At 36.8% G+C, this 50,617-nt stretch overlaps 2 protein-coding genes across 3 annotated transcripts in view; one reads left to right on the top strand and one right to left on the bottom strand.

Moving 5' to 3' along the window:
• Nucleotides 1-2,287: 2,287 nt before the first annotated feature.
• lurap1 (leucine rich adaptor protein 1) lies at nt 2,288-22,568 on the top strand. Its single transcript, XM_073852644.1, has 3 exons — nt 2,288-2,579; nt 2,857-3,066; nt 18,956-22,568. The coding sequence occupies exons 2-3, from the start codon at nt 2,872-2,874 to the stop codon at nt 19,619-19,621; spliced, it is 861 nt and encodes a 286-aa protein (XP_073708745.1). The 5' UTR covers nt 2,288-2,579; nt 2,857-2,871; the 3' UTR covers nt 19,622-22,568.
• A 17,859-nt stretch (nt 22,569-40,427) lies between these two features.
• The window catches only part of wwc3 (WWC family member 3), a 56,937-nt gene continuing 46,747 nt past the window's right edge, over nt 40,428-50,617 (bottom strand). Inside the window, exons 11-23 of one of the 2 annotated variants that reach the window (XM_073851376.1) lie at nt 49,803-50,353; nt 48,812-48,932; nt 47,672-47,752; nt 47,467-47,553; nt 47,161-47,356; nt 46,831-46,998; nt 46,559-46,659; nt 46,318-46,465; nt 44,988-45,152; nt 44,752-44,844; nt 44,425-44,661; nt 41,554-41,681; nt 40,428-41,461 (exon numbers count right to left, since the gene is read on the bottom strand). In XM_073851376.1, coding sequence (XP_073707477.1) covers nt 41,395-41,461; nt 41,554-41,681; nt 44,425-44,661; nt 44,752-44,844; nt 44,988-45,152; nt 46,318-46,465; nt 46,559-46,659; nt 46,831-46,998; nt 47,161-47,356; nt 47,467-47,553; nt 47,672-47,752; nt 48,812-48,932; nt 49,803-50,353 — 2,143 coding nt within the window. In that variant the 3' untranslated portion in view covers nt 40,428-41,394. The remainder of the gene's footprint in view (nt 41,462-41,553; nt 41,682-44,424; nt 44,662-44,751; nt 44,845-44,987; nt 45,153-46,317; nt 46,466-46,558; nt 46,660-46,830; nt 46,999-47,160; nt 47,357-47,466; nt 47,554-47,671; nt 47,753-48,811; nt 48,933-49,802; nt 50,354-50,617) is intronic. The other variant, XM_073851377.1, reaches the window with a different exon arrangement.

Below are 50,617 nucleotides of genomic sequence, written 5' to 3'. Positions count from 1 at the left end.
AGCCTGCATTTATTTGATCCAAAGTACAGCAAAAACAGTACAATTTTGAAATATTTTTACTATTTAAAAATAACAGTTTTCTATTTGAATATATTTTAAAATGTAATTTATTCCTGATTTCAAAGCTGAACTTTTAGCATCATTACTCCAGTCACATGATCCTCTAGAAATCATTCTAACATTCTGATTTGCTGCTCAAAAAATGTATTTTTATTATTATTATTATTATGTTGAAAACAGTAGATTTTTTTCTAGTTACTTTGATGAATATAAAGTTCAGAAGAACAGCATTTATCTGAAATAGACATATTTTGTAGAATTAAAAATGTCTTTAGCATCACTTTTGATCAATTTAAAGCATCCTTGCTAAATAAAAGTATTAATTTCTATAATAATCCAAAAAAAATGACTCCAAGCTTTTGAATGGCAGTGTATAATGTTACAAACGCTTGTGTAAATGCTTTTTTATTTCAGATAAATGCTGATCTTTGGATCTTTTTATTCAAATAATCCTGAAAAAAAAAGTACTCAACAGTTTTAAATACTGATAATAATAATAAAAATTTCTTGAACAGCAAATCAGCATATTACAACAATTTATGAAGGATCATGTGACACTGAAGACTGGAGTAATGATGCTGGAAATTTAGCTTTGATCAAAGAAATAAATTACTATTTTAAAATATATTCAAATAGAAAGCAGTTTCTTTGAATAGAAAAATACTTCATATTCCTGATTTTGCTGTATTTTTGGATCAAATCTTTTCAGCCAAGTCAGTTTATAATTTCCATTTTATGTGCAATTTCCATTATGACCACTAGAATGAAACCTTTCTCTAAATATGAAGAACAGTGACATGCACATAAGAACAGGTCAGATTGGTACACATTGGTCTCAATTTCTGAATTTCTCAGTGTTTCTAATCATCTCAAAAATATCTCACACAGCACCTTTAAGCAGAGGAGTATGTATATAGATCTTATTTACATTTTTAAATATTTTCATATTACCATCTGGCTACTAATAGCTCCACATTATGACAGGAGAGCCTCCAATGCTAGATCTATATTATTAAGCTTCCATTTTTAAGTAAATGAATGAACAGTGACACTTTAATGGTTACCTCATACTGGAAATATGGGTCAGTTGAGTGAGGTTGTTCTCCTCACACTCCTGTTCTGTTTTGGTCTCTGATGACAATAACAGAGGGGGGATCCTTATTCTGCAGCCAGCAGATGTTTAATGATGTCATCCTGACATGGTCCTGGCTTGCATGTGGTAATATGCTGTACTAGCCACAACTTTTTTCATTAGTATGGAAACATAGTGTCAACTCACTATTTTACTGTTCTGATTTACGGTTGGCAAGCAGATTACGGATATAGGAAACATATTAAATGTCAGTCTAGGATGTGTTTAGCAGACAGTGTGGTACTTGATATTCAACAGTTCCAGTCTGAGGTGAAACATGTTAAAATAATAATTTTGCTCATACGTTTGGCTATTTAATGCGGACATTGTGTTTAGTAGGCCTACAGTTAGTTTTCTGTCGTTTTGTTTAAGAATATCACAATTTAGTTTTTTTGTTTTCATGTGTTTAGAGTGCACATATCACATTCAGATTCATACAGCCGTTGCGGCTGAGGTACATTTTATGGGTCTGGCTTCCGGTCTCATATCCAGCTATTTTTAGCCGTTCAAAGATCGTTTTGCTGCTTGATATTGCAAATTGGTGTGTCTTACCATATTATTTTACTGTGTTATCTTAATTATGAGCACACTGGTTTGTAATGCAAACAGTTTTACCCTTTACTGAACGTTGTTATTCTCCTTATGTGAATAATGAACCGGAAGTCTCACCTATAGACTTACTTTCGCGTGTATAGTTAAAATACATATTCACTTAACGTTAGCTTGAAAATGTTATTGCTTAAAACTTTATTTTACAGTGTCCTTGTTACATGTTACATGTATTTACTATTATAACAACAGTAAATTGTCCATAATTACACGCAACTAACCCTAAGCAACTAGGCTACATGTTGATTAATATTGCACTTAAATATATAATTGCACTGTAACAAGGACACTTTAAATTAAGTATAACCGCGACTCATTCTATCACATTGCATGTGATATAGGTATAACAAAGACTATTTTGTAAAGTAGGCCTGTTACCAGTTGAACTTGTCGGAGTGAATTGTTCATTTCGACGGTCGCGTTTACTCCTTCATTTACGGTAGTGAACTTCTGCGCTCCGCTCGCTGTCATGCAGGTGGAATTCAGTCCAGCCCGTGTGATTCAAGCACATCAGGACAGACATTCAGTTTGAAGAGAGCTCCTCTCCAAACCTTACTTCATATCCGAGCATCACATCCACAATTTACCTCAGCACAGTCATGGCATCATCAGCACAGCCGAGGAGTTTGAACAGCACGCAGAACGGATACATTTGAACGACGAATCTTCAGAGAGACTCGCATCATGCTCAGGTGGTCTGTCTTTCCCACCGAAGGAGATCATACAGGCTGCATTTTGAAAAGAAAACAGTCGTGTGAATGTTTAGAATATTAATCAGGTATGTCTCTCTCGTGTGTGATGATGCGTTCAGCTCAGTTGACGCAAGACGTGTTTTTTTCCCCCAGTATTTTTGGGGGGATTTCAGCATACTGTCAATATTGAATGACTGTCATATGTTTACAAATAATTACAAGTTGTTGCGTAAGATGATTTTTTTAGGCATAATACTGCATTTCAATGGGATGCTAATCAAAACTTAGTCAAGGTACGTTTTTTAACCTAGAGCAGTGGTCAAGCATTTCCTTATTGCTTTCTTTCCCCGTCTTTTCTTTTAGATCCTTTTTATAATCATGGAAGAGAGCAATACCTGTGAATCAGTCCCTGATTTAAAGGATCTGGAGTTGAAAGTGGGAAGAAAGACCCCAGAGGGGCTCCTGAAGTGGATGAGAGAGGAGCACAAAATGATCTCCCACCATCAGACAGACAATAATGAGACAGAGAAGAAGGGTCTCGACGAGAAGATCCGAAAACTTAAAATGGAGATGGTAAGATGGCAATTCTACATCTCTATAACCACTAAAACAATTCACTCATTTAATTTACTTCTATCAAATGTATTATAATTTGTAAATTGTATAACAGCAACCACATTTATACTAGCATATGTGACCCTGGACCACAAAACCAGTCATAAGGTTAAATTTTACAAAACTGAGATGTATACATCAGATGAAAGCTCAATAAATAAGCTTTCTATTGATATATGGTTTGTTAGGATAGGACAATATTTGGCCGAGATACATCTATTTGAAAAAATCAAAATACTGAGAAAATCACCTTTAAAGTTGCCCAAATTAAGTTCTTAACAATGCATATTACTAATCAAAAATTACATTTTGATATATTTATAGTAGGAATTTTACAAAAAATCTTCATGAACATGATCTTTACTTAATTTCCTAATGATTTTTGGCATAAAAGAAAAATCAATAAATTTGACCCATGCAATGTATTTTTGGCTATTGCTACAAATAGCTACTTAAAGCCCCACTAAGTAACTTTTTTTAACCTTAAAATAATGTTTCCGAACTCATGTCAGTGGTTCATCAACTCATAACAGGGTGAAACGGCACTTTCGTATTCGCTCTGCGACCCTCTATCAGCCATAACAGCACTATGTAAGTTAGGGTCGTCGGGTCGCGGTTTTGTAGTTCAAATGATACTACAAATGCGACTTGCTTCACGGCAGGCTTCACAAAAGGTTTTCATACTTTTATAAAGTCATACAACATACTCTACCTTGTCACTGGACATCGTTATTTCCAAAGCCGGTGTTGTGCCGAATTCGGACCCCCGCCAGATTACTACCCCCCTAGTATTGGTAGGTTTAGGGTTAGGTGTGGGGGAGGGGTTAGGATTAGGCAATCAGGTAGCGATTTCAACGAGAGGGGGTAATAATTCGGCAGGGGTCGAAAATGGGCACAACACCGGTCCTGGATAGCCTAACAAATAACGTGCATGTGACACGACGGTAGGCTAAATTATTTACGACAGCGGTAATGGACAATTCTGCTTCTAACCTGTAGAGGGAGCATTGAGGGAAAAGTTACTTAATGTTGCTTTAAAGGTTGTATCAGCAATTTCTAGCCTGAAACATTTTGGTGTTGTGGACTTTCCTACTGGTGCAGGGATGTGAGGGAGGCGGAGCGAAAGTCCACAACACCAAACCCCTGACGCTGATTGGTTGGAACACTGTTTGTTTATCTGTGGAAAGGTTGATAGTGCCGATTGTTTTTTTGGCATATCTCGGACCCTAGGCTGACCAGAGAGACACATTTTTTTCACAGACAATTTATGGGGCAAGCAGCGAGCGGATCGTGAAGAAAGGTCAGCTGAAATTGACACTTTATGTTTTAGGCTAGAAATCGCTGATACAACCTTTAAGACTGGTTTTGTGGTCCAGGGTCATATGTGACCCTGGACCACAAAACCAGTCATAAGGGTCATTTTTTTAAATTAAGATTTATACATCATCTGAAAGCTGGATGAATAAGCTTTTCATTGAGCCGAGATACAACTATTTGAAAATCTGGAATCTGAGGGTGCAAAATATTTAAATATTGAGAAAATCGCCTTTAAAGTTCCAGCACACCAAATAAAGTTCTTAGCAATGCATGTTACGAATCAAAAATTAAGTTTAGATACATTTACACATGGAAATTTACAAAATATCTTCATGGAACATGATTTTAACTTAATGTCCTAATGATTTTTGGCATAAAAGAGAAATCAATCATTTTGAACCATTTTTGGCTATTGCTACAAATATACCCGTGATACTTAAGACTGGTTTTGTGGTTCAGGGTCACATATTTTATGTGCTAGTTTTATAAATGGGTGTGGATGACTTTTATTGGATTAATTTTATGTGGTGAGTATTTTCTCCTTTTTTATGAAACACAAAGCCTCTGGCTTTTTTATCCCTTGTTTTTTCTGTCACGTATTCATAGAAAACTACAGTGTAAAGCTCTTCTATAATAACTATGTTTGTATCTTTTCATAACGTAACTCCTAAGAAGAAGCCTGCAGCATTGTTGTTGTTTTCTCATTTTGAAGGGTCCCAACCCACATTCCACAAACCAAATCATCCAGAAGCAAAAGAATTTCTCACAGCATTGCCAAACAGTAAATAGTACGTTGAAACATGACCCCAAAACTGTCATACAGGCAGAAATGTTTTTAATGAACGAATGAATTGCTTGCGACCACATATCTGTGATGATATTGATGTGAAGGAGTGGCTTGAGTTGCGGTAAAAGATTTGCTGCTGTTTTCAATGTTCATTGCTTCATACTGTAAGTTCAAACTCTTGGGGCCGATACGCCCTCGGTTGTATAAAGAATTGTTGTAGTTAGGGAAATGAGCTTGTTTCCCTGTGGAATGCAGAGCCATTAAGCAAATGGACCCTGATGTTGTTGCTATGGTGCTCTTTACTGAGTGGGAGACTTTGTAAAAGGCCCCAAAGCTGTCATGGATATTGCTACTGCCAGTTGCATTTCTGAATTTGGGAAGGCAGTGTTATTAATTTGCTGCGGATACCTCTGTGATCTTAACATGTCAGTGGTTTACTGCGTCAGCCAGTATCTGTGTAGACAAGCCTACTTGTGGTTTCAGATGAAAAGGTGAAGGGTGCTAAAAGCACTGTCTTGACATTTATGTGATCATTATCTGTATGCTTTGGCAAACTGTAGTTCAACAAAAGTAATTGTACACTTTGTGTAAAACATCTAAAACAAAAATTTACATATGGTTTGAAGGCACACAACAGAAATGTAAATGAGAAGGTTTTCAAACTGGAGATTCCAAAATGATCCACAGAAATGTCATGACGAAAACGTACCTATGGGAACTTTTCACAAGATCCGAAATACATACCAATAAGTTCATATCACTGCAGTTTTCAACAAAAATTAACATTAGAGGTGGTAAAACAGCAAGCACTTGTAATCGTTTTTGTACACAGTTATGATTACAGCTTCATATGTTTCGCTTTCCGGATGTAACAAGCTTTGTTTGGTAGCTCAGCCGACACGGAATTGACCTAGGATGCGGAATCCTTGGGTAGGAATCCCATGAAAATCACAATTAAAGAGCTGAAAGATCGAAAAACAAGCTAAAATTGCATGCTTGCGATTGAGTTTTTATATCACATTCACTTTTGTTCATGCTATCGGGTAGGTTCAGGTGTAGTGCAGATAGTGCATTATTTTAAAATGTCACGGAGCATTAGAGTTATACTGTAGCACCACTCAGCAAACATTTCAAGTCAGAACTGCAGTGACACGTACAAAACCAACGTCACATAAAATGTACCATATGTAAATTATCCCTTAATTTTTTTTCACATTTTGTTATGTTGCTACCTTATATTAAACTACTTTAAATTACTTTTTTTCCTACATCAATCTACACTCCCTACTCCATAATGTCAAAGCAAAAAATAGGTTTTTAACATTTGTGCAAATTTATTAAAAATAAAAAACTGAAAAGATCCCGTTGCATAAGTATTCATACCCTTTTCTGGGACACTCGAAAATTTAGCTCAGGAGCATTCATATTGCTTCTAGATGATACTACACTTCGAGTGGAGTTAAACTGTGGCAAATTCATTTGAATGAGTATGATTTAGAAAGGCACACACCTCTCAGAAAAGGTCTAACAGCTGAAAATGCATATCAGTGCAAAAACCAAGTCCTGAGGTCAAGATAACTGTCTGTAGAGCTCAGTGACAGACTTGCGTTAAGGCAATGATCTAGGGAAGAGTTCAGAAAAAAATTTGCTGCATTGAAGGTTCACAGAAGCATTATCCATAATGGAAAATGATTGGAACAACTAGGACTCTAGAGAAATTGCCAGCCCCCATCCAAGCTGACAGAGCTTGAGAGGTGAAAAGGTGAGGCAAAGAATGGCAGATAATTGTCAAATGCAGATGTGCAAAGCTTGTCACATCATACCCAAAAAGACTTGAGGTTATAAAGGTGCTTCAACTATGTACTGAGTTAAGGGTATGAATACTTATGCAATGTACTTATTTCAGTGTTTTATTTTTAATACATTTGTACAATTGGCAAATCTGGTTTTTGCTTTGTCATTATTATGGTGTATGGAGTGTACAGTCGTGGCCAAAAGTTTAGAGAATGACACAAATATTAGTTTTCACAAAGTTTGCTGCTTAACTTTTTTTAGATCTTTGTTTCAGTTGTTTCTGTGATGTACTGAAATATAATTACAAGCACTTCATACGTTTCAAAGGCTTTTATTGACAATTACATGACATTTATGCAAAGAGTCAGTATTTGCAGTGTTGGCCCTTCTTTTTCAGGACCTCTGCAGTTCGACTGGGCATGCTCTCAATCAACTTCTGGGCCAAATCCTGACTGATAGCAACCCATTCTTTCATAATCACTTCTTGGAGTTTGTCAGAATTAGTGGGTTATTGTTTGTGCACCCGCCTCTTGAGGATTGACCACAAGTTTTAAGATTTGGGGAGTTTCCAGGCCATGGACCCAAAATATCAACGTTTTGGTCCCCGAGCCACTTAGTTATCACTTTTGCCTTATGGCACGGTGCTCCATCGTGCTGGAAAATGCATTGTTCTTCACCAAACTGTTGTTGGATTGTTGGAAGAAGTTGCTGTTGGAAGGTGTTTTGGTACCATTCTTTATTCATGGCTGTGTTTTTGGGCAAAATTGTGAGTGAGCCCACTCCCTTGGATGAGAAGCAACCCCACACATGAATGGTCTCAGAATGCTTTACTGTTGGCATGACACAGGACTGATGGTAGCGCTCACCTTTTCTTCTCCAGACAAGCCTTTTTCCAGATGCCCCAAACAATCGGAAAGAGGCTTCATCGGAGAATATGACTTTGCCCCAGTCCTCAGCAGTCCATTCGCCATACTTTTTGCAGAAGATCAGTCTGTCCCTGATGTTTTTTTTTTGGAGAGAAGTGGCTTCTTTGCTTCTTTGTGCAGATGCGCTCACACCTGCCTGCTGCCATTCCTGAGCAAGCTCTGCACTGGTGGCACTCCGATCCCGCAGCTGAATCCTCTTTAGGAGACGATCCTGGCGCTTGCTGGACTTTCTTGGACGCCCTGAAGCCTTCTTAACAATGCAGTGGAAAGTTTTTTTCAGGATTAAGCTAATTTTCATGGCAAAGAAGGACCATGCAATTTATCTGATCACTCTTCATAACATTCTGGAGTATATGCAAATTGCTATTATAAAAACTTAATCAAACTTTTCCAATTTCCAATATTTATGTAATTCTCAAAACTTTTGGCCACGACTGTAAATTTTACAAAATTTATTAAAAATAAAACACTGAAATTAGTACATTGCATAAGTATTATTATTCAATATTATTATGTAAGTATTATAATTTTGAGTGTCCCAGAAATGAATACTTATGCAACGGGATCTTTTCAGTTTTTTTATTAAGTTTGCACAAATGTTAAAAACCTATTTTTTGCTTTGCCATTATGGAGTAGGGAGTGTAGATTGATGTGAGAAAAAGTAATTTAAAGTAGTTTAACATAAGGCAGCAACATAAAATGTGAAAAAAATTAAGGGGTATGAATAATTTTGCAAGGCACTGTATGTTCTTCTTTTCCAGAGAAAAAAAGCCAAACACTCTTTTAGTGCCACTCAGTGGACATTTCACATCGAATATGTCACACGTCTTGCGAAAAAGTTCCTATAGGTGTGTTTTCCTCATGAGGTCAGATTGAAATTGTTTTCAGATATAAATTAAATATGATTAACACAATTTAGCACATGGACTGAATTTCACATTATGTTTTCAATCTAATTTATTTATTTTTTCTAAAGAAGTTTTTTTTTTTTAATTTTCAATATTATATACATTACGGTTCAAATGATTGGAGTCATTTTTTAAAAGAAATTAATACTTTTATTCAAAGATGCATTAAATTAATCAAATGTGACAGTAAAGACATTGTTCCAAAGAAATCAAATCATGGTTTCTACAAAAATGTTAAGCAGCACAACTGTTTTCAACATTAACAATTCTGTAGGATCATTTGACACTGAAGACTGGAGTAATGGCTGCTGAAAAATCAGATTTGCTATCACAGGAATAAATTATATTTTGAAATACATTAGCATAGAAAACAGTTATTTTAAATTGTAATGATATGAGTTTTATGGTATTTGTGAACAAAAAAAAAAAAAAAAACCTTGCTGATCATAAAAGACATTTTATAAAACATTTTTCCGACCCTAAATTTTGAACACTGGTGTTTTTTTCTATTGACAGGCCTGTTTTGTAACAGTTAGTAATGCAAACTAATTATACCTAATATTTTTTGTGTAATATTTTAAACATGTCCATGGCATCATGGCATCAAAAAAATGTAAAATCCATGGCAATAACTGAGTATAGTTCAAATTCATGGCAGTAATACACTGGCTAGTGGCTTTCAGGTAATTTCACATAGCACTCGCTTCTAGAATAAATGGGGTGTTAGATAATTGATTTAGTGTTTTACTGTTCTCCTGATGCTATTTCACTCTGTTCCCAAATAGTCATGAGCTACAGCTACAGTCTAGTGACACACACACACACACACACACACACACACACACACACACACACACACACACACACACACACACACACACACACACACACACGTTGGGTTTACATGTTTTATGGGGACATTCCATAGGCGTAATGGTTTTTATACTGTACAAACCGTACTTTCTATCGCCCTACACCTACCCTACACCTAAACCTAGCCCTCACAGGAGATTGTGCACACTTTCACTTCCTCAAAAAAACTCATTGTGCATGATTTATAAGCCTGTTTCCTCATGGGGACCTAAGAAATGTCCCCACAAGGTCAAAATCTACTGGTATTCCTATCCTTGTGGGGACATTTGGTCCCCACAACGTGATGAATACCAGGTGCACACACACACACACACACACACACACACACACACACACACACACACACACACACACACACACACACCAGTGTAGAGTGAGACAGTGTATGTACAGAAAAGAAATGACTTGCATATCATTACAAAAATGATTATCCCCATTGACTTTAAAACACTGGAAGTAATTGTGAAATCAAACAGCTTGTTATTTATGTCACCTGTGATCTGCGTGAAGATAGAGAGAGAGAGATGTGTCCTTAATGACTTTGGGCATCTTGGCTCCCGTTGAATGCAACTCTCTCTCGCTGCCTGACACACAGATGGGAAACACAGGGGATGGTGTGCTGACAGATGGAGGAAAGGGAGATGACTCTTCCAGTCTGATAGAACGAGAGGAGAGTGGAAATGAGGGAGGGAGAAAGAGTGAAGCAGTAGGGGTGAAAGGGAGAGTGGGAGGATGTAGAGGTTAGGAAGGAATGCAGAGCGATAGAGCGCACGTGTCGTGCTAAATGAGAGAGAGAGCAGTGATGTATCTGAATATAAGAGATGTTGTCAATCCTGTCAGTGTCACTGTGTGTCAGGAGGAGGAAAACAAAACAGATGCTGTTAAATGAGTACAGAATGAGTGTAACTGTGATGTTCTTGAAATGTGTTACAGTTCATTATGCACATATTCATAACAGTTAAAAAGTTGAGTCAAGTTTTTTTTTTTTTTAAGTAATTACTATTTTTTCTTAAGATATGATTCATTGTGTTCAATGTTATAAAGGACATGTATTTCAAATAAACAACCCCCCCCCCCCAAAAAATTAAAGGGATAGTTCACCCAAAATCATGTTGTTTGAAACCCTTAAGACCACAAATTAAGATTAAGATATTTTTTATGAAATCCAAGCACTTTCTGACCCTGCATAGACAGCAATGCAACTGACACTTTCAAGGCCCAGAAAAATAGTAAGGATATCATTAAAATAGTCCATTTGACATCAGTGGTTCAACCGTAATGTTATGAAGCTACAACAATACTTTTTGCATGCAAAGAAAACAAAAATAACTTCAGCATTCAACATTTTCTTCTCTTCCGTGTCAGTCTTCGCTACACGTTCACAAGAGTAGGAGCTGGCGTTCTGACAGACACTGAAGAGAAGAAATAATTGTTGAATAAAGTCATTACTTTTGTTTTGTTTGTGCACTAAAAGTATTCTCATAGCTAACAATACGGTTGAAGCACTGATGTCACATGGACTATTTTAAAGATGTTTCTGGGCCTTGAACGTGGTAGTTGCACTGGTGTCTATTAGGGGTGGAACGGTACATGTATTCGTTTCGAACCGAATCGGTACGGGGGTCACGGTTCGGTGCATGAATTTAAACGGAGAATACACGGTATGAAAATAAAAAAAAAACTTGCCTGCAAAATAATTAATGTAATGCGGAACTACTGTTAGATACGCGGGTTCTTTAGGGACAGCTAATATTTAGCCCCGCTTTAGCTCTGAAGCTCTGATTGGCGTCGATGCAGCCGAGCTCCGCCTATGTATGCGGTCTATCAGAGCCCGTCTACATTCTCTGGCACTCTGCAATTATTTGTCAGCTCGACGGTCCATCATTGTGGTCCAGGGATTTCCTGAACTTTATGATTTGTCAAGCCCCCATTATTTTGACGCTAATAGAAGAAACAATGCATGGAGACGCATAGGCTTGGAGCTAGAGCGCAGCTGATGGTTGCTTAGAAACGGCAGACGCTTCCGGAGCGCAAGCGCCCGAGCGCTTTGTTGATCAGGAAGAAAGCGGCGCGCCTAGCGTTTTTCACGCGTTTTTAGGCGCGACATGTGAACGGCCCCTTAGATCGCAAGTTTGGGAAAACTTCGCTTTTCCAGTCAGTTACAGTAGTACAGGCGAGAGAGTGGTGGAAAAGACGAGGACTGTGTGTTGCCGTTGTTCAGCGGTTGTTGGGTATGTGAGTGGAAATACATCTAATTGCCTTCTGCATTTTTGTTTTGCTTTTCCCTCCACTGTACCGAAATCATACCGAACCGTGACGTCTGAACCGAGGTACGAACCGAACCGTGACTTCTGTGAACCGTTCCACCCCTAGTGTCTATGCAGAAAGCTCTCAGATTTAATTAAAAATTTCTTAATTTGTGTTCCGAAGATGAACAAAGGTCTTATGGATTTGGAATGGCATGTGATTATACTATAAATATAATATGACTATAACCATCCATATGATAGATGTGTGATGCTGCAAGTCTGAACACACACATCGTGTACTTGAACATATTATTAAACATTATTTTAAGTAAACTGGTTTGTTAGAGTAGATTTTGTCTAATTTTTATTCATCAGCTTTACTTGCTGCAGTATTTCACAATGGAATGGCCAAAAATGGCAATGTCAACATTCTTCACATATCTGAGTGTTTGCTTAAAAGCCTCCTCATCTTTGAAGGGCTTTTTTTCAAAATCAAGAAAATGTGCATTATTGCAAAAGTAAACTGAATGCTGCTGTATATTGTTCTAATATATCTGTGCCTACTGTAACTCTACTACAGAGTAATATTTATTTTAACACACACACACAGAGCTATGTGGTGTGGTGTGATACTTAACAGAGCAGGACACCACAGCATGGAAAATGAGCTCTCCAGAATTCCAGGGATTAAAACTCAAGACGCATGAGCTATGGTTTTAAGGAGTGGGAAAATGGAATTCTTCTGGCTTTGAGATTCTCCAGTGTGAGCCTCAGACACTGTGGAATGTTCTCCCTAAGGAGAGTCTGTGGGTCACTGTGTGGCTCGTGTGGAAGATGTTTGCAGCAACAGTGCACTGTATTGCATGGGATTACAATGCCATTGTTTCATTTATTTGGCATTACACAAGGTCTATTTTAAGACATAGTTCAATAAAACATGTCTTATAATTTAGTCATCATTTGCTCAAACTTATGTCATTCCAAACCCATATATGGCTTTCTTTATTTGTGGAAAACCAGAGTATGTTTTAGAGAATCTGTGCAGTTACAATAAATGGGGACTGGAGCTTTCAAGCTTTAAGAAGGATTGGTTGATTCAGTTAAAACAACCCAATTATATGTCTGAATTATTTGTTCACAAATTGGACCGATCCAGTTTTCGAGTTTAACTCACTGATTCAGTGATCTTAGAAGGGAATATTGTCAGTGAATAATGACAGTAACGGTCTGAGCTTTCATATTGGCTTTCAAAGATTGGACAATTGTGTAAAACTTTTATGGTGCTTTTGTGTCCTTTTCACAGCTTGAAAGCTCCAGTCACTTGAAAATAAGCAACCAGTATTTATTCAGCAAGAATGCATTAAATTGATTGAAAGTGACATTAAAGGTTTAGTTTGCTTTCAGAATAAAAATGACCTCATTTTACTCACCCACGTCATCTAAGATATTCATGTCTTTCTTTCTTCAGTCAAAAAGAAATTAAGGTTTTTGAGGAAATTTTTTCCCCCTCAAAAACCCAGGATTCCGTAATCAACTTGATAACGTAATGTGTGAAGTCGAGCTAATACAATACAAGCATTTGTATTTTTTTTTCTTTTTTCTATATAAGACCTTTATTGCTCAACTGGGATCATGTAGAGCCCTTTAAAGCTGCATTGATACTGCAATTTGGACCTTCGACCCATTGGTTCCAGTTGAAGTCCACTATATGGAGAAAAATCCTGCAATGTTTTTCTCAAAAACCTTAATTTCTTTCCGACTGAAGAAAGGAAAACATGAACATCTTGGATGACAAGGGGGTGAGTAAATTATCAGGACGTTTTTATTCTCAGTGAACGTTATATTCAAAGAATTTTAAGAAAGTATCAAGGTTTCCACACAAAAATATTAAGCGGGTTAAATGTGGCAATAATAAGAAATATTTCTTGAGCACCAAATCAGCATACTGGAAAGATGTCTGAAACACTGAAAGATCATGTGACACTGAAGACTGGTGTAATGGCTGTGGAAAATTCCGCTTTGCATTATTATAAGTTATTTTAAACTTGGATATTTCACAGTACTGTGTTTTTGATCAAATAAATGCAGCCTAGATGAACATGAGAAAAAAATAAATGAATAAAAACTCCCAGCCCAGTTTCAAACTTTTAAACAGTAGTGTATGTTTAATTCATAAAGTTCTTAATGCATAGAGATGCAGACAGACTGATGTTAGGCACAGCCAGATCAGCGCTCACCACATCAGTGCTGAGGCAGGGAGAATATTTACGAGTGTGTTCATTAGTCTCAGCAACGCAGACTGAGGTGCCGACATGAACCCAACCCAACTCAAGCCACACCAGAGCAGAGCTATTACAATCTGTTCTCTGAATCTTTCCCTATGTATTTACATCTTTCTGTATTTACTGTAAAAATGCTTGTTTGTCTTTGCCTTCTAAATTTGGCTTTATTTCCCCTCCCCCTTTCGCTGCTTCATTTGTTCTTTTTGTATCCCACGCTCTCGTTTACCGAAATGTTCTCTTTTGGTTTTTTATACTGTAATTAGTGTGGTTGACGTCAGATGTGCACTATGGCCTTTAAATTACACAGAAGCCTGGATGTATAGGAGAAGAGCATGCTGTCCATTTATGGCAGGCCCAGTGCACTTAAACTGATTTATCTCATCCTGCTCTCAAGCTGGTCCTGAATCTATTGGCATTTAGCAGATGAATTTACATTTAGACATCTTCCTTTTAATAAGCAATGGTCAGAAGGTAGTTCAATTAAAAAAGAAAATTTCTCACCATCATGTTGTTCCAAACCAGTGCGAGTTTCTTTTAGTCTGCGGAACACAAAAGGTGGACAAGGCAGAATCAGCCTCAGTCATCATTCACTTTAACTGTATGGAAAAAAGATGCAGTGGAAATTAATGGTGACTGAGACTGTCAGTTTCCAATGTGTTCCACAGAATTTCTCATTTCTCATCTCATTTGCGTTCGGAACAATTTGAGGGTAAGTAAATGACAGAATTTTCCTTTTTGGGTGAACTGTTTCTTTAAGAAGCGCCGTGTGACCGTAGCTGATGGGGTGCAGACAGGGCAGTATCCGTCAGGGATTGTGGGAGCCAAAGTACTGTGGCTTTCAGAGGAAGCACTGACTATTTGATGAGCACTGTTTTATGGGCTGGAGAGCCATTCAGTCAGTCAGAAGAGGTCAGGACTTTGTATATCATATTACATGTGGTAAATGTCTAACTTCCTGACAAAAATGTTTTGCTGCTGCCAAATGAAGCATCATAACAGGAATGTTTGACAGATATACCTCATAAAATGAGAATACATTCCAAACGCAGGATCTAAAGATGAAGGAAGGATCTAATATATTACTTTAAGTCAAAAGACCAACTAAAGAATCAATAGCATCCATTTTTATTTTCCATTAATTTGGCCACAGGAAGCCTAGGAGGAAGCTAATGTAAATGTTGAGCATATATAACATTTAATCTAAATGTTATTTTTAATTCAAACAGAAGCCCTCAGAAGTTCATTTATTTTGTTGCTAAGGTTTTACTTTTATTTAGACATCAAGTTCAGATGTGTCAGAAAATTGCTTAGGCTATATTTGCTGTGGGAAATAGGAAGACGAGAGTGCTTCACAGGAATGGATATTGTCAGGAAGATCTATAAATCTCAACAGCATTTACAGTAATGGACCTCCGGCTCTGCAGTCAGCACAGGACTCCAGTCATGCTTGTGAACCTCAGACTTAATACAACAATCAGCACTAATCAGAATGCATTTAGAGCATTTATTAAAGTTGTCATACTTTCTAAATGACAAAAAAGCTCCATAAAGTTGACTATACGATAATGCGCTATATTCCAAGGTTTTTGTAGCGATGCAAAGATCCTTTCAGTGAACAGATCTTAAAGGTCCCATATTGTACACATTTCTGGAGGTTTATTTTAGTTGATGTCCTTAAGAATATGTATTGAGGTATAAGTGCCAAAAACCATCTCAATATATATTTACAGCTCCTTTTTTAGGAGCTCTGTCAAGAACAGGTCGATTTTGGCTCATCTAATTAATATTCATGAGCCTGTCTTCTGATTGGCCTGTTGTTTTCTGAGTGATGCACAGCCAGGCCAACCACAAGTAACTATGGTCATGTATGCTGTAGCCTAGTCCAGAGCCATAAAGAGAGCTTTAACTGCTGATACTCAACAGGATATTTCAGAATGATCATTATGTTTCTTTCTTTTTCAAACACCGAATGCAGTAAGCTAGGTAACTGTTGCTTTAGTAAAGCCCCTTTCACACTGCGCACTGATTCTGGAAAATTACAGGAACGAGCGCTGTGTGAACAAAAGCCAGAACCAAATGCCATAAAGGCAGTGTTGTAGTGATGATGCACGTTACCCTGCGACTCTTCACGACGGAGAAAATACGTGCAAAGTGGAATGAAGCAGCGATCAGGGAGCTCCTCACTATCAGCGCTGAAGCACAGATTGTTCATCAGGTTAGTTTAAGTTTAGTGAAATGTACGCTTCGCAATACACCTCACATCTTAATGTCACACGTCTTTACGGGTTGTGTGTAAAGCACGCACAGATTCCGGAAAACAACTGTGAATGAACCAAATTAAATAATTCCGGAACAAATCATGGGACACATTATCCGTGTATTTTACGGAATGGCTGTGTGAAAGAGGCTGAAGTTGATGTGCCAGTGGTCTCTTATATTAACGTTGTTCAGAAGCCTGTGCAATGATGTAGTTTCCTGACATCTATCGACTGAACAGGGTTTTCTCGACTTTTTTTCGTGTTGTTGTTGCTTAGCAATGGAATGGACGCAATGTTGTCTGGGTTTGACCAAAGGAGGGTGGAACGATGGTTGGTGCTTGAGGCGGTGACTGAAGGCGGTGACTTGAGTAGATCGGACATCGCATTTTTACGGAAGTCACAGCGGCTCGTGAAAATGAACAGCTACTTTAAGCAGGCTGTGTGCATTTTGCTGTGGATTGACCGTTTTGAAACTTATATGGTAGTTACATAGCCCCTAGTCCTCAGTTATCATGAAAAAAGCCAGGAATTTTGACAATATGGGACCTTTAAAAGAACCATGTTTTTTTTTTATTATTGTTATTGGGACATTTTATTAAAACATTTTAATAATCTAAAGAACCTTTTCCCACTATGAAGAACCTTTTTTGCAATGGCTGCATGGATGTTAAAGGTTCTTCATGGAACCATAAGGGGCTTTCGTACCGCATACACTCTTAAAACTAAAGGTTCTTTATTGGCATTGATGGTTCCATAAAGAAACTTGAACATCCAAGGAACCTTTCAAATGCAGAAAAATTTATTCTAAATGGTTCTTAAAAGAACTGTTTACTAAGAGGTTCATTGGGAAACCAAAATGGTTCTTATATGGCATCACTGCAAAATAATCCTTTGAAGCCTTTATTTTTAAGACTGCAGGTCTAGGAACTATTCAGTATGGTGGTTCCTAAATTAAAGATTTCCTGGTTGCATTCACCAATAGTCTAGGAACTATAAAGAGGTTTCTCCAGTGCGAAAGCCCCTTTAGATTGTACTCTGAAGGAGGAGCTAATTTAGTTACTCAAACACTGTTCCTAGAACTAAAACCTTTCCTAGATCCTGTGGTGCAAACACTCCAAAAAATGGGGTACTTCAGCTAATAGACTAGGAACTATGAAGAGGTTCCTCTGGTGCGAAAGCCCCTTTAGATCATACCTTGAAGTAGGAGCAAATTTAGTTGGTCACACTTTATATTAGGTGGCCTTAACTATTATGTACTTACATTAAAAAATAAGTACAATGTACTTAATGTGGTCATATTGCATTGCAAAACATTTTTGCTACTATTAATGTGGGATATGGGTAAGGTTAGGGACAGGTTTGGTGGTATGGGTAGGTTTAAGGGTGGGTTAGGGTGTAAGGGATGGGTCAACAGTGGTAATTACAGAAATTAATTACAAATGTAAATACAAATAGGTTTTTAACAAAATATAAGTACAATGTAAAAACATGCATGTACACTAAGTACATTGTACCAAATGATTAATTTAAATGTACGTACATAGTAGTTAAAGGAACTACTATGTTCCTAATCTTATCGGCCTAGAAAATCGCATCTTTACGTTTTCCGCCGGTCTTAGTACACGATAGAACTACAGAAGAGTCAAGTTTTAAATAGGACAAATACCAAAACTCATTGGTCATTTTTGAACGCGATGCTATTGGTCTAATAGGATTCAATGATCTATGCTAAGCTATGCTAAAAGTCATATTGCCAGAACAGGAGAACGGCTAAATGGATTTCAAAACGATAAAAATCAACTTATTAACTCGGGGGGAGTTGGAGAATGAGCCTTTTTCCAAAAAAAAGTGGAGTGTTCCTTTAAGGCCACCTAATGTAAAGTGAGACCATTTAGTTTACCCCAAACGGTGTTCCTAGAACTAAAACCTTTCCTAGATCCTGTGGTGCGAACATGCTAATAAATGGGTACTTCCACCAATAGTCTAGAAACTATAAGGGGGTTCCTCCAGTGTGAAAGCCACTTTAGTTTGTACTCTCAAGAAGGAGCCAATTTAGTTTCCCCAAACGGTGTTCTTAGAACTAAAACTTTTCCTAGATCCTGTGGTGCGAACATGCCAAAAAGCGGGAACTTTCACCAATAGTTTAGGAACTAAAAAGAGATTCCTCCATTGAGAAAGCCCCTTTAGATTGTACTCTGAAGTGGGAGCTAATTTAGTTCCCCGAAACAGTGTTCCTAGAACTAAAACCTTTCCTAGACCCTGTGGTGTAAACATGCCAAAAAGCAGGTACTTCCGCTAATAGTCTAGGAACTAGGAAAAGGTTCCTCCCGGTGCGAAGGCCCCTATAAATTCCAATGAAAAACCCTTATTTTTAAAAGTGTAGTGTGTACTCTCATTTAACTAGTTATGATTGTTATAAAATCTCTTGATGTCCATGTGTTTCCTCTACCCAGGCTCATCTACGAGCAGCAGACGTCAAGATCTTGAACCAGTTGCTAGCACTTCATGAGGGCATCGAGGCAGTAAAATGGCTCCTGGAAGAGCGTGGCGCTCTCACCAGCCGCTGCAGCAGCCTGACCAGCAGCCAGTACAGCTTAGGGGAGGGTCCCGACACCTCATGGAGGGGCAGCTGGAGCAGTCTGCAGGACCCTCATGACAAGCTGGACAACATTTCCATTGGCAGCTATCTGGACACATTAGCTGATGACCTGGATGAGTACTGCCCCTCCAGTGGGACTGATTCAATACTCTGTGCCACCCCTATGGGGACAGAAGGCTCCAGAGGTACTGGAGGAGGAGTGGGAAATTCCACTGGATCTGGAACCAGATCTCCACAAGTCAAGTCTGAAGCCCCTAAAGAAGAAGCTCAGGTTTGGAATAAAGCACCGTCCAACAAGCCAAATGGAATCCTGGACAAAGCAGTAAAGCAAATGGTCAGACCAGATTCACCCAGGGCTTGTCTCACTGAGAAGCTGGGGAAGAATTTGAGCCCTAAAATGAAACCCTACAAGAATGGCAAAGTTGAGTTGGAGAGCTGCAAAATGAACGGCAAAGTTCAGCTGGAGTATGATGCACACTGGCGTTGGGTCCAGTCGCAGGATGATGTGACGTTTTTGTGATAATATGCATGATCAAGCCAAAGGTGTTGATGAAAGACTGCTCTGGTTCAATATTCACAACTGAGCTTTTGCTTGCAGACTTTGATCTCAGATTAATTTGAGGCCAGCTTTTCAGATCTCCTCAAATGACAAAGGTTAAGAGGTCACTGACGGAAAAGAATCAATAATGGAAAGAAGCTTAGACCTGCAGGGGGTCAAGAGTTTAAAAATCCTGAAGTATTGACATTATATTCTTTGCCAGGTTGTGTAGATGTTTATGGATGCATGTTTCAAATGTGCATTTCATGAGATTATCTTTTCTGTAATGGCTTCTATTGATTCAGCACAACCATTTAAGAAGTCAGTAATTCAGGACTTTATTGAATATGTCAGTACATTAAGTAAGGGATAACGTACATCCATCTGGTTGTTATCGTAGCATAAAGCCTGACATGCCTATCAGCAGTTTGATAATAATCGGCTGGATGTACATTATCCCGCTTATTACACGGCTACTTGCCACAATACAAAATTATTAAACAAAATATTGATATATAGTTTATAACGCAAAGCTTCTGTGAAAAAAAAACAGTTGCTAGCAAATTGCAAGTTTAAACTAGACGGCATAATTATGGCAATAAAAGACGTTGATTTAAGATTAATAAACAATACATTACAGTCGTCACGAAATGGCAGCAGCTGCATTTGTATGAAACAAGAGAGTGCGGGTCTGCGATACCAGGATGACAATTAAATTATTGTACACATAATATTGAATTGATTTTTAATATTTTATTAGCTAAACAATTTCAAAGTGTCGACAAAGAAAAAAAAAGTTCCCAGCAAGCAAACAGCGCCGACTGCAGTTACCTGGATGAGCCGGTGTTATTAGTTTTTACCAGTTGTTATCAGGGAATAACACACTGCTGAATGTGGTGACTGACCAATCAGAATAGAGTATTCTGTGTAGCCGTGTAACAAGTAAAGGACATCCAGCTGGTTGTTATCGCAGAATAAAGCCCGTCAGGCTCATCAACAGTTGTTAAGGCTGAAGGGTTTTATTTTGCAATAACCAGCTAGATGTACATTATCTCGCTTATTATATGGCTGCTTGCCGCAAAAGTAAATAATTAGAAACAAAATATTGATTTCAGTTGAAATATTTGCATGCAAAGCTTCTGTGAAGAAAGCAGTTGCTAGTAAGTGGCAGGTTCAAACTAGATGGACATTTGAAAGATACAAACCAGGATGACAATTAAATAATTGTACACATAAAATAAAAAATTGAGTTTAAGTAAGTGTTTCATTAGCTAACCAAACATTAAGCTTCCACAAAGAAAAAAAAAATGTTTCCAACAAGCGAACAGCGCCGTCTGCAGTTACCTGGATAAGCTCGTGTTATCAGTTTTTACCAGTTGGGGAATGACATACCTCAGAATGTGGTGACTGACCAATCAGAATCAAGTATTCCATGTAGCCGTGTAATAATTTAATTTAAATAATGTAGTTTCAATCCTGTGTGCTTAGGTTCTTTTAAAACAGTTCTCAGAAACAATCAAAAGTTCACAAAATTCAATTTTTTTAATACTATCATTTAAAAGTTTTGGATTAATAAAATTCATTCTTTTTTAAGAGGTATCCAATGCTCACAAAGGCTGCATTTATTTGATCAAAATACATTAAAAATTGTGATTTTGTGAAATATAACGGTTAAAAATAACTTTTCTATTTCAATATATTTTAAAATGTAGGCAATTTTCTCAATATTTTGATTTTTTTGCACCCACAGATTCCAGATTTCCAAATATCAAACCATACATCAATGGAAATCTTATTTATTATGATATAAATATATATGGTCCAGGGTCACATATTAAAAAAATACTGCATTCATTTGAAATAGAAATCATTTGTAACATTTACTGTCACTTTTGATCAACTTAATGCACCCTGAACAAAATAACTGCACAAATGCTCCCATTTTACATTTCCTTAATATTTTAAAGTGGACCAAAGTTTGTTTAGCTAAAACAATCCGAAAAGCTTGAAACCACACAGCAGCTTATTTTCTTAAAATAAGATTGAATAGATTTTTTAATGCTGTGCCTGACCATTTTGTTTGACCTTTCTGCTGATTACAGTATGGACAAAATAAAGTGCAGCATTTGCTCTTAAACTGTAGGGAATGTTTAAATCATGCTCCATTTTACTACCAAAGTCTTAAATCACCTCAGAGTGTGTTCCTTTGAGTTAACATCTAAAGGTCAAAGAATAAATCCATTCTGAATAACAAGCATGTTCCCATCTGTTACAATGTGACCCTCAGTCCAGAATCAGCAACACCCTTGAGTTGCCTTTGACAATTAATTATACAATCAAATGCCATTTTTACTTATATATAAAATGTTGTTTATTTGAAAACTGCTTGTAGTTTACTCTTTGTCTGTCAGAATGCTTATGTAATCAATGCTGTATTGTCAATCTAATCAGGTAAACCGTGGGTTAGCTTTAAGTAGTATCCTGTTTTGACGTACCAATTAATACTGGTTCTATTGGATCACCGAATTAAATAAGCTTAAAAAAACAGGAACAGGAAATTAAGGATGTCATATAGCTTATTCCACTGCACAGATCCAATGAAGCTCGTACAAATGCATGGAGACCAGTGGTTGTGCTGTGATCTTTGCATTTGTGATGTCTTTTTCTATTTAAAAATTTAGCACCTAAAGTGCACTTTTAATTTAAAGTTGTTCAGACTAACCTTTACCAGTTAATCAAGTTCTATATGTGGTGTAACTTTACTAGTCACAGTGTTAGCACTGGATATAACCCTGCATTGCCTATGTTTTGTATGCCAAAAGAACTGCATTGATGTAATATTTTTTTGTCTAATGGAGGAACTGAAAGTACTATCAGTATTTAGCAATTTAACATAATAGTGTGTTACGTAATAAAACACTGTACTGTATTTATGCATCCATCTATTTTTGTTCAGAAAAAGAGAACTAGCAGTAACTAAACTCAGAGTTTCTCTTGGCTCTAACACCCACTCTCAGTTAATAATGTCTGGGCTTCTAGGACGAGGTTTCCATGACTACTGAATACGTGTGTAACTTGTGTGTGTGTGTCGTTCAGCTGTTTGTTTAGAGTCAGGGAAATGGAGACAGGACAAATCCCAGAAGCCACTGTGTGAAGAACTGGATTATGGCAGGAATAGGTGAAGATATTGGAGTGAGATGGTGAAAATGATCAAAGAGAAGGGAACAGGTACTAAAAAATGACAAATGGATTGATTGGAGAGAGATGAAATGAAAAATATAAATGGAAACAGCAGTGGTTCTGAATCACATGCTGAACTAGGTGAGAGGCAAACAAGTACAGTGAGGTCCAAAACGTAGACCACTAGTGAAAATGCTTCGCTTAAAATATTGGATGTTGTAATATAGTACACAGTCTGTGCAAACTAACAGCATTTTGAATGAAAAGTGGTTAAATGTACACACTTCATGCACCTAGTCACTCTGGTGTGCTAAATTTGTTTAAATATGAATGGGAATAAACTTCAGAGATATTTTGTTCTTAAGAATGTGTAAGGGTGCCACAATAATAGAGGGTTTGCATTTGTGTCACAATTTTGTCAGTTACAGTTGAGGTCAAAAGTTTACATCCCCCTTTCAGAATTGGCAAAATGTTAATTGTTTTACCAAAGTAAGAGGGGTCATAACAAAATGCATGTTATTGTTTATTTACTACTGACCTGAACAAGTTACTTCACATAAAAGATGTTTACATATAGTCCACAAGAGAAAATAATAGTTGAATTTATACAAAATGATCCCGTTCAAAAGTTTACATACACTTGATTCTTAATACTGTGTTCTTACCTAAATGATCCACAGCTGTTTTTTGTTTAGTGATGGTTGTTCATGAGTCAGTTGAACTGCAAGATCAGGGTAAATGTAACTTATTTTGTCTTCTGGGAAACATGTAACTATCTTCTGTAGCCTCCGAAGTGCAGTACTTAATGAAAAAAAATATGATAATTAGGCAAAATAAGAAAAATGTACACCTCATTCTGTTCTGCATCAAAAGTTTTCACCCCTGGCTTTTAATGCATGTTTTTTTCTTTCTGGAGCATCAGTGAGCATTTGAACCTTCTGTAATAGTTCCATATGAGTTCCTCAGTTGTCCTCAGTGTGAAAAGATGGATCTTAAATATCTCAAAAGGGTTCAAATACACTAAAATGTTGGAAAACCAAAGAATTTGTGGGACCTGAAGATTTTTTCTGAAAAAAAAAACAGAAGGCAGTTAAACTGTTCTGGACAAACAAGGGACTCATGAACAACTCATTAGAAACACAGCTGTGGATAATTCAGGTACAAAACAGTATTAAGAATCAAGGGGATGTAAACTTTTGAACAGGGTCATTTTTATAAATTCAACTTATTTTCTTTTGTGTACTACTCGTATATATGAACAGCTTTTATGTGAAATATCTTATTCAGGTCAGTAATAAATAAACAATAACATGCATTTTGAATGATCCCTCTTATTTTGATAAAATAATTACCATTTTGCAGATTCTGAAATGGGGGGGGGGGGGGTTGTACTGTAAACTTTTGACCTCAACAGTACCCATATGTGCGGCCATATCGGAGATACTCGGATGTAAACAACAGCATGGATTGCACGGTTAATGTACTACTGAATACGTTGTTCTGCTAATTTATGCTGTCTAAACCACGGATAAAATGTGTGGAAGCTGCTAAATCATATGTGACCCTGGACCACAAAACCAGTCATAAGGTTAAATTTTACAAAACTGAGATGTATATATATATATATATATCATGAAAGCTCAGTAAATAAGCTTTCTTCTATTGATGTATGGTTTGTTAGGATAGGACAATATTTGGCCGAGATACATCTATTTGAAAATCTGGAATCTGAGGGTGCAAAAAAATCAAAATCCTGAGAAAATCACCTTTAAAGTTGTCCAAATTAGGTTCTTAATGCATATTACTAATCAAAAATTACATTTTGATACATTTACAGTAGGAATTTTACAAAAAATCTTCATGGAACATGATCTTAATTTCCTAATGATTTTTGGCATAAAAGAAAAATCAATAATTTTGACCCATACAATGTATTTTTGGCTATTGCTACAAATATACCCCAGCGACTTAAGACTGGTTTTGTGGGCCAGGGTCACATATAAAGAAGGACTCAAGCAGGAAAGGGCACAATGTTTTGACAAAGTTAATAGGTGCTAAAGAGATGAACAAGCAGTATTTAAAATATTAGCCTAATATTTCACCTGCCTGACAGGAAATGATAAGAACAAACAAGATTCTTGCCCTGGTTAAGACTGGCCAACCACACATGCCTTTTGTTTCTCAGGCAGTTTTTTGAGAAAGTTTCTCCTTTGTTATAACTTTTGCCAGTCTATAATACTCCAAATGTTTTTCCCCGATCTGACCAACGAATACAGCCCAAAACATGATGACAACCTACCATTTTAAAGGAGAAGTCCAGTGTGATATTGACCTAAAGTGTGTTGAATCATGATACCGAGTGTGAACTTAACTTTCATAGCTCATTTCGGCTTGTCCCTTGCACTCCGAAATCTGGCGCTAGTTAGCCGACGCTAACAACAGGTTGTCATTGAGGGTGCCTCGGGCATCGGACTAGCCATGTAAATAAATCACTGTTTTACACTATTTACGAGGCACAAAGTAGCTCCACACTTCATTGGTAGACTTCCAAGGGCCCTAACATTTAAAACGAGACATTGAGAACTTTGAAAAAGCACAGGTAGTTTATTTACAAGAAGATTTATACAGACAGTCCCTTCAGGAAATTTACCGTTCGCCGCCATCTTGAATTTAGTCACGATAAGTGGAGTGACGAGCAGGAAGGAAACTACAACCTGATAAGTTACGGGAGTACCCGAAAGATCAAAAACAAACAATGTAGATTTAATTTCAAAGCCGCATTTGCTCATATTTACCAAGGGTGCCAATAATATGGAGGGTATGTATATACACAATATACATTTTGTGCAAATCTCCAGCTACACCACATGTACATCCAGAGTAAACTAACAGACATTGCCTCGATGCTTCAAATTAGTCAAACGGCTTTCATTCTCATTCATTCAGTCATATTTATCATTATGATTTCTCCTATTTATATTTCTTTGAACGGTCTTATGAAATAAGCAGCATGTTAGCAATAGTGAGGAAATGTTGAACGTTTAAATAGAACCATTTCTCCAACCTTGCTAGCCTTCACTGGCAGTTCATCTGAAAAACAAACAATCAGCTTTATGTTAAACCTAACTTGTTTTAAAGCCTTTGCATTGGCAATTTTGATAGCAAATACGACATTCCTCTGCACAGCAGGATGTTAAATCAGCTAATGGGTTCCAAATGAGAGATTCTTGCTTAGTTAGCGTAGTGGCTAACCCTGTGTGTTTAATGTGCTTCGTTAGTTCAATGCAGTGTACCCAACCACACAATAAAGCATCCCTGCACCTATAAAACTTGTTTGTGTTTAAAAAAGCTTTCTGTGTGCTAACTGACAGCATAAGTCAAGTACACTTGTCAAGTGCAGTTTTGGTGGCTGTCTTGCTCCAAAAAAATGTGGGCCCTGCCTTTTCTTGACAGTTTGATTATTGCACAAACCCATCATTGCACATAGTGTTATTTGCATGCAACTGCGTTTCATTCCTTGGTTTCACTATGTGTAAATGGGGCTTGAATGTGGTTTCACTATGGGTATATGGCATTTTATTTCCTAGTACTTCAGCAAAATGGTTGGCAAGTATGTATACATTTGATGCCAGAGCCTGAGAGAGTTTTTTCCTTCAAGTTGTTGTCTGCTATTTTAATCAGCCCACCCATTTAGAGAAATTATATAACTGATATTTTTTGTTGGTTAAGTTAGTTGCCCTGTAGAGGAGGACAGGAAGAGCCATATACATTGTTTCTTATGCGCACCAAGACTGCATTTATTTGATCAAAAATACGAGTAGCAGTGTGATATGTCTAGGAGTGTTGAGTTACTTCAGTAAAAGCTTATTGTATTAAAAGCTCATTGTATTATGTAGAGTATTATAAAAGAGACTTACTGAGCAAGTGTGATTAACTGCATCTGATACTGCATTCATTCTTCAGCTCAATCTCATACTCACAATAAAACTTTAGTTTTAATACCCGTTGAGAAAATCTTATACCTGATCTCATGATGAAACTGTATCTGTGGAAACATTTTCGCGAGACACGAAATACGTACCAATAAGTACATATCACTGCCTTTTCCAACAGAAATGAACACTAGAGGCTGTAAAACAGTGAGCAGTTGTAATTGTTTTGTTCACTGTTATGATTACAGCTCCATGTTTCGTTTTCCGGATGTAACAAACTTGCTCTGTAGCTCAGCCCGCACAGAATTGGACTTCAGATGTGGAATCCTTGGGTACGAATCCCATGGGTCAGATTGAAAGAGCCGAAAGATGAGAGATCAAAAAACAAGCTACAACGGCATGCTTGCAATTGTGTTTTTCCATCACATTCGCTTTTTAGATTTAGGTGTAGTGCGATGGTACATTATTTGAAAACGTCACAGAGAATTAGAGTTATAGTGACACTTAACGGTTATTTCAAGTCACAACTGTGGTGACGCATACAAAAGCAATGTCATCTAAAACGTATCATATGTACGTTCATCTGTTCCGGGGAGGGAAAAAAAACGAACACACTTTTAACACCACTGTGGACATTTTTTTGGGAAACTATAGTGATATTTTATATACGCAAATTTTATGTGTACTAAAGACTTTAAAATATCACTCTTTAAAATGTATTGCACTCCACTGTATACTGCTCAACTGTGGTGTAATTTTAATATTGCAAAAATGAAAAAACTTCAAGTGGCTTATAATGATGCTTTAAGAATTGTGCTTAAAATTCCCAGGTGGAGTAGTGCCAGTGAAATGTTTGTGACTAACAATGTGCCTACTTTTAAGGCTGTTCTGAGAAATTTTATGTATAGATTTATGTGCAGATGGACTGAGTCTAAGAATATGATTGTTGTATCACAAGGTAGTGGCACAAGGTACTCATCTTGCTTCTGGAAACATTGGACCCGAAGCTTGTATGTGTTTTAAAAATGATGACTTTTACATCTTTTTAAATGTTTTGTACTGTTATTTTTTATTTATTTACTTTTTTTTAATTTATGTATTGTTTTGTCTCTATGGTCCTCGATGTGTCTTGAATAAAGTTGATTGATTGATTGATATGTATTTATTGGTATGTACTTTGTGTCACGTGAAAATGTTCTCACAGGTATGTTTTCATTATGAGACCAGGTTGGATATCTTTGTCGTACTATCCTTTCATTTGGTAAGGGTGATTTCCGTTGACAACTTCCTTATTTACAACCGTGTTTTAGTCTCTTTCAATACAAACGTTTTTACTGCTGACTCACTCATGAATACAGTCTTTTGTTGCCATCTAAATCTAATGGTGGAATAATGTAAGTAAAATTACCTTCACTAAACACAGTTTCTCAATACTAAATTCTATTATTAAACAAAAACATAAAAATTACAACAACAGCCATCATAAAAGTTGATAGGCAATTCAGTGAAAAGTACAAAGGCAGTGCTCTGATATACAACATTAAATTTACCTACAATTTAACGTAATGAGATTTTGCCCTCATCCAAAACTATTTTCTCTGAAACAAATAATAGATTAATGAGACCAAAGGCTGCCCCGTTAGATTCACCCTAAACAAATTATATCTCATGTTTATCCAGTATAGAGACATAAGAGCCAGCAGCAAATTCCTGAGGATCTGGCCAAGGTAAGGCTGCTGTTGGCGGGTTCATGAGCACTGAATGGCTGCTGATGCCCTGGAGCAAACATCTCAGAAAACAAAACTAATTTTCAATCAGACATTATCTTTATCAACAAAATGCGTATTTGAAGTCTGAACAAGTAGACTGTTGCCTGAAAACTCTAAAAACTGCATTTTGTGATACAAAAACTATTATTTATAACATTTTTGTAAATTTCGACATCCGCCATGACACTCACTGTGAAAAATACTGCAAGCGGAGTGATACAAACACTGAACCGGTTGGAGTTCCGATATCACTAGAATATTACACTTCTCTTAGCCAATCAGATTCAAGGACCATAAAAAAACTGTTGTATATAAATACATTGTAAAAGGCATATTAAGTCCATAAAAAAAAAAATTATAATAATTTTTCAAACCATGCTGTACATGTCAATAGTTCAAAACATCCCTCATGCCTCCCCACTAACACACACACATATGCACCCAACCCATATGTACACAATTGCATAACATCCGCCACTCTCCCCTACCATGCATGTATAATCTCAATAACATCCCATCCTGAAAAAGTAAAGAACTCCAGCCAGAGTGACTAGCATTAACCTAAATTAATATGCCAGTCACATATGCCGTAAGACGCTTTAAAGAGGCTTTTGACTTATTTGGAGACCTTTGTAGGAATGATTTGCAGCCAATGCCCGTTGTTTTTCTTTGGGGAATGAGGAACGTAGGAGATGATGAAAGAAACATCCTCCTCTGTTTTCCTTCACTACCTTTGATCTATTGCCTTTGCCAGTGCCTGACCACTACTGAAAGAAGAAGGTCTGCTCAGAGAGTATTCACACATTTTCCTTGCTTGTGTTTCATTTACCTATATCCGGTGTGCCCAAAGAATTGAAGGAAATGCTTGTGGGAAAACCCTGTACGATAAAAACAAACTATAAAACAGTGCTTGAAATCAACAGCAAGGAAACAAGATCCTATCACGCTGGGCACACATTAAAATGCCATTCTAGAATGTGCTATTGAATTAAAAACACTACACCAAACCCAAACAAGTCTGCGGTCAGTAAGATTACTTTTGTGTATTTCAAAGTCGTCGCTTATGCTCAGTAAGGCTACATTTATTTGTTCAGTTTAATTCAACGTAATAACGCCAAATTGATTTTGTTGTATCAGATTAAGCCGTATGACATTGGTATCACTACCCAGTGTGTCTATAACAATAAATAAACAGTTCTTATATTGCTGTGACCAAGTGGTTACTATACTTTTGATTTGAGGTCGCGGCTGTTTGATGAACCTGCCAATGTTTGTGAACTGCCACTGTTTGTGCCAGTGTGCAAAAACAAATATTCGGGTAAATACAAGAGTATTTCTCTAGATGAGAGTTTACCACTAACTACATTGGCTGTTTAAATGGCAGAGTTGGAGTACAGAGGCAGTGGGATGCTGATCATATGCCAGAAGTCACTAGAGGGGCTCGATGGGGTTTTAGCCACAGAACGTCAGCACTGGGGCTCCAAAGATCACAAAAATCAAGGGTTGGTGGAAACGAGCACCATATGATTTGTAGATTGAGTACAAATAATGGGCCCTCATGCACAGAGAGGACATTTTTGCTATACATTTCACAGTATATACACAGTAGATAGTTTAGAAAAGTAAAAGATGTGTAGGGTGCAAATGATACTGTAATTGAAATATGAAGCAAAAGGGTATAAAGGGAGAATGGGGTAAGTTGTGGATGGTATGAAAAGTATAGGTTTTCAATCAAAGTCACAATTTTACTGTTACATTATTTAAATCTAGCTAAAAAGCCTGCAATTGTCTTTTAATAATAGCGTGTTCCATTGTGACAACCTGCCCCCATAGAGTTTGACAAATCTCACTGCTACTAAGCTGTGTGTGTATTCAATGAATCTTCCTATCTTTTTTTTTTTTTGTAGTCAAACATTTAAGGTATGTGTACAATACATATAGAAATTTAAATGAATGAATGAAACCAACTTTGAGAAATGCAGTAAAATTGTGACAACTAATCCAATTGCTCCTAATAGTTTTAGTGGTTTAATATCCTCACTGATCTGTGCAGATCATGTTTTCATCTGACTAATTCAGATGAAACCAGAGCCTATTTTTATTAGAGCTAACACAGATTCATACATGTAATATTTGCATAATTTATGTCATAAAGCTGACATGTCTGTTGAAGAATGATTTATATGCGAGGATTCTTTTGAGAGCTTCCAGTGTTTATTCTGTGAGTGATCACATTTGACTGGTGTTATTGTAGGTTTTGTGTATAATGCTTAGTTTCAGATTTTGTTTGTGCGCTCAGCCATAATTTTCGGAAAAGCAACCAAACACCAGGAAAGGTTTTGGCACCTGTAGTGTGGAGTTAAATCTTGTGATTTACAGTGGCTTTGATATCTGCCACGAAATCTCATTTTCCATTGTGGTTGTCCGTTTGTGCAGCTTGGTTGAGTAGTTAGTCACTCTTGTTGAATAAAAAAAAGCAAGCTTGTAAAAAAACAATTGCTAGGATTTTTCCAGATAGAAGTTGGAAAATGAAATAAAAATATGTAGAACGTATCGTATGAATCACTCCATCATAAAATAATGAGGTCTATTTTATATATATCTATTCAGCCACAGTGGTCACTGAGATATTTACATAAATGAATGTGCAGCAGTGTTTTATAAACTGATAGAATTATATTGCAATAAAACTTCAGACCCGAAGGGGCTATCCAGAGCACAGAATCGCTTTAGCTCACCACATCAGATGAACACTAACACTGTAAGTCTTTCCCTGACTGTGGCCTAACCACAGTTGGCCCTCTTTCCCTGCCATTTTGTTCTGGCCCACAGAGAAACAACCCCATCGACGGGGAAAGTGAAACTCTGCTCTGTTTTTCTTTCAATTGTAGTCCTTAAATTTTAGTTTTTGTTTTTTTTTAGTGTAAGGTATTTATTACTGCAGCCAGTATGAGAATTATTTAGCAAAAAACATCTTTCTTATTATTCTAGTGCCACCATTTCCTTGTATTGAATGGATGTTTAGTGAATTGGATGTTTAATTTTTAATGTCTCAAGTTCATTAAGTAAAAAAATGTTATGCAGATGTTATTTAACTTTCCCATTGTGTCAGAAAGTTTTTTCCTATTTTATGAAAGATTTTAGTACTTTCATCCAACAAGGACACATCAAGTTGATTAAACAAACCCAGTAAAAATGTGTCGCGGTATTTCACAAAAATTAAGATATAAACTTGCAGTTTTAGATTTTCTTCATCAGTTTTCACTTTTTCTTAGAATTGTGAGATATAATCTCGCAATTGCGTGTTAAGTCAGTATTGCATGACATAAAATATGCAATTCTGAGATATAAACTCACAATTCTGACTTTTTTTAAAACATTTTTTATATCTTGCCATTTTTTAAGTCAGAATTGTGATATAAAGTCGCAATTGTGAGAACATAGTGTTTTTTCCCCTCCTCAGAATTGGACTTTATAACAATTGTGAGATTATCACAATTGCGAGTAAACTCAGACGCAAACTCGCAAAAAAGTCAATTGCAACTTGATTTTATCTTGCAATTCTGACTTTATTTCTCACAATTTCGAGTTTATATCCAGCTATTCTGACTTTATTACTCACAATTGTTTTTTTAATCATACAATTCTGAGAAAAAAAAACAGAATTATGAGATGTAAACTTGCATTTACTAGAAAGCGTCAGATATAAACTCACATTTGCGAGAATTTTTTTTTTTTTATCTCACACTTCATCACTCACAAATGTGAGTTATCACACAATTCTGACTTTTTTCATTCAATTGTCAGAACTGTGAGTTTGTTGGAGAAAAAAGTATTTTTCTTGCAATTCTGACATTTTTCCAGTTTATATCTCGTAATTTATACTTTTTTTCTCACAAATGTTTGTAGCAATTCTGATATTTTTCTCACAATTCCGTTTATATATCTCACAAATCGGACTGCTTTTTCTCAGAACTGTGAGATATAAACTCACAATCGCGATTTATAAAGTCTAATTCTAAGGGGAAAAAAAGATTATGTTCTTTATCACAGAATTCTGATTTAACTTGCAATTGCCAAAAAAAAGTCACAATTGCGAGATATAAAATTCTGAAGAAAGAATTCAGAATTGTCAGTTTATATCTCAGAATTGCGAGTTTATATCTCAAAATTTTAAGTTTATAACTTTATAACAAGTCAAAATTGCGAGAAAAGTCAGAATTGCAAGAGAAACACATGAGAAAAACTCAGAATTGCGAGACCTAGACTTGGAATTGTGAGAATTGCGTGATAAAAACTCGCATTTGCAAGAAAAAAATCTTTTATCTCGCAATTGTAAGTTTATATCCAGCTATTCGGACTTTATAACTTGCAATTCTGAGTTTAGCATGCAATTCTGGAAGAAATTTTTTTTTTTATTTAATTTGGGAGAAAAAATTTGTTTTTGTCTCACACTTTATAACAATTGTGAATTATCACACAATTCTGACTTTTTTTCAGAATTGTCAGAATTGTGAGTTTGTCTCGCAATTTCGAGTTTGTATCCTGAAATTCTGACATTTTTTCCTCACAATTCTGAGTTTATATCTCACAATTCATACTTTTTTCTTGCAAATGCAAGTTTGTTGCAGTTCTGAGATTTTTCTAACAATTCCATGCTTATATCTCGCAAATCTGACTTCATTTTCTTAGAACTGTAAGATATAAACTCACAATTGCGAGTTATAAAGTCCAATTCTGAGGGGGGTTGGGGGGGGGGATTATGTTCTCAGAATTGCGTCTTTATATCTCACAATTCTGACTTAACTTGCAATTGCCCAAAAAAAATGAATTGCGAGTTTATATCACACAATAACTTTATAACAAGTCAGAATTGAGATGTAAACTCACAAATTGCGAGAAAAGTCAAAATGCAATTTATTTTTATTCAGTGGCGGAAATTGTAAAATAGTCACTTTAACCTATTCTCTGGAGATTTTCATCAAAAGGTTAGCGGAGTGGGGTGTTTTCCTTTGGAGATGTCCAGTTGAGTGGGAAAGAAGGGGAAGTACGCATAAGAGCAGAAACAGGCCACAAGGTTCCCACACTATGATGCAATGAGTCAGTGGCAGGGGCAAATGGATCCTCACAGATTTACTGGAGCCTTTAACGAATAACAGAGAGAGGAACACAATAATGTTTCAAGATTATCTTCTTTCTCTTTCTTTCCTTGAGATGAAATGCCACACGCGATACAAAACATTTGTCGAACATTTGTCAAACATTCACAAGGTGACTACATTACACAAAATATATTTAGAATATAAATTATGGCAAATGTGTTACTTTTAGATATATTTATTTTTGTTCGACCTTGTCATCTAATCATTTAAACTTAATAAAATGAAGCTGGATTTGTTCACATGTGGCCCAAACTGATCCTTTGATGTGTGACGGTCAAAAAAGATGGTCTAAATAGAAGCCCTTCAAGAAATGTGTCTGACAGCACTTGTCCTGTCCCAGTGTGGCTGAATGGGCCGGTCCACAACCTCTTACATTCAATTAGCCAGAAACAAGTGTGCTTTGTGCAGCCTGTGCTAACTGCCAGCCCATTGCCTTCCTGTTCACAGTGAACACACAGCAGACACAAACTCTTGAATGTCCTTCATCAGTGCTCAAACCCTCACTCCTTCCATGTTCATGACCCGAATATCAAGCTTAAAGAGAAAAGAGAGGAACCGACAGGCACGTTGATGCTTTGAAATGTGTTGACGCGTTTGATGAGTTGATCAGCTGATTCTATGGCATTAATACAGAGCTAGCTAGTTAACTTTATGTTTTATATGTGTGGATTACTATCATTATTATATTTTAACAATGCTGGCCATAGCGTTAGCCTTTTTTTTTTTACTCTGCATGGTGCATATACCAACTTGCGTGTGCCTTAAATACAGTCTTAATTAGTGGTGAATGTAGAGTTGTTGAAGTGGACACAAAGGAAGGCAGGTTTGTGTCTGTGTGTATTTGAGAAAGATTCCAGTCAGAGTGTATGTGAGTGGGAGAATCAGACTCTTATCAGTTCCTCCTTGACTACTGATGCTGACAGAAGGAAGGAAGGAAGAAGCAGTAGTAAACCTAAGGAGTCAAAGGACAAAATTCTAACCGCTCACTGAGAGCAAAGAGAAACATGCATCATACATTTTAGACACAGAGTAGCAATTGATATTTTAACATCATTTTAACTTAGAGAAAATTTGACATTTTCCAACTTATCTTTAAAGGGATGGTTCACCCAAAATTCCGTAAATAATTACTCACCCTCATGTTGTTCCAAACCTGTAAGACCTTCTTTCGTCGGAACACAAATGACGATATTTGTAATGAAATCTGAGAGCTTTCTGACCCTGCATAGACAGCAACACAACTATCAGAAAGGCCTTTCAGCAGCTTCTTCCTGCCTCTGCTCCTGTCTACTCTGCTTGGCCTGCTAGAGAGAAATAATATTAATTATAAATGTAATTTTAAACTAAATTTACAATTCACAGTGTCTTGGTCATGGTTACCTCTACTTATTCAGGTCAGTCATAGTTTTGAAAGCATGCGTTTAAAGGCACAGTTCAGCCAAAAATTTTAATTCTGCTATTAATTACTCACGCTGTTGTTCCAAAACCCATGAGACCTTCGTTCATCTTCGGAACACAAATTAAAATATTTTTGATAAAATCCAAAAGCTTTCTGACTCTGCATTGACAGCAACACAACTGACACCATTGATGTCACATGGACAATTTCAACTATGTTCTTACTACCTTGGAACATGGCTCTCAGATTAAAAATATCTTCATGTTTGTTTCAAAGATGAACAGATTCTATGGCTTTTGGAACGTCATGAGGGAGAGTAATTAATGACAGAATTTTCAGAATTTTTTTGGTGAACTAACCTTTTAATGATTGTATTTTTTTTTTAAATTTGACTTTAATTTTATTTGTTTGTTTCAAAGACTAAAGAGTATTTTTATGACATCATCAACTGGCCATATTGGCAGCACTGAACATAAACACTGCCACTGAACTGAATGAAACTCGCTGAAAATGGTCAATTATTGTCATGTTTTGGGTTGTACTTATCGGTCAAAACGGGAAAACTATTGGAGTACTGTAGACTGTCAAAACAAATCAAGGAGAAGAGTGCAAATAACTGTCTGAGGAACAAAAGGTGTTTGTATTGGGCCAAACTGAACCAGGATTTCAAGTCAAGTATCTTCAAAACATTCATGTTTGTTTTTATAATTTCTGATCAGGTAGGTGAAAAATTAGGCTAATATCTTAGTTAATACTGCTTGTATTTGTCTTTACCACCTATTAACTTTAGTTTGTCAAAATATTGCACCCTTTCCTCCTCACTAAGTCCTTTTCTATATGATTTTGCAGCTTCCACCCATTTTTCCATGGTTTAGACAAAATAAATTATCAGAACGACCATTTTTAGTAGTACATTAACCAATCCACTATTGTTTACATCCAAGTATCACCAGTATGGCCACACATCCAGGTAACGGTCCAAATCATGAAGTAAGTTACTCTCTATAAATTACATCCCTGTTGAAAAAAAAAACTGCATATGCTGGTTAAATATGTTTTGGTGCTGGTTTTAGCTGGCTCATGCTGGTCATGGACCAGCATAAACCAGCTAAGGACCAGCATCCCAGCACCAACACATACCTAACCAGCATATGCTGGGGGTTTTTTCAACAGGGATGTGCAATTTATTAGCAACATTCTACATTGTATATATGTATTTTTTATTATAGTTTGCAGAGCAATGACCACATGTTAGACCATTTCAACCTAGAAGCTTTCCACCTAACCTTGCCCGATAAATCAAATCGGATACTGGCGTTTATTTTCATGGCTATTATGAAATCAAAGAACTATTTCCTGGGAGGCAAGGTGCCTGCTAGGAAAATGTTTGTGTAGAAAGAGATAGTGGCTGTTCCCCAGATAAGCCAGGTTTCCTTGGCCTTTTCATTTTGGTAAGACTAAGAGAGAAGGACAAGGGGATGACATAAAGCCAAATAAATAATAGAAAGCTTGCCATCTTATAGCATCTGTTAATCACTTAATAAAAATCTGTGGTAAATAAAGTTTAAATAGAAGGAAATGTGTATTATGTCCTTTTACAATTCCACTTATTTGTCTAAATAAACAAATAATACTTTTAGAGGGGGGAAAAACGTGTACACTCACATGAGATGAAAACGGCTCATGTTTTGTTTCACACGAAGTGGGTCTCCTCATGAGCACTGACACGTTGAGACATGAACAGTCAAATACTAATTAAACATTTAATTAATCACAGCTGACTACGAATTGCACTTTTCTCACATCGGTTTTGGTTTGTTGTTACTGCCGTCCCGCCTCTAGGTGTCACTATCAAGTCCAAGCCGACAATATCGATCAGCACAATAAGTAACTTTATGAAGTCTTAAGAAAGATTTTGGTCCTTTTAATATTTAAAGGGATAGTTCACCCAAAAATGAAAATTTGATGTTTATCTGCTTACCCCCAATGCATCCAAGATGTAGGTTACTTTGTTTCCTCAGAAAAACACAAACGAAGATTTTTAACGAAAACCGGTGCAGTCTGCCAGCCTTATCATGGACGTGGATGGGCACCAAACCTTTAAAAGTAAACAAAAACATGCACAGACAAATCCAAATTACACCCTGCGGCTCGTGATGATACATTGATGTCTTAAGACACGAAACGATCGGTTTTTGTGAGAAACTGAACAGTATTTATATCATTTTTTACCTTTGATACACAGCCACGTCCATCTGTCATGTGCAGGAGTTTGGCATTATTCACGTCACATGAGCACGCGCTCTGTCGTAGAATACGCAAACGCCGTAAGGGGAAATCAGTGAAAAGTCCCCGATGAGTTTGCGCAAACTAATGTAATCTTTTAGCTTTAAATCGGTTTAAACACTCAGGATACGCGCAAGTAATTACCATTTTGAATAGACGCTATACCCACAATCTCTGTGCTCTGTGTAAACAATGAGTGTCGTATGCATGCGACAGATTGCTTCTGGCGTTTGCGTATTCTACGACAGAGCGCGTGCTCATGTGACGTGACTGATGCCAAACCATGTGCCAAACTCGTGCACATTACAGATGGACGTGGCTGTGTATCAAAGGTAAAAATGATATAAATACTGTTCAGTTTCTCACAAAAACCGATCGTTTCGTGTCTTAGGACATCAATGTATCATCACGAGCCGCAGGGTGTAATTTGGATTTGTCTGTGCATGTTTTTGTTTACTTTTAAAGGTTTGGTGCCCATCCACGTCCATGATAAGGCTGGCAGACTGCACCGGTTTTCGTTAAAAATCTTCGTTTGTGTTTTTCTGAGGAAACAAAGTAACCTACATCTTGGATGCATTGGGGGTAAGCAGATAAACATCAAATTTTCATTTTTGGGTGAACTATCCCTTTAATGACATGAAAAACAAAGCAATTTTGTTTTAAAGGGATAGTTCACCCTCAGGTAATTCCAGGTGTAACACCTTCACTCATCTTCGGAAGACAAAGTAAGATATTTTTGATTAAATGTAAAAGCTTTCTGAGCCTGCACAGACAGAAACACAACTGACATGTTCAAGGCCCAGTAAGGACATAATTAAAATAGTCCATGTGACATCAGTGGTTCAATCGTGGTTCAAAATTTTATGAAGCTACGACAATACTTTTCATGCGCAAAGAAAACAAAATGTACAACTTTCTTCTTTTACATGTCAGTCAGCATGAACCATCCAGGTCCATCAACAATAAGCATAACGAACATACAATCATTAATAACAGAACACTAAATTAACATTCAGTTGTGGAATAATAATAAACTATCAAAACACGAGCAGTAGGCCTGAATGAGCAATGTTTGTCACCTGCTTTTCAGTTATCACACCAAATTCATTCTCTTCCCTGCTTGTTAACGCCAGTGAACCTCAACAAATCCTTCAAAGGACAGAAGTGACCATCTGGTATGACAGTGACAGGAACAAAAAGGACTTCTTCAAATCACTGCAGCAAATTCATATGCATTACTTAATTGCATTTATTGACTATTTCAGGCAACAAAGCCACTGGGAGTTTTGCAACACAGGGTGTTTGTGCTGAATTGGGGTCATGACTTTTAGGATCTCTGTTGGGGATTTTCTGTATGAAACAGCTTTATTGGCAGAAATAGAGAAAGATAGGCCTGTGTATTTCAGCCTCCGCCAGCAGCCGAGCATGCCATTAATCTTCACGCGGTACGTGAGGCCGTACGTCATTCGCTTCGCTGACAGGGAAGATGAAGCATGGGACTAATTAAACGCAGTACACACTGAACATATGGATAAGGTTTACAAGGGAAATTGATAAGAAGTGTTTACATACCAGGCTTCCCAAAATCACTGTGATTTCATAACACATGGAATGCAAGGAGTCTGATTGATGGAAAACAAAGCACTCCCCAAACAGCTGCTTTACCCATTAAGAACACTAGATAGTAAGAACACAGTGTTTCTGAGCCTTGAGTTGTTTAAAAAAGATTGTGCTGATATTTAGGATGTAAATATTATAATGATTTACTCAGCTTAGTGTATTCTGCTGTTAAAAATCTTGGTGTCGCTACAATTGTTTATTAAAGAAGTCTCTTCTGCTCACTAAGGCTTCATTTATTAAGTCGCACGGGTATATTTGTAGCAATAGCCAAAAATTCATTGTATGGGTCAAAAATATCCATTTTTCTTTTATGGCAAAAATCATTAGGATATTAAGATCATGTTCCATGAAGATATATTGTCAATTTCCTACCGTAACTATATGAAAACTTAATTTTTGATTAGTAATATGCATTGCTAAGAACTTCATTTGGACAACTTTAAAGGCATTTTCTCAATATTTAATTTTGCACCCTCAGATTACAGATTTTAAAACAGTTGTATCTCGGCCAAATATTGTCCAATCTATACATCAATGGAAAGCTTATTTATTGAGATTTCGTATGATGTATACATTTCAGTTTAAAAAAATTGACTCTTATGACTGGTTTTGTGGTCCAGGGTCACATATTTTAAGATTTAATTTAAAAGATGAATTTCAAGAAACTTTTTTTTATCAATATTGAAAACTGCAGTCGTGTTTAATATTTCTAAGACGTATTTTTCAGGACTCTTTGAGAAAAATAGTTCACAAGATCAGCATTTAACAGCATTTAAATTAATATATTTTCTATGATAAATGTATTTACTGTGACTATTAAATCAATTGAATAAAAAAAATATATATATATATTTCTTAAAAAAACATACTGACCCTAAACTTTTGAATGGCAGCTTTATGGAGTATAAAACAAAAAAGCAATTTAATGCATCTTCATACAATCTATCACCAAGCTATTAACAACCTAGTGTAATTTCTGATATGCAGTATCATCAACAGACTACAGATTTATTTATAAATGCATTTCAGTTGACTGCTTGGGAGAAACAATTTGATAATCACCTCTAATTTGTGGGTTTTAGTGAAAAAAGCCATCAAAGCTCTCCATGGAAATTCCTTTAATGAGAGGTTTTATGCCCATGTGCAGCTTTCAAGATCATTAATGGTTACACCAGCAAGTTTGCTGTTTTTTTTTTTAAACAAACAGCACCGTTTTCCTGTTTTTTAGTGTTAAGATTTCCACCTCATTAATGTTCCAGATCTGATGCATTTGAACTAAACCCACTGTGCTTCTATTTAAAGCCATCTAAAGGCAGGAAAAGTGCTAAAATGGACCAGAACCATTTAGCTGAAGTTAATTTAATCACCCCACGTAACGGTTCATTAATAGTCCTGCTGTTAAATATTGCAAAGCGTAAAAAATGACATTGCAAAGCATAATGAGTAATATCTATGTATTTAAGGATCGCTGTGTTTTTAACTGAAACACCAACAGAACACATGTGAACACAGAAACAGGTTTGAGACGCCACCTACTGGACAATTTAGATAAAAAAAAAAATCTCGATGAGCATAAACGAATAAACTAGATCAAGATCGTTTGGCAAAATGAGCTGCACTTTTACGGTTTAATGCTTTTATCTTCATAAGAAAGGTAACACTGCAGATGTTGTTTACAGACAGCATACAAAATTATATTTGTCTATATATTGAAAAGTACAAGTAATAATTAATATTAATAATTTTAATAGAATAACAGCACAAGGGACAATGACAACTGCAACAAAAGTGGATCAAAAAAGTGACATTTTAAGTAAATAACTTTAAAGAATCAGGTAACAGAAACAAAATCAGCCAAAATTTCCATTCTACTGTACGTCAAAGAACACTTACAGTAAGTGCTATTTGTTTTAAGCTTTATAAAATACATTAAAAAGCAGGGAGCATTTTTATTTCCTTCAAGGAAAAGTACTATAAAATAAGTTACAGTACAGTGAATTTGTCTAAACTGACTTTGTTCCCGTCTTCCAGCCTTAAGTAAGCGTAGACATCGAAATATCAGAAGTACATCGTACAGGAGTAAAAAGAGGCTTTGTTCTTTTATAAAACAGTTATTTTTCCTCCTTTAAACAAGCAGGAGAACTTGCCAAGATGTCAATAATTACATAAAATATAAGTGTACGTGTTCATTAGTACTACCACACGCACGCGCACACACTCACGATCACGCACAACCACACACGCGCTTGTTTTGTACAGCTTTCTGTTGTTCGAATGTTGCATATCAAATAACTTTGAATCTTTGTGCTGAAATAACTACATTTTTGTTCTAATTACTTCATGGGCATGAATACAAAAAACAAAACAGACAGATTCTTCATATTCGATAGTGTGGCTTAGGGGGCGCTCACACGTCGTCAGCTGGCAGAGGCGGGATGTTGAATCTTGGTCTAGTAAAGAAAGCCATCTTCTCTCTGCATCAGGAAACATTCATACATTTAGCATTTATCGCAACTGTCAGAATAAGACCTTTACGTGCTTTTCTGCCGATTAAAAGACAACTTACTTGAACGTCTGCACAGGGAGGGGCTCTTTGTGGCTCTGGCCCCTCATTTGCAAAACCTCTTTTGAGGCCTTTCGCAACCTCCTCTCAGCAGCTTCCTCCTGCCTCTGCTCCTGTCTACTTTGCTTGGACTGCGAGAGAGAAATGAGGGGAGAGAGAAAGAAATGATCAATTATAAATGTCTCAGAATGGTTTCCTCTACTTCTTCAGGTCAATCATAGTTTTAAAAGCATGTCATTAATTCCAAATTAGTTCCAAACCCGTAAGACCTTTGTAACTCAAGTTAAGATATTTTTGATGAAATCCGAGAGCTTTCTGAGCCTGCATAGACAGTAGGGCAACTGAAATGTTCAAGGCCCAGAAAGGTAGTAAGGACATTTATCAAATAGTCCATGTGACATCAGTGGTTCAACCGTAATGTTATAAAGCTACGAAAATACATTTTGTGTGCAAAAATAACCCCCAAAAAACAAATTTTTCAACAATTTCTCTTCTGTGTCAGTCTCCACCACATGTTCAGGAGAGTGTGATGCTGCTGACGTAGAACCCGGATGCGCTGTGCTTTGTTTTATGTACAGTGTGTCTTTTTCTGCCTGTAAACAGTCTTCGTAACTATGTCTGAAGATTTTGACAGAGAGGATTACTTGCAATTTTTTGCCCAGCCTTACTTATTTGAACCAGAATATACAGATGATGAACTAAGAGAGATAGGGATAGGGATGCACCGAAATGAAAATTCTTGGCCAAAGCTGAACAAAATTACACACTGGGCCAAAGGCCGATTACCGAACACGTTTTTTCCCTCATGTATTTTGCCAGTTCTTTCACCATTGCATAAATTAAATAGCCGATATTTTACAATTTTGCCTTGCTTTTCAAAGAAAAAAACAATTACAAAACACATTTACAAATATTTATTTAAGACTGAACAGTTTTAACATTCTAGTAGACATTATAGCCTACCAACAAAGCACAGTTTAACTTAAAATTAATACATTATTAAAATAATATTCTTTGGCCATTTTAAGACCCCCTTCTTGAATCAGGCATGTGTTTTTAAATGTACAAATAAATGCAGCCTTGCTGAGCAAAGGAAAATGTTATAATACATGTATTAATAGAGCTGTTGTAATGATTGTTATCATTATTTTTGTGTTACTTGTTTATTTTATTTTACAGAACAACAGTAAAATTACAATACGAACATTTATGAATGATGACTTTTATTTTGGCGGAAATCCAAGAAGACCTCAGTACTACTAGCAGATTTATGTATGATTCTCATCAAGCAGATTTTCCTTGCACTTTGGACTGTCAGAAAAAATAAGATTTGTGCGTGCATTAGACAAAATAACGTTCTGTAGTATATTTACTAATGGTTTAAGGCCATTTCACGATTTCAGTCATCATACAGTAACCAGCAACAACCAACCCTTTCTCGGACACTTTTAAATGCTTCCACGCTGCCGACATGTTTGCTGCATTGGTACGCTCCTCTTTTTGATTGCGTCACGTCATTGTTCGGTATAATTTATTCGGCCTTTCCGCTTATTCGGCTGAACACATGAAAGAGCTTTTTTTGATATTTTCGGCTTTTGCACACAAAAAGCATTCTTGTAGATTCATAAAATTACGCTTGAACCATTGATGTCACATGGACTATTTTAATGACGTTCTTACTATCTTTCTGGGCCGTTTGTCAGTTGTGCTGCTGGCTATATGCAGTGTTCCTGGAAAGTTCTTGAATTTAATAAAAAAATATCTTAATTTGAGTCCCAAAGATGAACGAAGGTCTTACAGGTTTGAAACAACATTAAGTTGAGTAATTAAAGACAGAATTTAAATTTTCAGGTTAACTATCTCTTTTAAACTATTTGCAGATTTTCTTTTAGGAAGTTTGGTAAATTGGTGTTCCACCAGTGTAATCTGTTTTTTTTTTTTTTTTATCAAAATGTGGAAAATGGTCAAGTGACCAAATACCACATGCAATTGTTAAAAAATTAGATATAATTTAAAATATATTTCACATAATAATTAATTACAATATATACAATGAGAACATAAGGTAAATAATTTTTTATAATTTTTGTTTTGTGTTACTGGTTATTAATTTATAACATACTTTTCATTATTAATCCATGTTTCTTCATAATATAATATCTAAGGTTATACTGTTTTTACTATGTTTTTATTTTTAAAATGCCACTTTGGTGAGAGCAAAAAAAATCTTACCCTAAACTTTTGAATGTATTGTAAAATGAATGGTCAATTTGTTAACATTTAATTTCAATCAGGCAATTAATTAACTATTAATGTTCACTTATAATAAAACAATCGTTCATTGTTAATTGATGTTCGTTCATAATACAAAAATAGGTCATGTTAAATTTATACAATTTGTAATGCATATGTAGAAATTACCCTACATTATTAAATGCTCTGTGTTGTTCGTTGTTAACATACCGAATGCATTTAATGTTAGCTAAAGTGTTACCATATTAATAAAAATTGAATAAATCTGAATTTGACATTAAAGGAAAAATTCAAATTTTGTCATCATTTACTCACTTTCATATTGTTCCAAACCTGTATAGGGTTATTTCATATGTTGAACACAAAAGAAGATATTTTAAAGAATTTTGAAGAACCAAACAGTTGTTGTTCCCCACTTCAATAATAAGGAAAGAAATACTATGGAAGTCAATGATTCTTCAAAATATCTTCTTTTATGTTCAACATAAGAAAGAAATTCATACAGATTTGGAACGACATGAGGGCAATAAAGTAAATGATGAGTAAATTATGACAAAATTTTCATTTTTGGATGAACTATCCCTTTAAAGAAAATGGAGGGAAAATAGAAATAGGCAGTACCTGTCTCTGGGCCTCACGTAGCAGATTTCGGAAACGCTCATCCCGCAGGGCCCAATGAGGGAGGTCCGCGGGGCCGCGAGGGCCCTGCATGGGCTCCTCTAGCCGCAGTTTGAGCTCCCGCAGTGCGGCCAGCTCCTCGCTCAGCTGCCTCTGTCGTGTACGGCAGGCCTGGAGGTCCAGCTCCAGGTCCAGAGAGGTACGTGTGGGCTGCTCAGCCAGAGAGGAGCGGTGGGACTGCTGCGATCACACGAAATAGACATAAGTACACTGCCACAGCTAGATAGTAGTAATAAAAAATGTGTTACACAGCAACATAGTCATTCCAACCTGTTTATATCGCAGGGTTCGTCGCTCTAGAGTGTTTCTGATGAAGGGGGATTTCTTTGGTAGAGTAGAGCTGTCACTGTCACTTCTGTACAACTGTGATGGAGGGAAAAAAATCACGTAAAGGTGTTTCACACATTTATTTTGTTCTAATCATATGGTTTGGGTTGACTTATTTATTGATCAAGAAACATCATTACTGTGATATAAAATGACTCATACTGTGTTTGAAGACTTACCCTACAGACATACTGACTGCGTGCTCCAGGTGAAAATGTCTGAGATCTGACTATTGTGCTGCTGCGCATGAACGGTGAGCTGTGACCCCAGCGTCCTGTCCTTTCTTTCGGCCGCATTCTCATTGGCTCTGGAAACACACCGTCTGTGTTGGTTGCCTTGTCCACCTAAAAAACAAATTAAATTTGTTTATTGATCTATTTTACAGTTCACTGCTCTTCTGCACAGCAAGTGTTTTGTTAATATTCAGCAGAGTTACATTATATTCATCAAAAGTGACAGTAAAGATTTTACATTGTTGCAAAAAAAAAAAATTATACTTTAAATAAATGCTGTTTTCAATTTCTATTCATCAAAAAAGTCGTCAGCTATTGTCAGCATTGATGATAACAATAAGAAATACTTGAGCATTGAGCATCAAATCACCAAACAGAATGAAAGAATGATTTCGGATAAATGGCATGACACTGAAGTCTGGAGTAAGGACTGCTGAAAATTCAGCTTTGCCATAAGAGGAATTGATCACATTTTAAAATATATTAAAATAAAAAGCAATTATTTCAATTTGTAATAACAGAAAGTAATATTTTACCATCATGATTGTGTAAGAGAAACATTTTAGTTATTAATTATAACAGAACCTTAACAGACAAGCAAACCGAACCATTTAAAAGGAATAGTTCAACCCCAAAATAAGATTTACTCACCCTCAAGCCATACTAGGTATATATGACTTTCTTTATTCAAACAAATAAAATTGGAGTTATATAAAAAAAATGTCCTGGCTCTTCCAAGCTTTATAATGGCAGTGGGTAGTAGTCCAGATTTTGAAACAAAAAAGTAAGTCCATCCATCATAAAAAGTATTTTTACACGTGAGAACCAAGTTTTGTTTACAGCAAAGGGAAAACAGTGTTCTCTTGGCTTCGAAATCCTCCAGCATTTTTCTTCACAAATCCTCATTTTGGTACTTCTAATTCGTGAACAGTGTTTTGTTTTGCTCTGCTTTCTCCTCTGCGCTTCCACATTCATCAATGTCTTACATCTTCCGCTGGAACGCCACTCTTTTGTGAATGAGTGTACAACAGCGGAGTCTAGAAATTATGGTTTATAAAGTTGTATGTAAGTTGCCATTCTAAAATTTGGAAGAGCCAGGGCATTTTTTTAATATAACTCTGATTGTATTCGTCTGAAAGAAGAAAATCATGTCCACCTAGGATGGCATGAAGGTGAGTAAATCATAGTGTTATTTTCATTTTTGGCTGAACTATCCCTTTAAGAACTCTATAGGAGAATTCATAGTTGATATGACTTCTGTAACACTTCGCAATACCTTTACTATTGGATTTCTCTCTGCAGGCTGGAGGCAGCGCCTCCCAGAGGTCATGCAGATACCTTCACCGCAAAGACTCTCAGGACAGGGAATGACAAACGCTGTACTGTTACTGCAGCCACTGTCCACTGACTCAGCCTGCCAACTCCTAAATAACACACAGCAGTTACAGCACACAGTCTCTGAAACATCAACTGATGTAAGTGATCTTAGTCTATAGAAAAGCAGTGAGTGTGTGGACCTCTCAGAAACTGCTTCTCCTTGCTCTTCCTTCCTTTCCAGCTCCTCTTCACTCCTCTGTAACTCTTTCTTCATCTCCTCCAAATGAGTCACGACCGACACCTACACAAAAATAGGTAACAGAGAAAAAGAAGATATTTTAACTTCTGCAGAGACAACTAAAAGTCAGATTTCTTTGGTAAAGTGTACAAACTCAACAATGTTTTGTTCATTCAGGAAATCTGTATAATGCTTTGGCCAGAGGAAGAAAAGCCTCCAGTATTGTGATCTCACCTCAAGCTTGCCTTCGTTCTTCTCCTCTTCATCCATGATGCGGTTGGGTTGATTGAGGCGGCTGTGCTCAGGCCTGTGGTTTTCTGTATTGTGGATATGCACTTTAAGCCACTGGAAGAGCATTTCAGTGCTGCCTGCACAGTCTGTCAGCGACACCTGAGCAGAGCCCTGAGCCACAAACAGACACAGGTCAGTTTACCATCTTATAGCAATAGTATTTTTTAATATAAAGTGTGGTCCAAAACTCCTAATATGCATTTGTGTACAAAAACATTAAATTACTAATTATATTAATGGCTTAATAATGAATTGAGTGATTTTGAGTCTAACCAGTAGGTCCTCCTGGGCGAGGGGTCCTAGAGCGCAGAGGTTTAACTGTAATGCATGGGCTCCGGGGCCTCCAGCACTCAGGGGGATTCGAAAGCCCTCATTAAAGCTGAGAAGAGATTGAGGCTCCTGGGCCTTACAGCAGTAATATGTGCAGGGCCGAGTGGAGTCCACTGGGAGAACATGAACCTTCACAAATCTGAGAGAGATAAAAGCTGCTTGTGAATGTACATAAATAGTTTTTGCAGAGGATATCACTGCAGTAGAGGAGGATGAGTGTTTTAATGATAAGCTGATGGGACTACTTACACTTTGCATCCATCTCTAAAGGTGGCCTTGCTTAAATTTCTCATCTGAAGGACATGCAGCAGCAAAAACATGCCATTCGAATCATATCTGTAAAAGAACAGCCCAGAGCAAATGAACGAGCTGATTAATGGTTAATAGTGATTTGGTACGTTATGATGAGGGAATGAGAGGCAGGTGTGAGTATGAGAGTGAGTGTGGGGCTTACAGAAGACCAATCTGAATCTGAACTGGATCTGAGGCTGGGACATCTTGAGTAAAATTGACTTCTTCTGATTCCTCTGTCCTACTGGAAGGAGACGTTTAGACATTTATGAATTATTATAACACAAAAACAACTTAAAGTGGCTACATTGAAGTATACATTTGAGGTATAAGTTTTACATACAATTTGCAGAATCTGCTAAATGTTTATTATTTTACCAAAATAACAGGGATCATATTACGAAATGCATGTTATTTTTTATTTAGTACTGACCTGAATAAGATATTTCACATAAGAGACGTTTACATATAGTCCACAAGAGAAAATAATAAAATAATAGTTGAATTTATAAAAATCACCCTGTTCAAAAGTTTACATACACTTGTTTCATAAAACTGTGTTGTTACCTGAATAATCCATAGCTTTTTAGTGATAATTGTTCATGAGTTCCTTGTTTGTCCTGAACAGTTAAACTTTTCACTGTTCTTTAGAAAAATCCTCCAGGTCCCCAAAATTCTTTGGTTTTTCAGCATGAGGACAACTGAGGGACTCACATGTAACTATTACAGAAGGTTCAAACACTCACTGATGCTCCAGAAGGGAAAAACTGCATTAAGAGCCAGGGGGTGTAAACTTTTGAACAGAATGAAGATGTGTGCATTTTTCTTATTTTGCAGAAATATCTTTTTTTCCCCCATTTGTTACTGCCCTTCAGAAGCTACAGATGATACTTACATGTTTACATGTTCCCTGAAGACAAAATAAGTTAAATTTATCTGATCTTCAAATTCAAATAGTTTTTACCCCACAGCTCTTAATTAAAGCATTTGAACCTTCTGTAATAGTTGCATATGAGTTTCTCAGTTGTCCTCAGTGTGAAAAGATGGATCTCAAAATCATAGTCATTGTTGGAAAGGGTTTAAATTCACAAAAACGCTAAAAAACAAAATGTGTGGGACCTGAAGGATTTTTCTGAAGAACAGCAGCCAGTTTAACTGTTCAGCACAAACAAAAGACTCATGAACAGCTATCACTAAACAAAACAAAACACAATGATAACTTAAATAGTGAACGCAACAGATTTTTTTTTTTGGTGGACTATCACTTTAAAGTGTTTATCTTTATTGCAGAATCTTCTCTTACCTTCTGCTCCAGGCTTCAAACACCCCACTGTCTGTTGCCAAAACGTCTTCATTTACTCCTGCAGACACTCGTCTTGCTCTTCTGCTGGTCCTACTTGCACTTTTACAGCGCAGAGTCACTCCTACACAGGGTCACATACACACACAAACAACCAAAAACAGAAAATGCAAATCATTTTTAACATCAGAACAGTGTAAAAAAAAAAAAATCTGGTAATTTACTCACCCCTATATCATCCAAGATGTTCATGTCTTTCTTTCTTTAGTCGAAAAGAAATTAAGGTTTTTGAGAAAAACATTCCAGGATTTTTCTCCATATAGTTGACTTCAATGGTGGCCAACAGGTTAAAGATCCAAACTGCAGTTTCAAAGGGCTCTTCACAATCCCCCCCTCCACAATACTTCTTGACCTTTAATGGTTGTCTTGCGCTAGCTCGACCTCACGCATTACATAGTCATGTTGGAAAGGTGATGTAGGCAGAAGTACCGACCCAGTGACCCAAACGAACATGCAAAGAAAGTTAAACACACTTTACAAAAAAAAAAAAAAGGTAAAACAACGATGTTGGACCATTTTGAAGACGTAGAGACGCATCGCAGAGCTAGTACAAGATGAGTACATTCCTTTTTTCTTTTTTTGGGGGGGAAAATGACCAATCGTTTTGCTAGATAAGACCCTTATTCCTCGGCTGGGATCATATAGAGTCCTTTGAAGATGCACTGAAACTGCTATTTGGACTTTCAACCCATTGCCTCCCACTGAAGTCCACTATATGGAAAAAAAACCTCCTGAAATGTTTTCCTCAAAAACCTTATTTCTTTTCAACTGAGGAAAGAAAGACATGAACATCTTGGATGACATGGGGGTGAGTAAATTATTCTGGAAGTTAACTAATCCTTTAACATGTCAATTATGAAAAATATGAGATTAACTGCAAATTAAAGGCGGCGACTGATCAGTCATTTACAATTTCCATGTTGCTATTCATCACCTGTGGAGCTGTGTGTTCCTTGGAGAACTCCATCTCTATGGCTCTTCCCATCCAGGAGGTGCGCAGAGGCTGGGATTCCCACTTCCCCTTCCCCAGGAAGAGTAGTGTGCTGCTGGGATTGAGTTTGATTCCGTAGTCCTTCAACCAGCAGCCCCCTGCTTGCCACCTCCATGTACTCCTCTGTCATTTGGGCCAGAGGGCAGTCCTGTGGGGCAGAGTGGTAGGGGGTGTCCATGGGAGAGCTTGGAGGGGAGAGGGAGGAAAGCGAGGACCGAGAGGAGAGAGAGGTGAGAGACTGTGGTGTGTCGTGGGACCGTTTTGGGCCGAAGGCTGAACCGTCCCTACTGTGGGTCTCCAAGGGGAGAAGGTAGCGGAAAGACGGGTCCAGAACATCAGAGCTGCCTTCTGTTCGATCGTACTGGGGCAGGCCGTAGATGTCAGTGAAGCTGACGGAGCTGAGAGAACCACGGCTGGATGCCAAAGAGCCACGACTGGAGGCTAAAGAGCCACGGCTACTGCTGGACGACACTGTCAGGTTACTGGCTGATAGGCTGCACAGAGAGAAATGGTCGTTTTGAGTTAGACGTGGTTACACATTCTTAATCTTGTTTTCACCATTACATCTTTTGATAAAGGGTGTCAAATTGATGATATATTCATATTCAAAAATATATTACATGATATGCTGGTGAGTCCCAATAAATCACAAAATGATTAGATATAATTAAATAAATATTAATATATATTAAATAAATTATTAAAAATAAATTAAATAATACATATGAAAAAATAATATTTTTTAGACAAAATTCTAT

The sequence above is a fragment of the Garra rufa genome, chromosome 12 (genome assembly GCF_049309525.1).
Source record: "Garra rufa chromosome 12, GarRuf1.0, whole genome shotgun sequence".
Taxonomy (NCBI): Eukaryota; Metazoa; Chordata; class Actinopteri; order Cypriniformes; family Cyprinidae; genus Garra; species Garra rufa.
This window is presented reverse-complemented; position numbering and strand designations above follow the sequence as displayed.

Excerpts from the sequence above, each read along its gene's own strand:
- lurap1 (XM_073852644.1), top strand. The coding sequence starts at position 2,872 with ATGGAAGAGAGCAATACCTGTGAATCAGTCCCTGATTTAAAGGATCTG. Across the intron at positions 3,067-18,955 it reads GAAAACTTAAAATGGAGATG|GCTCATCTACGAGCAGCAGA; the intron begins GTAAGATGGCAA and ends TCCTCTACCCAG.